We start from the raw sequence: 64,147 nt of genomic DNA, 5'->3' as shown, positions 1-64,147 counted from the left end.
AAAATTATGTTCAATACCACTTTCTTCACAAAAAATTTCAAAATCTTGATTTTCAAATTCTCCACCATGATCGGTTCTAATTGAAATAATATTTGAAGATTGTTCATTTTGAATAAATTTGGCTAGTCTCTTGAATGATTTAAAAACATTGCTTTTATATGTAAGAAATAAAGTCCAAGTATAGCGAGAATAATCATCCACAATGACCAAGGCATAGTAATTGCCACCAAAGCTCATGGTTCTAGTTGGTCCAAAAAGATCCATATGTGAAAGTTGTAAAGGCTTTGTGGTAGAAACAATATAAATGTTATCCACTCTATGACCAAGAAACTTAACTTGCCCATCAATTGGACTTTCAATTTTACAAGAGGTTGAGTCAAAAATAATTTTATAATTTTTATCACAAAATTGACAAATGCTAAGCAAGTTATGTCTAAGGCCCTCAACAAGTAAAATATTTTCTATAGAAACGGAGGAGGAATTACCTACTTTTCCAATACCGAGAATCTTTCCTTTGTTGTTATCTCCATAGGAAACATGTACATGCTCTTTCTTTGTGAATGATTGGAATTTAGTTACATCTCCCGTCATGTGACTTGAGCAACCACTATCCAAGTACCATTTGGAGCTTTTAGCCTTTAAGCAAACCTACATCACAAAGTCAAGATTTAAGCTTTGGTACCCAAACCTTGTTGGGTCCTTGTGTGTTAGTCTTGGGCTTAGTTCCCTTAGGAACCCACACTTTCTTTTGCCCAGTAATACCATTCTTTCTAATTTTACATGTGGATGCACTATGACCTTTTCCACCACAATGAAAACCTTTAATGAATGGGCTACTTGTCATGTAGGATGGAGAAATGAAAAAGTTTTTATATGATTTTTCTTGTGTGCTGGTGTCAAAGCCTAAACCGGATTTGTTGAACATGCATCTTTGTTTACCAAGCAACACATTTAAGTTATCTCTTCCACATGTGAATTTGCTTAGGATTTCATTTAAATCATCAATTTCATTGTTTAGATCTTTACATGAAGTACATGATGATGAAGATGCATGATCATTTGAAGATAGGCATTTGATACAACTAGTGCTAGCATCAAGCAATTTAAGAGTTTCATTTTCGTCTTTCACATCTTTCACTTCCTTTTCTAAAGACGCAATTTGTTTTTCCAAAGAACTAACAGTTTTTCTTGATGCTGTAAGGGTTTTAACATGTTTTAGTGTTTCATTATGCATTTCTTCAAACATGTCAGACAATTCATCATATGAAGGGGAATAGTAGAGCAAGATGAGTTTACCTCGGTTTCGGATTCATTTTTGTCCTCATTTTCCATGAGACATATATGTTGAGTTCTTTTGCTTGATTTCTCCGGTGGTCTCCCATCTTGCATGAAGCATATGTTTGCTTCTTCCTTGGAGTCATCATCGGAAGAACTAGATTCGTCATCCCAAGCAAGATAAGCCTTCTTGAAGTTCCTTCTATCCTTGTCTTGCTTCTTTTCATATTTGTCTTTGTTTTGAATATTTGGACAATCTGATTTGTAGTGACCGGTTTTTCCACATTCATAGCAAGTGATGGTGAGTTGTGAGGATCCTTCATCTTTAGATCTTATTCTAGGAGGAAATGCGAATTTCTTTGAAAAATTCTTCTTAAAGAATTTTCCATACTTCTTTACGAAGAGACTCATCTCATCTTCATCAAGACCATTTTCGGAATCTCCATCTTCTTTTTCCTCATCCTTCTTTTTGCTTGGTGTTGATGCTTTCAAGGCAATTCCCTTACTTTTCTTGATGGCTTGTTCCTTCAAGGGTATTCTAGTTAGCTCCATTTCATACTCTTGAAGTTTGCCGAACAAGGTTGCAAGATCCATGGTTTTCAAATCTTTTGATTCCGTAATAGCCGTCAACTTGGGTTGCCATTCCTTATTGTGCACACTTCTCATCACCTTAGCAATTAACTCAAGGTTAGTAAAAGATTTATCTAAAGCATTTAGATGAGTGACAAGGTGTATGAATCTCTTTTGCATACTTTGAGTACTTTCATTCTCATGAATCTCAAACATTTCAAATTCTCTAGTGAGTGCATTTAACTTTGTAAATTTAACATCACTCGTTCCTTCATGGGTTATTTGAAGAATATCCCACATTATCCTTCTCATTTTTTATAGTAGGTGGTGTGTACCCTTTTTCAACTACACTCCATACTCTTAAATCATTCGATTGAAGAAATATTTTCATCCGACTCTTCCAATAAGAATAATCGATGCCATTAAAAAATGGAGGTCTAGTACTAGATGATCCCTCAAGGGGCATATCATGGTTCAAAGAAGCCATCCCTTCTCTTGAAGCGGTTAAGCTCTTTACACAAGAGTTCAAGCTCTGATACCACTTGTTGTACAGGTGGCTTCAATACTCAAGAGGGGGGTGAATTGAGTTTTACAAAATCTTTTTGCAAAGTACCTACTTTAATGTTTTAAAGACTATTTCTTCAATAAAGTGATTTAATAAGGAAATGTCTAACTGTAAAAGCAAGTGTAGTGATCAACAAAGTAAGCAAGCGTATATATAAAGACAATCTAAGATGCAATTTTAATACTTAAATAAAGAGATTAAGGTTAGAGAAATTGCAAACTAGATGTATCCTAGTTCGGTCACCACCACCGTGACCTACGTCCAAACTGAAGCCGCTCGATCAATTCTTTTCACTAACTATCAAGCTTGAGGGTGCTTGACAAACCACTACAACTTTTCAAGACTTCGGGCTCTTGATGCCTTACACTTTTTCACTCCAAATTTTCTTAAGAATTTGGTGACCTTTCAAGTGTGTAGGGTTCACTCCCCTAGCTACTCAAGTAATCAAGGAAGGTGTTTAATAATGGCTATGTACTCTCAAAGTACAAATAACACAAGTTGAAGAACAATGGTATATGACACTCTCACAAGAATAAAGCTCAAATAGAATTTATAGTCAAGAAGACAAGAATAATGAAAATAGGATGAGAATTAATGAGTAATAATGATCAAGAAGTGTGTCCCATCAATGGGAACAGTAGTCTCTATTTATAGAGGGCCCCCATGGCCTTTTTCCTACTCATTTTTGCAAACTAGCCGTTTTATAGCCGTTATTTTGTCTTCTGTACAATAGGTAATCATTTACCATTAAGTGGGTAATCGATTACCATGAAGGGTAATCGATTACCATGAAGGGTAATCGATTACCATTGTTGGGTAATCGATTACCAACCTGTTGAAAGATTGGTTTTCGCCCTAAAATGGTTTTCTCTTGATTCACATCATTTTCAAATATTGTTTAAACATTTTATGAACATTGAAAAATATGTTTTTATGTTAAGAATGTATTTGAGTGTCAAACGATGATTTAATGCATGTATTTGAAAAATACTTTGAGCTTCGTTCTTGTAAGAAATCAATTTACAAATAATCCTAAGTCCTACAGTATATTACTCTGAGTTTGGACTTAGAGACTTCTCTTGAAGCTTGAGTCTTGATCTTGTTTAGACTTCTTTTTTATGGTTGCTCCTTGAAGTTTTCTTTCCATGCTTGTTTGTTTATCATCAAAATTATTGAACCTTTGCATTGGTTCCACAGATAGGTGGGAAAAGATTCAGTATTTAATATTTTCCACCACTTTCTGCTTGAGAAATTGTTAAGCATATTAATAATATTTATTATTATGTCTATTGGGCTTAATTATTATACCTATTAGGATTAATTATAAAATTGGAAAAAAGATATATATAGTAAATTTTAATTTAATATAAAATTATTGATTAAACAAAAATAATATTTAAAATTATAAAAATATTTGTATAGTTGATAAAATGTAATTTAAATTTGAAATTTAATTGAAAGAAATAAGAAATGACATATTTATACTTTAAAAGAAAATAAATTAAAAATTAACTTAAAAATATAATACAAAAAGATAAAAAAAAATTCGTACAAGTAATTTTAAGAAAATATTTAATATAAAAGTTTTAAATACATATGTATAACCATAACTTTCTCGCTTGTGGTGTAAAGGAATCCTCAAATACTGGCCAAGATCTGCAGTAAAGGAGAATCCCAGTTCACTGCTAAAAAATTGAGCTTTAGCCCCATATTTCAAGAAAAACACACTCTATTCTTGCCATGGTTTACTTTCTACCCGGACGAACAACAAAATATATGTAAGACTTGTTGAACACTAGAGACTTGCTCCCAATCCGCTTCTGCAAACAAAAGAAGATCATCAGCAAAAAATAAGTGAGAGATTGGCGGAGCTATCCTCTTGATCACCACCGACTTCTGTAACAGCCCGGTGTACACCGGTATTGTTAAAAATAATTATGATATTAAGCACAATTACAATCACAACAATACATTTATAGAAATGCGAGTAAACTTTTTCGTTTATTACGCGAGTATTTAAAACAATAAAAAGCGTAATAAATAAAAGCTGTGACCGTAACTGTAAACTCTTTGCGGAATAATTATTTAAACTAATTTTCTAACTTATATAACATCTCACAAGTCACTAAGGGGTTCCTAAAAACCCACTTAGCCAAAATCTCACTTTTACGTTTTCTACCTATCGGAACATGGTTCGGTCTTTAATTTTCTGCAGACAAACTGCATACAACAAGTCTCCCATCTTTTAGTATGTTATTCTAGACTCAATTAACTTTCTAGTAAGCTATCACATAAGTCATAAAGTTCTCGTTTGCTCCGGATATCGCCGTTTGAAGTTGGACAAGCAATTCTGCCAGCCAACCTCAAAACAGCTCCAAACATCCTTCACTAATTCAATTACTGCAGAAAATACACTTAATCAATTTCTCTCAAAGTTTTATACAACAAACTAGACACCTCAAGAGTCAATTTGATATATCATACTCCTAATTGAACCATGAAACTAAGCGGGAATAAATTTCCCAAACTCGGTCTAGAACTGCCCAATGTGCAGTAGCCCACTGAACAGTCCGTGTTCTCTACCTCCTACAGGCCGACGCCCAACTCATAATTTCCTCATATTTTAAAACGAGATAGGGGACATCTCAAGATTCAAAATGGAATATAGCATGTCCCTATCGGACCTCTGTGGAGGGAGATATGCTCTTCCGAAGTTCGCCTAAATTATGCCAATTTCTAGAAAATTCGCCAGAGTTTCTTTTGTTTTTCCAATAATCCCCAAATTTGTACAAGTGTTCTATGACCTCAATTGGTACCTAATAATCATTAGGTGGCACACACAAGGACCAGCAATGCCTTGGGGCTCTTACAACCTATCACAGTTTATATCAAATTACTCAATTCATATCATATGGCTTACTTTATTGACACTTAACATATTTCAATCACCAAGATCCATTTGCATGCATTTTCTAAACATACACATAATCATAATCCTAAAATAGGCCTATTGCCCTTTCATCATATTACATATGCTTCATATTACACAAGATCCAAATATAATAATTACAATTATCCATTTACACCATGAGTCATAAATCTCCAAATGCAACATCATACATATACCTCAAAATGACATAACCCAAATGTACTAGACTTCGGCAAAATAACATTAACAAATATGACAATAAATCTCCTCCTACATCCATATGCAATGTTCATGTTCTAAGTCTAGCCTAGGCCCAATGGCCACTAAAATGCAAAATACATAAAATCCTCCAGCTAATCATCCTGCGGGCTTCTTGCCCGCCGCTCCAGCACCACTGCTACCTCCTGAAATAAAGTCCCCAAAGCGGGGTGAGATATACAAATATATCTCAGTAACCCAGAGATTCTGGAGAATACTACGTCCAATGGCTCACTTCGATGTATATAAATAACATAACATATTAAAACATGATAAAGCAAGGAATTTAGAGAAATAGGGGAGCATAGGGATACAAAAATACGACGAAGCTGGAATGGTCAATGCCAAAACCACGCAACGTCCAGCTTATTGGCTCGGCATATAAGCCTACGGGTCTCAACCAAGGCGTGTTCCCAGAACATCAAACCAAGGCACCCTCCATCCATATCCACCCAAGACTTCCTAGTGTGCTCCAATCCGACACTACGACCCCAGGTCAACTGGAACTCCCTCATGGAGACCTATCCAGTGGAAGTTCGTAACGCCCGAAGGCAGCACGTCTACTGGCCAGAGACACGGTACATCCTATGTACCAACACACATACTATATGCATGAACATGTTATCCTACATTACTTACATACACTTCCTACCATCACCCTCAACGGGCATGGTGGAACACACAAGTGATCAAGCCCCAGTACCAAAAGGTTACCTGTATAATCCTCTCCACGTAGCTCCAAAGAAATATATATTCTGAGCTCGTTATACAACAGAAATGCCTACAGAGAGGACATTCCAATTAATCGCAGTTCACACAACACATGCAAGTTATTAACTCATCAAGCATGGTTCCATAATACTAACCACAATCCCACTTGGTTCGGGACCAAGGGCAACCCACCAAGCTCACGGTTCGGGGTTCAAATCCGCGTACGACAACCTACAATGACCATGTACAGATCATCAATACACGACAAATCTATCAAAATCCAAAAACGTCAAAATCCTGCCCCACACCTACGTAGGTTCGACCATTATAGTGTATTTTTACAAATTATTTTTCTAATTATTTTTTTCATTTTTCTTAGGCACCCCAAGGTTACCAAAAGGCCATTTTAGGTGCCAATTTGCATCCTACATCATTCAAACGTCATTTTGCCTAATAATTTTCTCTAGGTCCAATTCCACAATTTCACACTATCCAATATTTTTCCATTGATTTTCCAACCTTCCAACCATTACACAACCCTTCTAATTACCATACCATACACAACACATCATCCAAATAATTTTACAACCTCTCATTCCTCATTTCTTTCATTAAGGCCGAGTTGTACATAGGCCATCACCAAGGGTGGTTCAACTCAATTCAACTATTCCACACCTCATACAATCCTATTATAACATCATACAACCATACAACAATCCAATTTCACAATCCTAACAACAATCCAAAACACAAAGTCATGGCATCATCCAAAATTTCCTAAGTTAAAATCACATTTTCACCAATAATTTTTATTGCATTTATAGCTCTAACACATCATTCTAAGACATATTCATCTAATACACATTTTCCATTTGGGCTCTCTAACTACACAAATCATCCACAAAGAGCTCAGGGTTCATAAACTAAAATCAACAATCCAACCATTGAAATGTGATGAAACTTACTCAAAAGGTAGGTATAGGGCTCCTCCACATCATACTAAACCATTTGAGCTCCAAACAACTCCATGAGCACAAATCTACAACACTTGTCCGCGGCTTTTGGGAGGGTTTTTCTCAAAATATAGAGGGATTCAAGGCTTAAGACTATTATCAATGTGTTTAGAAGGTAGTTTCCAACAAATTTCAAGTCAAAAATCTCTTGATTTGGTGCCTAAATGACTAAGTTAAGAGAGGAAGAAAATTGGAAGTGAATGGGATCTTTGGGAGGGAGGGCCGCGAGTTTCAAGAAGGGTGAGGGAAAAGTGATGGATGAACAGTGACATGTGCTTATCTGTCTTAAGTGTGACATGTGCTTATGTGTCTTAAGTGGTTTAAGTGAAATGGCTCCACCGCCACCTCACGCGATTTCAAACTAACTTGAATTTCCCTCTGATTCCACTAAACGTCCATAATTCACAACCTATTTAGAAACTCTAATTTTTAACATTAACCATTGTCCTTTAATTACCCTTGATCAGATGAATCCTGAGTTTTTCTGTCGTTCGGAGAAAATGTTGTTTTAAGCTGTTGCGCGCGACGTAGGCACGCTTCCCCAAACTTACTAATTTCCGTCAAATTTCATCAGAAATCATATTTCCTAGTTCTATAAACCATTTATAACTTGTATTCAAAACCTAGAGCTCAAAACTCAATCGGCACATTTTACGGTGCAACTGTACCGCAGTATTTTTACCGGGTAAAAACACTATTCACCGATTTTTTTGAAACTTGCCTAACCACTCAATTTTTCGTTCTGAATCCATTTCCAAGGTTATTTTTATCATCTGAGACCTCTTACTCAATTTTATCTTCCTAGGGTTGTGTTTGGCAATTTACCGTTTTACTCTTCCTTTGTATTTTGACCTAATTTCTAGGATTTTCACTAATCCTTCCTTTTAATCCATGTTTAATATTTTAATATATAATTTAGAACTGCAAGGTGTTATAGCTTCCAATTTCTTTGCTCCACTACCTGAAAAATAAGATGGCCTAGTTTCTCTATGCAGAGAACGAAGAGATATAGGGATAGAGAGTCGCCTTGTCTCAAACCTCAAGTGGGTCAAAACTCCTGTGTGCAAGCCCCATTCCATAGGACATTTATAGAGAAAGAGGAAACACACCACATAATTAGTCTAATCAAACTTGTTGGGATCCCCACATCATGAAGGGTATCTTCGAGAAAGTCCCAACGAACTCTATCACAAGCTTTCTCAAGGTCCACTTTCATCGCCATCCACCCTTTAGTTCCTCTCCTGCTTCTCATGGAATGAATAAGTTCCTAAGCAATATTGACATTATTTGTGCCTTGTCCCCCTCTAATAAAGTTGCACTGATTAGGCATCGCTAGCTTGTCCATCTACAATTTTAAACGATTAGTGTCACCGTATTATAAATTACATTACTAACTTCTCAATGTTTTTTTCTTCTAATACTACCACTTATAGTTTCTACAATAATTTATTAAATATGATGTAACGACCTAAATTAATTTTAAAACATAAAAGAATGGAGTCGTCACCAATTTTATTTAATTTGGAAAAAATTGAAAAACTATTTTGTTTTAGTAAACTGGTCATTGAATAAAGGTTCAGGAGTTTGATTATGTACAAGGAAAGAGGAAAACTTAATCTCGCTGCATCCTTAATACATCCAATTAATTTTTTTACCAATTTTAGAATATTTATTTAACCCAAATAAACAAGATGAATAAAAAATATTTACTATAAAAGAAAATTAAATTATAAAAGTTTTATTTTGAGCTTGACGAAAAAATTCTACTCCGACGTATCCTCTGGTGTGATGAGGAACTTAAAGCTACGTCGTTCTTCAGAAATTATTTATTTGTTGGTTAATTTTAATTTTTGAAAATAACCTTAAGAAAAATTAATTATTTTGAAAATGAATTCATAGAATTTAAGATAGCGTAGCTATACATAAACTCTTACAAAGTTTATAACCCTTGAGGATGATAAATCATACAATCAACGTTGTAAATCGCTGCTAGGATTTTGAAAATATTTTTTATTAGATAGATAATTTTGATTTGTTGAAATCTTGAAAAAAATAATAATTTTGTTTAGAAAGAATCTGCATTGCATAGGATACAAGATAACATAGCTACACATGTATGTACCCTTACAAAATGCGCAACACTTAAGGATGACGAGTCATACAATCAACATTGCGAATCGTTGCGCATATTGAAAACAAGATAAAAGAGATACATTTAAACTTTCAATTTTTTTAGAAAAAGGATCCTATGTTGCACGGAATCCAAGATAACACGGCTATACAAGAACTCTTACAAATCACATAACACTTGAGGATGACAAGCCATATAATCAACGTTAAAGATCGTTGCGCGGATTAATTTTTCACGAAAAATTAACTACACAAGAAAGATAAAATAACAACTAATAACTAAAAAATTAAAAAATAAATAAATACATAAACAGAAATAACACACATCTTATTTAAAATACTAAAATATGTGAGAAAATTTCTAATAAAAACAAATAAAGAATGTAAAAGCATGCAAAGAAAATTATTAACTAAAAGGGACAAAACTTGGTGTATGGAGGCAAGTTGTGGAGAGCCACTCTAATTTTTCTAAAAAATAAAATAAAAAAAGTAGTAACTAAAAAAAATACTAAGACACTAGCTAAGTTTTAATCCTAAGCCCAAGTGTCTTTTCTAACTCTTGGAAGAGTCTTTTTTGTGTGTTTTTGTTTTTGGTTATCTCGAAATGTTTTTCAAGTGTGTGTTGTGTGGAGGAAGTGGGTTCCTTTTATCTCTCCAATGTGGGACTTCAAGGTGAGATGATTTTTTTCATGTTGAACAACTATATTCTAACTTTAATATCTCACACCAGAGGACTCAATTCAAAAATCGGTCTGGTCATATTGAAGCATCATATGACAGGAATATGTCGACCAGATTTCAAGATGATCTAACGGTTCAATTGAGAGAAATGTTTCTAACGAAAATTTTGGCAGAAACTGTAGCTATTCTAACAAACTAATAGGCCATCTTCCGAAATTTATATCTGATGCTAGGAGATTCAGTTCAAAAATTAGTCTGGTAAATTGAAGTATCATATGAGAGGAACACGCTAACAAAATTTGAGAATGATCCAACAGTTCAATTGGGAGAACGATCCTCGCAAAATCGTTGTTTGCCATAAAATCGTATGGGAGAACTGGTTCAGTTTGAAATTTTCTGGGAATGATATAGACAACGAATCAAGAAATCCACCATTGGATATGAAGGACAATGAGTCAAGATCTAACTAAATTTTTTTAGCTCGATCCTATGGTGGATGAAGGATATATCGAAGTCGGAACAAGTTCTACTCAATGCTGTTATTTTTCTAAAATGGTCATCACTCCCTTTTTTCTCTGTATGGTTGCTCTGTTCCCTTTTTTCTTATTTAAAGACAAAAATAGGTGTCCATAATTTAATTTTTTTCTTTTTCTTTTTTATTATTTTGTATTTTTTTGTCAATTTTAAATATTTGGGACAAAATTAGGTGTTCACATTAGTAGTCTTCGTTTGAGTTCCTCTTATATATTACAAGTAATAAGAAAAATGATTAGTGTTTATCTTTTTAAAGGATATAGAATTATATCATCGTAGTCAAAATTATTGTATTTTTCGTAAGAATTAAAAATTATGATGGAAAAAAGTGAGAGATTATTTTTAATTTAAATATTAAATAAAAAATATTATTTTTAACTAAAATAACTTTCTTTAAAAGACAAACACATTTTCTAGAATAAATTACATCTGCTCCACTCACCATTGTAGATAAAGGTAACAAAGTGGGCGGTCAACTTGCTAAAAAATCAGTCAACCTGCTTCGTTCTGCTTTTGAGAGTGAGCTGAAAAATTAGACCATCCTCTCTGAACTTATTTTACACTAATCCACCCCTTTTCACCATAAATCCGTTAAAAATGAGTGAGTGTATCCTATTTCATTTTTTAAAGTGAATTATAAAACTCACTCCGTTTTTGGTGACCCTAGTTGTAGAAATGGATTTTGTCAGTGGTGTTAATAACTACAGTGAAAAAAAAAAAATGGAAACAATCACGGGATGCCTGTGTTTTCTAAAAAGACGAAAAGCGAGGAAATCGTCCTTTTGAAAAGTTTTGTTTTTCTATTTTTGGAAATTCCTCTGAAAAGTGGAAAGACAAAAAAATATTCCTTCGAAAAAGTTGAAACAGTGACAGATGGAAGAGTGGTAGGTAAGATATTGCATGTATGGTGTCTTCACTCCCCATTCATTTGTTCAATCTTTGCTTTTTAAATTCTTCGTAATTATCTATATTGGTATTTTTGGTATGATCAAGTTATCGACAATTTACTAAACGGTAGTGAGTCAGTTAGTAGCAAGGGAGTGAAGTAAATGAAAAAAAAAAAATTTGATTTAATTTTCACATCTTTAAAAGGAATTTAAATATTTTTATTTTTGACCTTCCGTACTTGGAACTAATCTTATTATTGGATCAAAAATTTGAAGCTTGTGAAAATATTGAGAAAAGTCAATTCATATCAAAAAAATAATTAATATTGAGTAACTAAAAAAAAAAAAAAGTTATCGCCAATTTTGATTAGCGAATCTCTTCGCTCTTCATTCAAAAATAAAAATGATCATTTCCTTCTTTAACCTTTAATTTTCTTTCATATTAAACCCATTTTTTTGGAATATTTGCAACTTTTGTTTTTTTATTTTATTATGTAAATCATGCAATTAACAACCCAATTCAGATCCAGCCTCTACCAACGTAATCTCATTCTTTAATCAGCTTTTTATATAAATTCATTGTTACTATTATTCCAAAGGAGGTAAAAACAAAAAACAAACAAACAAATGTAACATTTGCAAACACTTTTTTGTACAGAATTACCCTTCGCAATCCTTGTTAATTGCACAAAATGCCACTCCCTGACCAAGCTATTGTGAAACTCACATGCATGTGACAGATCGGAGCCAACACACAATTCGTTGGATGTATTTGTGGCTCTTGGGATACCTGAGAACAAAGGCTAAAAAAAAAGGAGTGTTCTTTGGAAGGAGTTCAAAGGACGAATCTTCAACAGGTAAATACTCTCAAATCTTGTTCTTTGAATATGCTTGATGCTTATTGCTCAAATATGCCTTATTTTAGATTTGTGGATGAATGTTGTTAGTTACATTTGCAATGCTGTTTGATAGTAGCGCATTTTTTGGTTATTTCTGTTAATTGAAAGAGAATAAACACATGCTAGATTTTATGTCTGATCTACATCTAAAAATCATTGACATGTATAGAAAATTGTTTCCCCTTGCATCTTGAAACTTCATCGCAATCTTGAATCAGAAAGCTACACTTCTTTCTCACTCTTCCCCTCTCATTCGGACCTCGCCGAATCCCTCTTCCCCCGTGGCTGCCATCATGTCACCGCCACCGTGCTCCGCCATTCAAATAATAATTAAAAATTAAAAACGAAAACTTTTAAAATATAAAAAAAAAATGTGTATCATTTTAAAGGAGGTAAAGTTATGTCATTTTAAGATAGAGAAAAAAATAGATAAAAAAAAGAGAGAGATAACAAAAAAAAATAAAAATGCGAGTCTCACCTCTTTATTAAAGAATAGAATGACATAAATTGTATCATTTAAAAGGATAAAAACTTTTCCATAATAAAAACAAAAGTGTGTTGCAACTCAAGAAGTTGGACAACGGACAATTCATTGTCCTGGGTCGTATTTTTCCTTGGTAGCTTTTTTCACTTTAAGAAGTGTGACAAGTCAGAAGCAAATTCAAATAACAATTCTAATTTAAAGTTAAATACTCGGCACTGAGCGTTGTGATATCGGTTAGACCTTTCTTAGTTGTGATAATAGGGCATGCTTTTCCCTGATTTGAATTTATTCGGTCACCATGGATATGATAGTGATATAGTAGCTTTTTAAATGTAAAAAAGTTATTTTAACTTTTAAAAATTATAAATATCAAGTATATTAATTTTTTTTTTTTTAGTATAAATTTGGAGGTATCGCCATTCAACCTCCTCCGGTCACTTTGCCCTCGGGGTACGACCCTTTGGGTTAGTCCCTCATTAAAACAGCGGGTGCATTGAGCTTCGTTACCTGGAGAAAGGATGAGACTAATCCTCCATTTAAGGAGAGAGGCACTTTCTCTGGCCCTAAAATTTTTTTTAAGAATTTGCTAAAGGCAGGGTTTGAACCCCTGACTCAAGCAAACCCTTGGGAGCTCAGTTGCCAACTGAGCTACCCTTGGAGGTTAAGTATATTAATTTTTAAGTTTTAGATGCATTAATTCTTGATCAAATTGATATAATCCACATTGGTTATTTTTAAGAATCAAAATATTTCCTTTTTACATTCTCAAGAATTAATGTATCCTTATAAAAAAATTTAACAATGAATTTGATGATTTCCTTCTGAATTTACAAGGTTATTCTTCCATTAATATATTGTTTAGTGATCCTTGATAAGTATTTTTTAAGTTTTTATTGCTTGTTGTTTATTTATTTAAAAAGATCAAATATTTTTTAAATTTTAATGTATTAAATATTGAGTTTAACATTTCTGTTTTTACTGTAAATTTTTTTTGTTTGCCACACCTACATAAAAATGACTAGATTTCACTAATTATTTTTATCTTCTTTTTTCTTTATAATGGAACTCACTTACTTTTATATGAATGTGACGAACAAAAAATATCTATAGAAAAACAGAAATATTTTCCTCTTAAATATTTTACTTCTTACTTAATACTTTTTATTTATTTTGCTATAAAATTGTTGGTCGAAACTTGCTATATTTTACTCAGAATTTAAGAACACTTGTTGATCGAAACTTGCTATAAAATTGGCTTAAATATATTTTTATCGTTTAACCATAATAATTGATAATTACTAAGCGATTGAAAATCAGTAATGAATTACTAAGGTTTGATCCTTCAAAGAAGAAGAATGCTGGTTTACCAAAAAAAAAAAAAAAGCAGAAGCCTGCTACATCAACTCGCTAGCCAACAAAATCCGATTTCTTACTTTATGTTGTGCATGATCTCATCCGATAATATTTTTTATATTGTAAGTAAAAATAAATTTAAATACTGTGAATGCTTGTTAGCCGTCAAATTTGAAAATGCAGGGATCGAAATTCTTTGCGTATTTGTAACAAAAAAAAGTTATTTGCGTGACACAACCTGAATGAGGAGAACATCTTTGATATTAACGTGGGTATAAATGAGCTAGGTCGGATTAGGTTTTAACTTAAATAAATTAGATCTGTGTAAAATATTTTAGTCATAACTTGATTTGTTAATCTGTGTAAGATCAAATTATAAATTTGGTTTGATCTATATTTAAAAAACAAAAATTGTGGCTTAGGCCTGTTAGCCTATTTAAGCCTATTAGATATTTAATAGTATTACTACTAATGTTACTACCAATCAATTCCATCGTTAAATTGATGTTGATCCAACGGTTATATTTATTTCCATCTTTGTATGATTATGATTTTTCATATTTAATACTTTATGGTAATTGTTAAAACTAATCCATAGAATTGTACAATCACCTTAATTTCTTATTTTTATTTTCGTCATTGAAAAATATTTAAAAATATTCTTTATATTAAGAGCATTTTGATAATTAGAATTATGAAACGAATAAATATTTTAAGGAGAATTGTTTTCTCCTTTCGTTGTTGAAAGTTGACCATTCCCTTGGATATAATATTTGATGGGCCTCATCTTGAATTTTTTTATCTCTTTATTATTTTGTGGGCTACACTTATAAGATGAGTAAGTTGCAAAAATTTATTCTCTGCTGTGAAATGCTTGAAATGCGAGTAATAAAGCTCGTATTTTAATTATTTTAAGAAAAAAATTAAATACTAACAAATAATTTTTAAAACATCTCAAAATAATATTCCTAATGATAATATTTCTGAGAATATTAATCCAAAAACACTTTTATGGGTAATACTTTTCTTTTGTCGCATAAGAAAAATATTATTTTCTACTCAAACAATAAAAAAGAGAGAGAAAATAGTTGGAGGTGAGAGAGAAAAATTCTTGTGAGACCCATTTGAAAAATATGAGTGTAGGAAGAATAAATCTTTGGTGCTATTATTGCACCAAAGATTCAGTACATCTCACCAATAAAAATATTACATGTCAGCTAAAGTTTTTTTTTCTTTGCCAAAATTTTCTCTCTCCTGTAATGTGTAATATTTATGAATCTCAGTACAACAATAACACTAAAAATTTATTCGTATAGGAGATAATATTTATGTAACATAAGAAAAGTATTACCGGACTTTTATATGCCTTGCTTTCTCGACTTCCTTGCACCAGCTGCGTGCGTGGTAACTCCAAAGAAGAACCAATTAACAAGTGGGACCCAGAGTACAAGGTAAATCATCTATTCATATATTCTTTTCAATAGTGATAATAATGATGAAGGTTTTAAAGCATGTCGGTAACAAAAAGTTTAATTGATTGATAGTAATTTAAGCACTTAACTAAAATTTGAATAAGTAAATCTTATTAACGAGTAACTTAAAATATTAATTGAGAATGTACCAAAAAAAAAATATTAATTGAGAAATTTTAAATAATGCTTATTACATAATTTATTATTTATAAAAAGAGGAAGATTATATTTACAATTTCTTTTTTTACAACTTCTTATAACTATATCTTAATACCGTTGATTTTCGTCAATTAACGATTATCATTTATTGTGAATTAATAATTAATTAATGAGTTTAATTTGTGAAAATAATAACCGTTGATTGATGGAAATTAACGGTGCTAAGATATGATTGTAAAAAAAATTGTAAATATAACATTCTCTTATAAAAAATATTAAATATTTTATTTCTTATATAGTACATTTCATTTGTTTTGTTAACTGAATTAAAAAAATTAAAATATCTTAACGCAAACTCTCAAAGATAGTTGGCTTAAAAATATTTTATTGTATACCGTAACAATTAATAATTTCTAAGTATTTGAAAATTAATACTGAATTACTGAGGTTTGATAGTGGATTAAAAAGATGCTGCTTTGCCGAGCTTAAATTTTAAGCTGATAAATCAGATTCGGTTATTTCTGTGGATTCGTTGTACAGATATTTAAAAACAGTGACATTGATAATAGAAAAATTCTTAAATAACGTTGACCTAGTATAAATACTTAAATTTATTATTAATTAAAATCTTAAACAGAGACATATTAAAAAATCATTTTCACAAAAAAAAATCTTTTCAATACTAATTAATTTAAGTATTTATAATAAAGGAGAAATATCTATTTACAAATTTATTTTAATAAATTTTTACAAATTACACTATCTTCTCTCGAGAGAACATAATAAAATTAGTGTTCTTCCAAAAAAAAATTATAAATACAAAATTTGTAAATACAACGTGTGCTTATAATAAAATATACCTAGTTACTTAATTTTTCGGCTCAATGAATGATGTATCTTGTTTCGTCTTTGTCGTCTGACTTCGTATTCAATTTCGACTTTTATGCTCAGCCACACACGTTTTCTAGTACTTATTATGATTGTTATTTAAATATTAATAAAGTTTAGTTTTTATTTTTTGTTATTTATTGATTTCTTAATAGATATTTGCATGTAATAAAGTTTAATTAATAAGTCTTATACCATCTATCAGCTTGCTTTTAATGATATCATTTTATATTTATTTATATTTATATTTAATTATTCTTATACAAATATATAGAAAAAATTGTTTCTTATTTTAAATGACATAAAATTATATTATTTCAAGAGAGAGATACAAAATAATATTTTTATTCAAAATTTAAATTTAAAAAAAATCACTCACTTTCTTCCCATGATTTCATTTCTTGTGTCTATCTCTCACTTAAAATAACATAACTCAAATCATTTAAAATGACAAACATCAAACATAGATATATAAATATACTTAATATAAATTAAATTACATGTGTAAAATGATTTTGCCAATAATCAATTATTGTTCAATTAATATTTACCAACTAAATTTAATACAGTTAACAACCCGCACTGAGTTTGTCAGATGTTCATAAGAGATGGCCGGACCCAGTTTTAAACTCTGTCCGGCGTTTGTAGCATTTGGCCCTTTGCTAAAAGTCATTTGTCTTTCATAAAACGACATAATTTGGTGGTCTATTTGTGTTAGTTTAATAATATTCAGAAGTAATTTATATAATTTTTAAAAAATTAAAATAATGTAAATACCATCTTTCAACTTCCAAATTATTTATTTGCTTATTTTGGTAAATCCTCGACCGTGTTTGCTGCTGCCTCCAATATTCCTCGTCGTTATTATTTTTAATTTTACTTGTTCTCTTGATAAAGACGCTTTTTTTTTGTTTTTTTATTCTCATTTTTTTTATGTCGTTGTACTTTATTCCTAAATATGAGTTGGACTTGTTATTCAAAAAAAAAAATATATGAGTTGGACTTTCTCGCCGCTTTTAATCGTGTGATGTGTGCAATAATGCCACTTGCAAAAAAACATTTGTCTTGTTGCATATAACGTGTGAGACCACGCTTTTGTGTTGTTCATTTCATTTCATTCAGATGAACTAATATTTTGATGTTAAAATTTTGGAAAAAATGTGTGTCATTGTAAAGGATGTAAATTTGTGTCATTTTAAGAGAGAGAAAGAGATAGATAAAAGAGAAGAGAGAGTTGACATGTTGAGATATATAGTCGCACATTGGTTGTATGTGCAACTAATGTAGAGTTTATAAGACTTTGGACACTCCCACCCTTTGAGCTAGCTTTTGGGTGGTGTATCCAAGGTTCTTTACGTGATATCAGACCCTCGCCGCCCCCACTTTCTCTTGTGGGATTTCTTAGCACAGGTAGGCTGGGCCTGTTGCATTGTCCACTCTTCAAGCCCAATGAGCTCTTGTGTGAGAGGATGTGTTGAGATATATAGTCACACATTAGTTCTATGTGTAACTAATATGGAGTTTATAAGGCCTTGGACACTCCCACCCTCTGAGCTAGCTTTTGGGGTGGTGTATCCCAATTTACATGATCAAGTTATGTGAAATTTTTATGTTTATTTTTTTCTTTATTAATAATAATTAAATTTCACCTATTTAATACATTTGAAGAGAAAAAAAAAAACACAAAAATTTCACAAGATAAGATGATATAAAATTTTAACACACTTCCCATTCTCACACACCAAAGCTTTTCTCCACGTGCTGTGTGTATGTTTGCTTGACCTTTGGCTTTTTCTTTTCGTGCTTCAAAAACATTTAAAAAATATGTGGCTAAAGCATTGCCGCCTTTGATAGTTGTTGTCTCTTTTTTCTGATTATATTATTATTATTATTATGAGTTTTATTAGTATCATGTTATATAACTTAACAAAACTTTCCTACACATACAATTAAAAGGTGGGGTCCACATGATTTTTTTTTCTTTCATCATTCCACTTTCTCTCTCTTCTTTATTACGAGGGTAGGAAAATTTTCTTATATCATGTTACATTATTCTCCTAAAACCCTATTATTATAATTATATTAGTATTATTTATGCTGCATATAAAATGACATAGGAAAGAAGGACCTGCGTGAAACAAGAAGTTGAGTTCTCTTGCAAACATGGGAGAAGAGAAAATCAGACAGCCATTGTTGGAGAAGCAGTACTATAAGGACTGCCCTGGTTGTAAGGTGGAACAAGCCAAAGAACTGAACCAGAGTGTATCCATTCGAAATCTTTTGATTATTTGGATGGTGGTGTTATGTGCAAGTAAGCATTGAACTCTATTTTCACTTCTGGACAATTTGATTGTTCCAATTCTGTCGTTTAGAACTAACTTTGGGGTATTTGTGAGTGCCAAGTATGCTGATTATACCCTTCTAACCATTATTAGTGTATGCTTAGAATCCTTAATTTGTGGTGTCGGTGGACCTACCCTTTGAACAACTCATTTATTTTTCATCAAACAGAAATAGTTGCTTACATAGATTGCTATTTCCTAGAATTGCCAAAACTGAAACTAGTCCCCCCCTCCCCTTTTTATGACTGCATAAAAAGCTGACATGTTTCTATAACTCTTTAAGAGTTAATCTTTTCTGCTAAAGCTGCAATACTAGAACTTTTCAAGTTGACCATTCTGTTGGGAAGTTTTCCTAACCTCAGTTCATAATTTTTTCCCACTCTCTTGGAGAAAATCAGAAAAAAGTCACTCCTTAGTGGTGACTGGTTGAATTCATATTTTGGTTTTATCTTTCTCTTGAATGTCTCAAATCATGTACCTTAGCTCAAAAAAGGAGTTCATCCTATATTGGTGGTGTGAGAAAATTAAAGTTAAATGTTTTTATGGGATTCTCAATCTTAATAATTTGATGTAAAATTCAGTGTTTGATTCCATCAATTAACCTTGTCTTCCTCTGTTGCATGAAAAACTAATTTGTCCTTCTATGATGTCTCTTTATTTTGTCCTCTACAGCGCTGCCTATATCATCTCTCTTTCCATTTCTTTATTTCATGGTGAGTTTAACTATCTACGAGGGTTTATTGTCACCTTCCATATGATGCATAGTCTGATTTTATGACATTGTTATTTCTTGGTAGTTGCCTGAACACATATGGAGGACGATTTATTTGTTTTATTTGGAGTGTTTCAAGTTCAGTTTGAGTTTTTATTTTATTTTATATTTATAATTAAAAATGTAGATAAGAAGGGCATACTATTTTTAATCTTCATGTTATTTTTTTGAAAGTGACTGCCAATTACTTCCTGATGGAATGGAAACTAATACATCGTTGGTTCAATTAATTATAATTATTTTTCTTCATGCTGATCTTTTTCCTAATCATTTTGGGTATTTTAAAAAATGAATTTGAGCATCAAGTCACTGTTTGATCATCATTTTGTTCTAAATATAAATAATTGGTTCCATAATGCTGGTTTACTGTACTTGGATAAACATATGCTTTAAAATCTTTGTTCCATTCTTAAAGGAATTAAAAATTGTTTAAGAAGGAAGTCCTCTCCCTGTTGGTGGTTCCCGCTACTACTAACTCAAACTAGTACTTTGTTTCTTGGAAAATTAATGGCCATGAATAATTTATATATGGAAGGGATGTATTTGAGCTATTTTAAAGGGAGGTGTTGAATTTAGAAAGAAATTTTTATTAATGGAAAGTGTGTCTTTGAGTACCTTGGCTAATGTGAATGAATTTCACTCCTCCAATGAGACCCATTTTACCAAATTGCAATTTAGGCTTGCAAACAACTAATTACTGTATCAAGAAATGCATAAAGTTCACTCCAATCAAAAGCCAATCCTCTCTGAGGCAGTAATCAGAAGATTTTCTTCAATATGCAAATTACCCTTCATTATTTTTCTTCAAAGTACCAATTTTTGTTCCTGCTTAACTGAATAACTTTGCAGTGTGACTGATAATTGCAAACTATGGGATGTGCCGTTGTCTATTTCTAATTGCTTATTGCTTTCCTTTGTGCTTTCTCATTTGTTATGAAATAGCAAGAAATCAAATAATGGTTAATGTTTAACTTACTGATGCACATAGTATATCATCCTCAATTATGCAACAATTATTTTCAGGTAAGGGATTTTAATATTGCAAAGACAGAAGCTGATATTGGTTCTTACGCTGGTTATGTGGGTAAGATTATTTTTAGTATTTCCATTCTTTGAAATCTTTTATCATTGTTATATGTTCTTTATTGGTGATGCGTGTATGATTGAAAATATTGTAGGATCTGCATTCATGCTCGGCAGATCTTTGACATCTATATTTTGGGGAATTGTAGCTGATCGCTATGGCCGAAAACCTGTTATAATTATAGGGGTTATCTCAGTGTAGGTATCTCTGGGAATGAATTGGATGCTTTCTTTAAGCTCTGTTGTGCGGTTTCCCATAATTATCAATGTTTACTTGATTTCAGTGTCATTTTCAACACACTATTTGGCCTTAGCACAAGTTTTTGGATGGCTGTTATCACGAGATTTTTTCTCGGATGTTTGAATGGTGTGCTTGGACCAGTAAAGGTAACACTTTTTTTACATCTAATATAATTAGCAATTTAATGTTTCATCCACTAGCACCAGCATACATTTTCAGAACGTTTGCACTTGTATACATGTTCAATCTGACACAAAATTACAAATTTCCATTTATATATGTATTTGACAAACTCCTCTATTTAACAGGCCTATGCTACTGAACTTTTTCGAGAAGAACACCAAGCTCTAGGACTCTCAACTGTAAGCCTCATCAACTCTTGTCTACTCTCAGTTCTTAGAACTGCATTTCCATCATGATAATTCAAAGTGTGATCTGCTTTTAGGTCAGTGCAGCTTGGGGCATAGGTTTAATCATTGGTCCAGCATTGGGAGGCTATTTGGCTCAGGTTATTTTTATTCTTTGCCCTCTGAAGTATAATATTCATCTTGTGAAAAGCCTTGAATTTTGTATATGGACTTAAGTTGACTTGTTTTGAAAGACCTCTGGTATATTGAGAAGGCTGATGCCTGAAATTCTGTATTTAATTGAGTATTAGAAAGGATAGATTTTTTAAATCCATCTGCCATATTTAAAATAAATGGTCCTTTTGAATGTTTTTACACTTTGTGACTTTAAGTTCTCTCTCCCTCTCTCACTTTGTGTGTGTGCGTGCGCGCGCGGGTAGTGGCATACATTCATGTGCACATTTGTTACTTGTTTCTCTAATACTTTGTGAAATTTTGTATTGCAGCCAGTAGAGAAATATCCGCGTATATTTCCAAATGATTCTTTTTGGGATAAGTAAGTGGACTTTTCCTGCTTTTTAATTTTATAAAACTTAAGGATCCAAATTTGGCTCCCATCTTTGTCTTTCTATCGTTCTATCCTTTAATGAGGTGCGGATTTTCATTTGTCAAAAACATAATAATCGTCCTGCAGGTTTCCATACTTCTTGCCGTGCTTTATAATATCAGGAATTGCATTATCAGTAGCTATTGCATGTATCTGGATTCCGGTATGTATCTTATGTTTTAAAATATCTGTTCAGTAAATAGAAATATTTCTATCTTCTTTATATTTTGTGGTTTTTACTTTAACATTTTTATGATGCCAATTTATAATGTAACATTGCATCATTTTGTATGATTTTTTGAGCTCAGCACTGCTTTGTCTTCACTGTTTTCACAGTATTGTCTGTCTCCTTCATCAATATAATTGTTTAAAATACCTGCAGGAAACACTTCACAACCACAATGATAGCAATGAGTCCACAGATGACACCGAAGCTTTAGAGAATGGAAGCTGCGAGGCTGGCGAAGGCAAGATAATCCAAAAGAATGAAAACCTCCTCCTAAATTGGCCCTTAATGTCAGCTATCCTTGTTTATTCTGTTTTTGCACTTCATGATGTCGCTTATCAAGAGGTATGATTTCTACTTAATGAGGTTAAAAATGGTCTATGCATCTACTTAATATATGCTGTATGGATTTTCATGCTTCTTTTTATCTGTACATCCATCTTTCCTTCTTTAGGTTTTCTCGTTATGGGCTGTCAGTCCTATGAGGCTGGGGGGTTTGAAATTTACAACTGATGATGTTGGTAATGTTCTTGCAGTATCAGGTGCATCTTTGGAACCTATAATAGATGTTTATTAATGTTGAGGATATGTTTCTTTGCTAACTTTCCATCCATAAAGATTTCGCATAAATTTTATGCATTTGATCATATTCTGAAATGTGGCTTTGTAACATTACATGTGTATTTTGATGTCACATGCCATATGTCTCGAATATCATATCTTTTTATGCTCAAATCTAGATTAGTCAGTACTTTTCTATGGTAAAAACTACTTTGATCTCAAAAAGTTGCCGTTTCCATTGTATGTTGGTCGGATAAACGGAACTTTATATGATTGTATATTTATTCAGGCTTATTTATTATTTTTTCTTGCCTAACTTTCTATTTAAAATACTCCGGGATGCTATAACTTTGGTCGAACGGTTCTTTTATCTTTTTATGTAGAAAAAGGAAACAGATAAAATAGGCATGTATACTACATAATTCAGAATTTAATCAGTTTGAAAGAGTATTGACAATATAATACCACTTGGAACTGTATTACATTTATTCCTTTGGTTCTATACCTATATCAAAATTGCTTATTGCGCTGGGTTTTCATAGTGTCAAAGATATATAATTTTATATTCAGTGTTGATCTTTATATTCCTATTACATTGTTATATATATTTTGTATAATTTCTGGCTTCTCATATGGTCAGGTTTTGCACTTATGATCTACCAACTTACCATATACCCATATGTGGAAAAAGCTTGTGGACCTATTACCATTGCCCGCATCTCTGGGGTCAGTTTTCACCTAATTGTGGCAATTATTGCAATTCAGCATTTCATTGTTCGTTATTTAAAATATGTCTTCTTACTTTGGTTACATATGCAGGTGTTTTCCGTACCACTTTTACAAAGTTACCCCTTCATAGCAATGTTGTCAGGCTTAACACTATACATAGTGATAAGTATTGCTTCTATTCTGAAGAATATTCTGTCAGTAAGTGCACCTCTTTATTTATTTAGCCAGTCATGAGTGATATTGAGGATTTAAATTGAATTGAATTTGTATTCACTAGATCAATTTAATTGATTTAGAAAAGGTTCTCTATAATACAAATTTGACTGATTGTATTCTTTTTTGCTGGACTTAGTTGACAATTACAACTGGTTTATTCCTTATGCAAAACAGAGCAGTGGTAAATTTTTGGATAATTTCATTATCTTTTGTTTCCTTACAAAGTTTGAGATTAGTTTTTGATGGACTGTAGCATATATGACGTGTTGATTTGGAAAACAGGAGCAACACCAAAGGGGGGCAGCTAATGGCATTGCTATGACAGCTATGTCTCTATTCAAAGCTATTGGCCCTGCTGCAGGTGGTGCAGTGTGAGTGTTCTTATGATTTCTTCAGCTTTTGTTCAACTTACCTGTCGTAGTTCAAAAATAGAAATGTAGATCTGTACAAGGGATTAATATCACAAATGATACATGCTATAAAACTTGCATATTAATGTACAGGTTTTACACATGATATATAATATAGATTAATCTAATTCATCCGTGTCTAAAACTTCATGCTAAGTTTCTTTTTCATATGGTCCTTTCAAACCTGACTATTTGCTGACGAGATTGAAATATGTTGGTAGCTAAGTTTTGTGTCAATGTATCTTGTGCTTTGTCAGTAAAGAGTTAATAGAGATTACTCTCACTCTACTTTGATCCATTTGCAGTTGAAAATTATTTATTAGTAGAAGTTTTGATCTACATGCTTTCTGACTGCAACTATGATATATTGAAAATTATCGTCAATTTTCTTATTATTTTCTTGGTCAATGCAGATTAACTTGGTCACAAAAGCGGATGGATGCTTCTTTCCTCCCAGGTACGATGCTCAACTAATTATGCTCATTTCTATGCACTGTTGAGATATATAAAACCATTAATGTAGCCTCACTCAAAAGCTTAAGCTTTTGGATTGAATTGGTTCTTTACATGGTATCAGAGCCTCGGTGTACCGGGTTCGATCCTCACCGCCCCCCACTTTCTTTCTAGTGGAATTTCTTTCTTCGCACAGGTAGGTGGGTGATACAACCCACTACTATAACAGAGAATAATAAAAGGAAACACAAGGTATTTGGGCCCAGAAGAATCTGGATTTTTCTGATATATTTAATAAAAAGCAGAATTACAGCAAAATGGAACAACAACGTTCTAATGGCAGGAATTAAAATGGCAATTACAATTACAAAACTAAAGCCGAATGAAATAACAAGAAAGCAACACAGCAACAACAAACTTCAGCACATTCGAGAGGTGCTGTAACTCTCCCAAGGACCAATTCTATTTCCTTCATATTTCATATACCCATGCTACCTCTCCCCCCACGATCTCTTATCCCCTCTTGCATTGCCAACGTGGCAACGCGTTCCCTAATTCTGTTGCAACCGAATGTGTGCATTGTCATCCATGGCCTTGGTGATGGTTGGGCTTCCATTCCCATTAGCTGTGGCCCATGTTCTTCTATGTTTATCCCTTTTGTAGACCTTGTTGTAATTCTTGTTGGGCTTGGGCAGCAGGGTTGTATCAATACTCCTTCCCAACGCAAGCACCTTGTCCTCAAGGTGGAAAAGAGGAAATTGGGTGTTAATGACAGCAAAAGACTCCCAAGTATTTTCGAAATCTGGTAGCTGGTGCCATTTGATGAGCACTTGGAGCTCCCCCTGTGATGACAGTCTCCATTTCACCAACTTCTCAGGCGCTACAACCAACTCCCAATTTTCTGATAACACTGCTGGCAGAGGCTGTGCATTTGGCACTGGGTTGACAGCTGGCTTAAGCAAAGACACGTGGAAAACCGGATGGACTTGACAATCACGTGGTAGCTGTAGCTTGTAGGCAGCCTCGCCAACCTTTTCCAATACACTATAGGGACCATAAAATCGGGGGCTTAACTTCTCATTAACCCGTCTTGCAATTGTCTTAAGGCGATAAGGTTGAAGCCGAAGATAAACTAAATCACCTGGGGAGAATGTGACATCGCGTCTATGATGGTTGGCGTGGACAACCATCTTATGTTGGGCTTGGATGAGGCAATGTTTCAAATCCAATAATATTTGATCCCTATCAAACAGTGACTGAGACAGAGCATCTACAGCTGAAATAAAGCCATCACTACTAAGTAAATGAGGGGGGTCCCTACCATAGAGAGCTTTAAATGGTGTCATCCCAGTGGCATCCTTATATGTGGAATTGTACCAGAATTCAGCCCAAGGGAGCCACTAGGGCCATTGTTTAGGCCTGGGCCCACAGAAACATCGTAAATAAACCTCCAAGCTCCTGTTTACAACCTCTGTTTGACCATTGGTTTGTGGGTGGTAGGCGGTACTATAGTGGAGCTTGGTACCTGCACTCTTAAACAAGTCTGCCCAAAAAGTGCTCATAAAGATCCTATCTCTATCAGACACAATGGTGGCTGGGAAACCATGAAGCCGCACCACTTCTTTAATGAACAATTCAGAAACGTCCTTGGCTGTATAAGGATGTTTGAGGGGCAGGAAATGTGCATATTTTGTGAGGCGGTCGACCACTACAAAAATGGTGTCAAACCCCAAAGCCTTAGGTAATCCGCCTATGAAATCCATTGATATGTCAGCCCAAACCTTTTCTGGAATTGGCAGGGGCTGTAACAACCCAGCTGGAGTTAAATTCTGTGCCTTATTCTGCTGGCAAATCACACAGGCAGCCACATAATCCTTTACATTTTTTTTCATGCCCTCCCAATAAACTAGTCCGGCAAGCCGTTTATAGGTTCTAAAACACCCAGAGTGGCCCCCAAAACTGGAATCATGAAATTCATGGAGAAGAACGGAGATAAACTTGGAATGTTTAGATAACACTAACCTCCCATTGTAATACAGCCTGCCTCCTCTCAAAGTAAAGCCTTGATGAGCATCCTTGTCGAGTAACAGGTCTTGTATGATGCCTCTCAACTTGCTGTCTTCATGTAGTTCCAACTCCAAGTCCTCCAATGCTGGCAATTGCAATGTAGTGAGACTGGACAACTGCATCTGCCTAGATAACGCATCAGCAACATGGTTTTCCTTGCCCGGGTAGTATTGAATCTCAAAATCAAAACCCAATAGCTTCACTGCCCATTTTTGTTGTTCTTCGTTCAACACCTTCTGGTCAGTAAGGAACCTTAAGCTTTTCTGATCGGACTTGATGACAAAATGCCTACCCATCAAATAGTGCTTTCACTTTTGCACCGCGAACACTATGGCCATGAGTTCCTTCTCATAAATTGACTTGCCTTGAGCCTTGAGGGAGAAACCTTGACTCAAGAATGCAATGGGTCGGTTGTCTTGCATTAATACAGCACCAATTCCCTTCCCTGAGGCATCTGTGACCACTGTAAATAACTTGGTGAAGTCAAGTAAGGCTAAAACAGGGACGGTGCTCATCTTCTCTTTCAGTACCTCAAAGCTCTTCGCTGCCTCTTCATTCCACTTAAATGCATCTTTTTTAAGCAGCTCGGTTAATGGTTTTGCGATCTTTCCATAATCCTGGACGAATCTTCTATAGTACCCAGTTAATCCCAAGAATCCTCTCAACCCCTTGACACTCTTTGGGGTTGGCCAGTCCTTCATGGCTTGCACCTTTCCAGGATCTGCACACACTCCTTGAGCAGTAATAATGTGCCCCAAGTATTCCATATGGCTCTTACCGAAACTGCATTTCTTCCTATTACAAACCAAGGAATTAGATCTTAAAGCCTCAAAGACCACACACAGATGCTCTAAGTGCTCTTCCTCCCCTTTGCTGTAAATCATAATGTCGTCAAAAAATACCAAAGCAAACTTTCTCAGAAAAGGACGCAACACATCATTCATAAGAGCTTGGAATGATGAAGGTGCATTCGTCAAGCCAAAGGGCATCACTAAGTATTCGTAATGCCCTTGGTGCGTCCTAAAAGCCGTCTTGGGTATGTCTTCCTCGCGCATTCGGATTTGGTGGAACCCAGATTTCAAGTAAAAAAAACAGTGGAGCCTGCTAGTTCGTCCAACAACTCATCAACAACCGGGATAGGAAACTTGTCAGAAACAATCAATTTATTCAGGGCTCGATAATCAACACAAACCCTCCAACTTCCATCTTTTTTTTTTTACTAAGATCATGGGACTGGAATATGGACTAGTGCTATGCCTAATGAATCCATCACCAAGCAACTCAGCCACTAAATTTTCTATTTCAGACTTTTGGTAATGTGGATACCTGTAAGGCCGAATGTTGGGTACTATGCTTCCTGGCTTCAGGTTGATTGCGTGATCATGAACCCTTTCTGGTGGCAACCCTCCTTTCTTCTGGAAAATATCACTGAACTCAACCAGTAAGTCCTCTAAAGTGTCCCATGGAGCTTCACTTGCCGGATCCCCTGCCTCTTCGGATTTCAGGAAAAATCCCTGGCCTTGATCTTGCAGCGCCTTGACAACAGATTTCAAAGAGGCCTCTGATCGAAACAAGGTTGGGTCTCCCTTGATTACAACCTCCTTATCTCCCTGCATGAACTTCACAGTTAAGTCTTTGAAATTGGCTTTGATCTCTCCAAGCTGGGTCAGCCACTCTAACCCCAACACCACATCAGCACTCCCCAAATCAAAGATGTAAAGATCTTGGATGATCTTCGTTCCTTGCAGCAGAATGCTCACCTCCTTACACACCCCCTGGCAGCAAACGTTATGACCATCGCCCACTTCAACATTATACGTCTAAGTGTCAGTGACAAGCAGCCCCAACTTCTCAGCCACTGCTCGCTTTATAAAATTACTCGATGCTCCACAATCGATCATTACTACTATGCTCACCCCCGAAATTTCACCCCATGCTTTGAGCGTTTGGTTTGAAGCGAGCCCTAAAAGATATTGCATTAAGAGCTGAGGTGCTACTTCCTCTTCTCCGACTCGTGTGTCTGCTTCATCGAGCACCACCGCCTCTGGCTCACGTGCCTCCACTTCGTCGAATTCGTTGTCTTCGACTATCATCACCTGGAGGTGCTTGAATGGACACCGATGATTCGGGTTCCACTTGTCGTTGCAAGTGAAGCAGAGCCCTTTCGCCTGGCGTTCCCTCATCTCCGCCGTTGAAAGCCGTCGATTATTACTCGCCTGACTCTCAGATGACTGGCCGCTCCCACCGCTCGGGTTGACTGTGCCTGAGACTCCCTTCGTCGTCGAAGCTTTGAGCTGTTCGTCACTTTGTGCCCTAGAGAAATTAGGACTCGAGTGAGTTGGATTAAGTGAGTTGTGGCCCACGGTCCTACCCGAAAAGGCCAAATTGGAGGAACCCGAACCGGTCCAGCCTGTGCTTTTATTATAACCCTGATTTGCCCAAGTGCGTTGGGCCTGGCCACCTTTGCTTGGCCCAAATCTCCCTCCGTTGTTCACCCCCTCTTCTCTCCAGGCGTCATTTCTCTTCTCAATTTTCAGAGAAAATTTTATCATCTCCGATAAGCTAATGTTTGGGCTCATCATCAATTCCTCCTGGATGCTGCCTCGAACACCATTAAGCCATGCCCTTTTCAAAAGCTCTTCATCTTCGAACCGTAACGCACCGATGACCTTCTCGAACTCACTCCTGAACTCCGTCACCGCTCCGTTTTGTTTGAGCGTGTAGAGAGCTCTATAAGGATTGTCCAGAGCCTTTGGATTAAATCTGCTCAACACCTCACGTCTGAAGAATTCCCAGGTTGGGTGCAGATTATTTATCTCCCACCATAGATACCATTGCAACGCTTCCCCTTCTAGCGTCACCATCACCGCTGTCATCTTATCTTCGTCTGCCATTCCGATGACGGAAAAATACCTCTCAACTTTATTAATCCACCCGTACGCGTCTTCTCCAGTAAACAAAGGTATGTCTAAGCGCCTGGTTTGTAATTGCCATTTTAATTCTTGCCATTAGAACGTTGTTGTTCCATTTTGCTGTAATTCTGCTTTTTATTAAATATATCAGAAAAATCCAGATTCTTCTGGGCCCAAATACCTTGTGTTTCCTTTTATTATTCTCTGTTATAGTAGTGGGTTGTATCAATTGGTATCAGAGCTCCGATCTAGGAGCTCTGTGGGATGGTTGTAACTAGAAACATGGAAAATAGAATTGAGGCTATGGAAGAAAGGTTACGCAGGAGTGAAATCCAAAACGACGAGATATTACGAAGGGTGGATGCTAGCGAAGGTGGAGTTGCAGAGATCATTCGTCGACTGGACGAAATGGCTAGACGAATGCGAGGAAATGTTCACGAAGATAATGAGGGGACGAATGGAGAGAACTCTGGCTCACATGGCAGGAGGTTCAATCCAGTCACATCCTTAACCAGGCTCTGATACCAATTGATACAACCCACTACTATAACAGAGAATAATAAAAGGAAACACAAGGTATTTGGGCCCAGAAGAATCTGGATTTTTCTGATATATTTAATAAAATGCAGAATTACAGCAAAATGGAACAACAACGTTCTAATGGCAGGAATTAAAATGGCAATTACAATTACAAAACTAAAGCCGAATGAAATAACAAGAAAGCAACGCAGCAACAACAAACTTCAGCACATTCGAGAGGTGTTGTAACTCTCCCAAGGACCAATTCTATTTCCTTCAGATTTCAGATACCCATGCTACCTCTCCCCCACGATCTCTTATCCCCTCTTGCATTGCCAACGTGGCAACGCGTTCCCTAATTCTGTTGCAACCGAATGTGTGCATTGTCATCCATGGCCTTGGTGATGGTTGGGCTTCCATTCCCATTAGTTGTGGCCCATGTTCTTCTATGTTGATCCCTTTTGTAGACCTTGTTGTAATTCTTGTTGGGCTTGGGCAGCAGGGTTGTATCAATGGGCCTGTGCATTTTCCACCCGTCAAGCCCAGTGGGCTCTCGTGTGAGGGGGCGTGTTGAGATATATAAAACCATTAATGTAGTCTCACTCAAAAGCTTAAGCTTTTGGGTTGAATTGGTTCTTTACACACTGTAGATGGAAATCCTTTATCTAAATTTAAATGTTAAATGTTTTTCTTTTCAATTTCGGTGTCCATTAATAGGAAAGAACATAGCTAACTTTTTTCTATAGGATAAAGTGTTTAACAACAGATTTGAATATGTGGGGACATGGAATGGATTCTCTCATATGACATGGTAATGTGAATTTTTTTCATAAATTTTATTTGAACCCCATCTATTTAATATCAATTAAGAGAAAGATAAACAATTTTCATACGAATAGTTCATATGAAATTTTAACACTGGGAGAATCCACTCCCTGGGACGTGAGTTTAGATATTGCATTTATTTCTATTAATCTAATATGGTTGAAGTACAGAGAAACAAAGTAAATGTAGAATTGAATGACGGGTGAACTCTTGTTCTAATCTCTTTTGCTGTCTTTGAGTACATACAATGTTATAGTACTCCAATAAACTATGTCTAGCTAGACTTATGATGTCAATATAATTAAGAACATGCCATTTTTTTGTTAGCTTGCTTGCTGTCTAGGAACTTACAGTTGTACATTTAATTGCAGGCACCCATACGGTCTTCCTAGTCCTGAATGTAGTTGAAATACTGGGAATACTAATGATGTTCAAACCATTCCTTAGTGAAAAGAAGAAAACACACACAGATCAGTTACATTGATAGCAATTAATCTTGCTTAAGACATGCATCATTTCCGGGCTGTTGTCTATTATTGGGGACAGTGATTATAGCTAGGTGCATTGTTAGCTTTGTCATCATGGCAACCAGTGATGCGTGTTGTTAAATTTATAGCAGCAATTGCTAACTCAGCACTCACCCCAACAACCAAAAAATTTAAAATAACATGAGAAAGCAACACCAAAAAAATTAAAAATAAACAAGACAGAAAAAAGGAAAGCAATGAAAGGAAAGTGGAAAGAAAAAAATACCGGATGTTAATTGTACTTCTCTTAGTGGATTCATGATTCTATTTCATGGCCTTTTATAAATTTCTTTCGGCTAAGTTTATGGAAGTATGTTACTTACTATTGAAAACGTTCGCTACTGTGTAACGAGAAATTGAATCTCAAGTTCGAATACATACATTCTAAATAAGGTACAAAGCTCTTGGGCACATAAAGCTAAAGAGTATATGTATATGGTTAAGGCCTTCGAAGTAATAGCTGAGGAAAAATGAGCTACAAGATTTTAAAATTGATCGTTTTCTATTATTTTTTAGGAATGAGAAATTCTGTTCAGTGATCCTAATTTCAGTAATTTGGGATACGCACGTTACATTTAGGGGTATCGATTCATTCATGAGCGGATAACAATATCTTGATACAATAAGGTATAAATCAAATTAAGTACATGATTTTAGGGCCGGCAAAATGGGCTGAGCCCGCCGGGCTGGCCCGCCCCGCCTGCCAAATGGGGCGGGCTGGGTTGAGTCTTTCAACCCACCAGTCCGCCAAACCCGCCCCGCCAAACCCGCCCCGCCAAACCCGCAAGCCCATATGGGTCAGCCCGCCAAGTCCTTTTTTTTTTTTTTTTTTTAGGTTACCCAATTGTTATGTAGCTCCGTATCTTAGATTTCTCTGCATGTAAGTGGCTTTTTTGAATTGTTGTGGACTGCTCATACAATACTTTGTTACTTGTTTTGTTACTCTATTTTATCCTGATATGATTTTATTTTTTTATTATTATTTTTGGATTGAAAGATGCATATTTATATGCAGATTATTAAACACTGATCTTCTTAGTTTTATAAGCACATTAGGATTTTATGCAGATTTTTGTATGCTTTTATGCAGATTTTTTTATGTGATTTTATGTAAAATTTAATTTTTTTATTTTAGGCGGGCTGGCTCGTAGCTCGCCAGCCCACTCATAAAACGGGCCGGGTTACTCAATTCAACCCATTTTGTCAAGACGGGCCGGGGCGGGCCAGCCCATTTTGGGCGGGCTAGTGGCGGGCCGGGGCGGGCTAGCCCATATTGCCAGCCCTACATGATTTAGGGTAATAATCAACTATAAAAGATTACGAGGGAATTAACTGAGTAATTTTGATGAGTTATCTATGAAATTATCTGATAATGAGATATTATATCATTAATGAATCTCATAATTTTTCAAAAAGAAAGTTTTGGGTCGACCCTTACTCCGTCTTATGAGCTGTAGTTGTAGGAAATATTAAGATTGTGAAAGTTTTATATAAAAATTGAGGAACCAGAAACTACAAGTTTGGAATTTGAAAAATAAAATTTGGTATCAAACTTCCAATCATGCTGGCATTTTAAATTTGGAAGATTTATATAGCTTGTAATAAAAATATAAATTTATTTATTTTTAAGATAAAGAAAACTTAAATATATTTTCTAGCACTCCCTAGCACTCTTACTACCCTATATTTAAGTCTTTTCCCACAAAAACATCATTTACTTTCAATTGAAAACTTTATCCTATTTACACTACCTCATTATAACAAATAAATATATTTTCAACAATGGAATGATAAAACAGGTCAACATGCAAATCATCTAAGAAGAAATACTTGGAAAAAGGAGAAATTTAAGGTCATTGATAAGCCGAATGTGGGAGAGGGACTGTAAGAAGAGAGTGCTAGGAATCAGTATAAAGAAAATGGGAGAAATTAAAATTAACAAGGAAACTTGATCCATTCATTCTCATACATTACTAAATTTTGTCTCCTCTACTTTCTAATTTCCCAAACAAAAGCTTAATGTTTTTGTCAAAAATGTACCTAGCACTCCAGAAAAAAAACTAGCTGTCTGAACTATCAGAGTAAACATTTCTACAGCTTCAAGTGTGCTGGTAACATGCAAAGATCAGATCTTAATAACTAAGGATATTGGAAACATGCAAGAGATCCACAAAAATCTTTTAGTCACGAATACATTTGCCAGCATCATGCATGTCTCTGAGCTACTGAAACAAAATGTCAACCAAAAGAACCACGGCATTTTGTGTATCCACACAAGCATTTCCTTTTGCCTTTGAGTGCACTACTACCCTCAGCTTGACCAGAACGTGTAATTCCATAATCATATGTTAACTCTGTCATCGGAGGTATGTGTCGAAGGGCAAAAAATGCAATGTGAAGAAAGGATTCATGATTATACTCATATTTTTCTTCATATAAGATTGGCTGCCAGAAAACATTTGGGGAGCAACTATGATTCATGAATCTAGCCACATTTCCAAGACTCTTGGCACTTATAGTTAGAGGAGATGGTATGGCATAATCCTCACTAGAGTTTTGTGAACTTACCTCTATCATTAAGCTAGGTTCATAATTCCATTTGAATGTTTGATAAATACGGCTTGTATCATCAAAAACATACTCATCATTATTTCCATCCCCATTCTGACTTACCTTATCAATAACTTCTCCTGCATACTTACAAATATATGTACCAGCACGTATAGGATCCAGAGACCTAACATGCTGGCACGTTTTAACGAGCTCCACCCGAAGTCTGACGTGTTAAAACGCCTTGCCAATGTGTTTTGGGTAGAACATCAAGCAGTCTTTCCTATCATAGCATGCTAAAATGCCCATATAATGTGTTTTAGCATGTTGAGGCAGAAACATAAGGTTATTTTTTGTCCCTAGACCCTATCCTTGGTCCTCAATTCAACTTTCACCATCTAATTGACCATAGCCAAGTACATAGATGAAATCCAACACTACATACACTCATTTCTAAGAGATCCATTAATGGATTCAGCAAAAAGGCATCAAGCCATCATCTATACATTATATACATCTTATACCTATGTTCTAATTCAATGTATCATTCATAACAAGATCATTATGCAAAACTAATATCTTTGGCTTTAAGCCAACAAATGCATCACAAGAGCACTAACTGAAACATGTTTATGACCAAAACATCATTACCTTGCTACACTTGGCTCCTTATTTACAATTATATCAGTTGGGACCACATTTACAATACATTCATGTTTATGTTCAATTACATAACTCAAAAATAGTCCTATAAAGTATTTCATCCCTAAAATATGTTGAGTCATCAAATTGAAGCTCTCATGGCTTATATGGGCTCTTTTCCCTTGAAAGTACTAGCTCCTCCCCATGGAATACCTGAAACATAATCCACAAACGAGGTAAGATATAAATATCAGTAAACTAAGGGTCCTTGGAGGATCACTCCATCCTTAAGTTCTTTTTCCCATATGAAGGGTTAGTACACATGGTATAATAGCAACATATGAATAGAGGCATCATAGAATTGATTTAACTTATATACGTAGTACACTAGGACAACTCCAATAAGTCGTACCTCAAAGCTAGTATCGGTATGAAACTTTCAAGAGCCATACCTCTTAGGATAAATTCGCAAGGGAAGTCTATACACATGTTAAATGTGCCAAATTACTAAACAATCAATTCATCCAATTAATATTCAATTGTACATTAGTCCGTACACTAACCATGCAATCTAGCCTAAATTGCTTGTTCATTGGTTCGTGTACCAATGAACAAAAACTCTATATGAATGCAACTATGACATACAACCAACAATCAACCAATCATCTAACACAATAATCATTATTCCAAAAGAGCATGGTGGAAAAATAAGTGGGACTAATCCCAAGGTCTAAAAGTTTATCTTTTGATGTTAAGCTTCCAAAGCCTTTTTTTCTTTGTTCCACATGTCACAAACAATTCCACCAACAATATCTTGCCAACGACAAACAAATCAATAAACAATATATTCTTTACAATGATTTCAATTTTGCCGCAATGCTTGTCATATCAATAACATGCTCATGCATAGTATGCGAACCATCAAATTTCATGGTGGTCACTGTACTCATAAGTGTCCCAGCAAGAGACTCATCAGTAGTTTGGGAGCGTTCTTCCACAAGTCTCATCATTTCTATGGCACTTTCAGTTTGTGGAAGAGCTGACTTAATGTTGCTTGCAATGCTCATTTTCATGTACATCAGACTTAATCTGTTGGATCTTTCCCAGTTCTTAAAATGGTTCTTTTCATCCTTAGTGCTTTCAGGAGTAACAGCACCAGGTATCTTTTCTCTAAGAGCCATATCCATATCCATTACCCCAAGGTAAAATTGGATTTGCTCTTTCCATTCAGAGAAGTTCAGCCAATTAAAAACTGCAACAGTTGAGAACATTGAATGTGTAGCAACAGGTACTGCGAGGAATAACATTTAAAACATTAATACTTTGAGTCATACATATCACATACTAACGTACTTCACAGATTCAAATATACTAACTTCAATGCATATTAATGTTCACCTTTGGGGATCCATTAACATACACACTAACCATAATGATGCTATAAAAGTTTCACATAATTTTGGCAATGATGCATACCCCTATCAGAAATATTTTTCATCTTTGGATGTCCAAATGCAAGGAAGTATACCAACAATACCAACGTCCATGTTCATTTACTATAAAATAAATAATCATCTTTCGGGTTGATCCCTAACTGTCCTATAATAATGAACTTCAATATACCACAACATGAACAATTATTTCATACTATTCATAGCATCACAGTCATGGTAATTGAAACAGAATCATAATATTTGAAATTAAAATAGCTCTTCAAGATTTGGCCACTTTGGTGACTAACAAATCTACTATATTTAATTCCAAAACTTTGTCCAACTTTCATATATATATATATATATATATCAATGTCCTTTCATGTTTTCCAATAATTCATAAAAATGAAATAAACATGTGACAGTGACACATTTTGTCAGTACAAGGACCAGAGAATTGGCGCGGGTTAGAGTCGTTCCAGCGCGATCCCGCGCAGTGGTCTCGTAGAATTTCCAGTGAAGTGGCGCGGATCAGCGCCATTGTGGCGCAATCCAGCGCCGTAGTTCAGAAATCGAAACCGGCAGAATCGTTCATTCATTCTTTCATAATACAAAAATGGTAGAATATTGATTGACATTGCAACTTTCATTAAAAATATGAATGTACAGTGTACGAGAAAAGTTCAAATATATACAAAAGCTGTAAGGGTACAATATCAACAGTACTTGGACATTATTCAATAACAAAATCCAGAGGAATCAACAATCATGGTGATCGAAAATTTTCAAAAACCCTAACTTTGCATGAATTAAGAATTCATTTATAATTATATATGGAAAAACATAAATTCTTAAACACAAGCTCTGATACCACATGTAAGCATTAATCAATAATTCATGTTCAACAACAATCATATCAAGAACATGAAAGAGGATCTTTAGAATTCATAAGTTTCACATAAGCATACCTTTGTCCATGATTGTGGAAGATCTTTAATGGTAGAATACTTTCTCAGAGTCTTGACCATTTTCTGTTCTTGTATCTTCTTCTGATAGGGATGGGATACAACGCTCATAGGCAAACTCAGATGGTAGTCAGTTTCTCAAAGACCCAATTATAAGAAAAACTCCACATTACCTTTTTATAACTGCACCTATCAACAGTTACCTTTTTAAATAACTTCCTTAACAGTCAATTACCATTATGCCCTTTTATTAATTAAATCAGATAACACTTAATATTATACATGAGACAAATAAGGTTTTACAACCAATAGTAATACAATGAACCAAGAAAATAACATTAACACGACAACATTTGTAATATTTTATCCTAATAAAGAGAGCATACTATAGTACAACACAGCTCAACCTTAACAACATTATCAATTTGAAAGGAGATGATATGTAGCAACCTAGAAAGGATAGACATCCTTTTCTCTATTATGCTTCATTTCTCATGTTGTTATTTTTGTTGGTTTATCAAATACTATTAGTTCTTTTATATTAATTTCATTAGCTTTCAATTATTTTGTCATGACCCAATTTCGAACAATGACAAACAAGTATATAAGTCAAAGAGAACACCTCGTGCCCGACAAAGTTATCTTTCACAAAAACGTATTAAAAAAAATAAAATTTTGAAATGATTTATACTTTTAAGTTTTACAAAAAAAAAATGTAGCAGAATTTCCTTCATATTTCTAACATCCCTAAAATTCAAAAAGCATGCTTTGTTACAGTTGTAGCCATACAAAGGCTACAAAAACCAAATGGTTTTGGATGTATAAGAGAATGGAAAATAGTGAAAAAGGTAGGCCCCTTCTCACTATCAACACGATTGACAAGTGATACAAGAATACTCTCAGCTCCTATGGAGAGGATTGCAACAATAAGGTCACTGCATTAAGAGAAGCATGATTTCTACTACGTAACCACTTTAAACTTTGAACCTTTTGTTGTTAATTTGCCAATGGCTAATTTGAGTTAATTCATATTCAATATTGGCTTCTTTTTATGTTTTTCCACCATCGGTGGAGCTCCCACTTTCTTCTTTGGACTTTTTGGCCCCTTGGTCCTATCCCACTCAAACTTCTTTTACACAACTTACTAGTAATCATCATAACTTTTGAGGTACTCTGAGGACCTTACCATACCCAGAAGCCAACCAAGCCATTAATTTGGTGAATTACACTAGCATAAATATCAAAGGCCTTCACACAATCTGGGTGTGCTATATCAAATAATTTGTTAAGCATCCTAACAAAAATCTCACAAATGTCAAAATACAACTGAAAGCTCTTGACCATCAAACACAATGAAATCAAAACCATCTTGCTATTCTTGGCCAATCCACTAGGTCTACAAGCCATGAAATAATGCAAGAGCCTTTACAAATGATCTATTTGGCCAAACATTTTCTCCGACTTCATATCCCTCGACAGAGTCATAGCGAAAACAATTTTCTCTTTTTGTCCTTTTGTTTCACTGATGCCACTAAACAATATTGTCCTCCTCATTCTATTCCTGTACCCACCTTATCAAGCCAATAATATCTTATAAATCTTTAATTCAATTTAAAAATTAAGATAAATGAATTCATAAAAATTATACTCAGGTGACATCTAGCTATCAAGTGTCATTCGTCTATGTGGTTGACTATCCAAGTTTTAGATTGTATACGTAGCTCCAGCATCCAACATACACTTTTGATATCAATTGTGGGTGACCAAACCACAAAAGCATTAAGCCTAGAGTAAATTACTCAATACAAAGACATAAATTAGGTTTTGACATAACCCTTCTTCCGTTTGAGACAAACATGAAATCAAGCTTCATTGGGAAATTCTAACTTTTCCCTTCAAATATGAACCACCACAACTCTAGCCTCTTTTCCCCTTGAATAATCGAATTCACAATTTTATGTCAAAACCCAACTTGAAAAATCTCATCATTTGGTACAAAAAATTAATTTTGGTCAATTAACCTAGTAGTTATATGACTCAACCTGTATAATTATTTTAAGAGTTATTTGTTGGTCCTTTAGCACTCAGTCAAGGGATCAGAAAATTATAATGAAAGATAAATGGGACATTGTGTATGAAAGTGTAATGAGAAAATTGGTAAATTAAGTAAAGAGACATAATATGAATTGATAGATATTGTGGGTGATAAGTGTACCAAGGTATGTTGATCCTTTGAATGCCACCCTTTTTGGTCTATTAAATACCATTTTTGAGTATTGAAACACACTTGGATAAAATGGGGAAAGGTTGTAAAAACAAAGAAGACTATGTCGAAATTTCTAGAAAAACAGTGAGATTTTACCCTAACTTTGAGAGACTATAACTCTCTCCACAGTGGTCCAAATAAGGTGTACCATACCTTATTTTGAAGCTTAGGATGTCCCCTATATTTTTTATAAAATTTGGTGCATTTATAATTGTAGAAAATTCCCGGTCTTCATTTGAGTGAGAGATGTTCTGTTCTCTGCTGAAGTGGACAAATTCAGTTTACATTTTTGAAAAAATCATCTCTCTCTCATTTCTTACCCAAATTAGGCTTATGATATATCAAATCGAAGCTTGGGATGTGTAATAGAACATACTAAATTTGGAAGAAAATAAATAAGAGAATTGACTGCAGTTTAAAAAGCAGTAAGGGATGTTAGCGAACCGTTTTTACAGTTTTGACAGTCTTAAGAAATTAACTTACAGTGAGCATATCCAAAGTTGTAGAACTCTAATTAGGGCATGTGATTTGGAAAGGTGAAAGAGTGTAGAATAAAATATCAAAAGATAGGAATTTATGGACAAGTAGTCCAGTTGATATTTTGAGAAAACTGAATTTACCTCAAGTTGGTAGAACGTCAAATTGTGTATTTGTGCTTTGTTGATTTATGGGAACCACTTAGAAACTTTAAATAGAAATTGTATGATGTTAAGTAATAGTATTTATAATTGCATAATAGTTTTGAGTTACAATCACATTTTTGGAAAATGTTGAATATGGACGTTTTATAAACGTATTGATTTTGCAAACGGTATTAAAAAGAAATTTTTTTTACTGTATCTTTAATGAACTGTTATGATTGTAACTGCGCTTAATATCATAATTGATGATAACATTACCAGATGTTTACGGGGTGTTACAACCATTCCCAAGCTCTTTAATAATGTGATAAGGCCTTGTCCGACGGGACTTAAGCTTACTTGTGAACATCTTTAATCTAGAATTGAACAATAAAATCTTCTGTCCAACCTTCAGTTCCTTATTCCTTAACTTTTTATCATGTCAATTCTTCATTCGCTCCTTGTACAACTTAGCATTATTATAAGTGTTCGCTCTGAATTCTTCTAGCTCTTCTAACTGGAGTAATCTCTTTTCTCCAGCTAACTTTTTATCCATATTGAGAGAGGAGATTGCCCAATAAGTTGTGTTCCATCTCCAAAGGAAGATGACATGCAAATCAAAGATTAGTTTGTAAGGGGAACATCCTAATGGTATTCTGAAAGCAGTTCTATATGCCTAAAGTGTGTCATCCAGTTTGCTTGACCAATCTCTCCTAAACGGATTAACTACTTTCTCTATAATTCTCTTAACTTATCGGTTAGAGACCTCAATTTTGCGACTAGTCTGAGGGTGGTATGGGATTGCAATTGTGTCTTACCCCATACTTTTCTAATAAATTTCCAAACTAATGATTAATAAAATGCTTTCCACCATCACTGATGATACAACAAGGCATTCTGAATCACATTAATGGGTGAAGCTACTACTTCCACCCACTTGCTAACATAATCAACAACCATTAAAATAAATTTGTTTCCATAAGAGGAAAGGAACGAACCCATAAAATCAATAACCCAAACATCAAATAATTCTACCTCTAGAATTGGTTTGAGAGGCATCTCTTGTTGCTTGGTCAAGTTTCCTTCTCTTTAACATCTGTTGCTTGATTTTGCATATTGATGTACATCTTTGAAGAGAGTGGGCTCCAAATTGAAGAACTTTGGAAGCAGTTTTAATGCCTCTATGTGATCTCCATAAGGTCATGCATGACAATAGAATAAGATTTGTTCATGTTCTTCTTGGGAACGCATCTTCTTATTATCTGGTCATCGCACTTTTTGAACAGCACGGGGTCAACCAAGAAATAGTTCTTACAGTCATGTAAGAACTTCCTCTTTTGATTCTTGTTTGTTGTAACACCTCGTTATTGGATCGGTTTGTTAACATTGATTATGAAATTAAGCTTAGTTACAATCACAACAATTGGTTTAAAAATACGAAAAAAAATTTCTTTTTATAACGTATACGATTTAAACAACTGTATTACGCAATATTACATAATTGTGATTGCAATTGAAAACTAAATGCGGAATGATTATTTTTAATGCCTAATTATCATACAACACTTATTTTAAGTTTCTAAGAGGTTCCCATAAATCAACAAAGCATAAAACCCATTTTTCCAACTTTACCAAAACAAAGTCAAATTTCAAAGATCGAAAGTTACGAATAATATTGGCTTAAATTAATCTCCGGCAACGGCGCCAAAAACTTGTTGAGATTACGGCAAGTATACCAATTATTTCAAGTAATAAAGTGTGGTTTCACCATTCCCTTTAATTTGGACAAATCAATTTTGTGTAGAAAGTAATTTTAAAAGACAAAATAAAAATAGTTATAATTAATAATAAATTTAGAGTAAAAATAAAGATGAGTAAAGATGAATTGAGATCTTAATAATTAAAATGTAGCTAGGAATTATTTCACCTCAGATTCTCCTAGAGTTATTTAATTTAATTTCAATATTAAATTAGAGTAAAGTCCCTTTTGGGTCCCTAACAAAAAACACGATCTCCACTTTAGTCCCTTAAAAAAAAGTCTCGAGGTCCCAAAGAAATTCAAAGTGGACACATTTAGTTGAAATCGCGGCCCCTCAAAAATTCAAAAAAAAACCTCTCACCTTGATGAAGTATATTCACCAAGTCTATTGTACACACTATACTACACACATACTTGGAAGCTTCACCAATACCTTTTCCATACTATGGACTCATCTCAATTATATTTCTTTATTATTCATGGTACTACAAGGTTCATCCATGCAATACCGTACATATCATAGATTTGTTTACAACTTTCACTTACAATCCAGCTTTATAAATTTCATCTACAAGGTCAGAAAAACATTTAAGTATGTTTCCTTTAAGTCCTATAATATTCATATTTTACTTACTGCCATCTCTTGTCCATGAAGCAGTCAACACTGCATCCACAACATCAGGCTAAGGACTTACATTTGGTGCTCCACAGTTGCCACGTAGGCTTCTTACGATGACTACGCATGTAACACAAAGGAATAGGTTGATCAGACCCACACTAAGGAATCACATATGCAGTAATCGATAAGAATCTACATACAACTATGCAACACACAACATAAATATACATTATCAGAGTTCCCTAACAAAACTGCTCTGATACCATAGAATGTAACAGCCCGTTGTACACCGGTATTGTTAACATTAATTATGATATTAAGCGCAGTTACAATCACAGCAGTTCATTTATAAAAATGCGAATAAACTTTTTCCGATTATTACGCGAACATTTAAAACATAAAAAGGCGTAATAATTAAAAGCTGTGACCGTAACTGTAAACTCTTGCGGAAAACTTATTTAAACTATTTTTATAACTCACATTACTTATTATAAGTTACTAAGGAGTTCCCATAAACTCACTTAGCCCAATTCCAAACTTTACGTTTTTACCTATTCGGACATGTTTCACTCTTAATTTTTCTGCAACCACACCGCTCGCAACCAAACCTTCTTCTCAGATTAGATCTTTGTCTTACTTAATTCCCTTTTCAACAAGCTATCATATGCTCAATTCGGAGCTCATTAGCTCCGGTTATCGCCGTTTGAAGTTCGATCAGCAAATAGCCAAACAACCCCAAAAACAGCTCCAAACCACTCACCTTACTCGATTTACTGCACTCAATACATTCAACCATTTGCTCTCAAATTTTTATCCTACAAACTATACATCTCAAACTTCATTTTGATATATCACACGCTTAATTTGACTGAGAAACGAAGCAGGAATTAATTTCCCAAATCCGATCCAGAATCTGCCTCAGGTGCAGGGGCACATGAGCAGTCCGTGTTTCTCTATTTTTTTCAGGCCGAAGATCAACCCAGAATTTCCTCAAATTTTTACACAAGGTAGAGGACATCTCAACCTTCAAAATGGCGTATGGCACGTCCCTATTGGACCTCTATGGATGGAGATATGCTCTTCCGAAGTTCGCCTAAAATCTGCCAATTCTACAGAAATTTCGCCAGAGTTTCCTTTGTTTTTCCAATAATCCCAAAATTGTGAACGATCATTTAAACCTCAAATGTACCTAATAAACGTATGATAATACAGTAATAATCCAATGGGTGGCACACACAAGGACCAACAACGCCTTGGGGCACTTACAACCCAATCCAGTTTATAGTTATTACACAGTTTATACAATAGAGCTCACATTATATTTCTTACTTGTTTCAATCACATAGGTCTCATTCACATGTAGTTTCACAATATAAGCATGTAATCATAACTCTAACATAGGCCTAAAATCCTTCCATCTTGGTACATCATGCCTCTCTTACATTTACAACATACACTTAAATATTACAACTTACGACTTTAACTTCAAATTGCCTTTTACAATATTACAACACAAATTACGAATTTAGACATAAATTTAAATGATACAAACTACTAGACCTAGGCATGCCAACATGAACAATATGCCAAATACTGAAAATGTTCCTCTATCACCCTGCGGGCCTCTTGCCCGCTGCTCCAACGCTATAGGTACATCCTGAAATAAATGCCCCGAGACGGGGTGAGATATACGAATATATCTCAGTAACCAAGAGGTTATGGAGAAAACTCCACCCAATGGTTCACTTCGATGCATATCAATAGAATAAAACAACCACTTTGAAAACGGGATATAGCAAGGGATTTAGAGAAATGAGGAATATAAAGAAACAAACTACGACGATACGGGATGGTAACCCCAATTCCACGTACGCCCTGGGCATATATAAGCCTATGGGTATCATCCAAGGTGTGTTCACAGAAACCACAACCATGATGCCCAAACCAACCAAAACGCCAAAGACATTCCTAGTGTGCTCCTACCCGGATCACACACCATAACACGCAGTCAACTGGAACTCCCTCCTGGAGACCTATCCAGCGGAAGTTCGAAAATGCCCGAAGGCTAATAAAACTGTCTACTGGCCAGAGACTCGGTACTGCAGTACCCATAGCAATAATGCATGCATGCTCATGTGTTCTATACTATTCATACACACTTCCTACCGTTGCCATCAACTGGCAAGGTGGAACAGAAAAAGGGAACAAGCCCCAGTACCAAGAGGTTACCTTAAATGTTGTTTTCACAAGCTCCGCAGCAGCTTATCCCACAACTTGGTACACAGTAGAATGCCTACACAGAGGACATTCCCAATCACTTATAATTCAAACAATACATGCTAATTTACAATTATACATGCATTGAACCAATTACATACCTCAATCCACTTGGTCCAGGACCAAGGGCAACTCCCAGATTCAAGTTTCGGGGTTCAAGTTAACGTACGACAACCTATACAATTACGTACGCGTCAAATATTATCAGAACGCAAAATCACAAAAATCCTCCCCTTCCTCCTTGAAGGTTCGGCCCAACTAGTGTTAATTTGAGATTTATTTTTCTAAATTTTCTTTCTCATTTTGTTACGCCTCATTAGGTTGTCAAGAGGCCAATTCAAGTGCCGGTTCGTCATTTTCGCGTCGAATTACATCAGAACGCGAAAACCGCAAAATCCATCCTTCCTCCTTGAAGGTTCGGCCATCTATGTGTTATTTGAGGATTTATTTTTCTAAATTTTCTTTCTCATTTTAGTACCCATCCTTGGGTTGCCATAAGGCCATTTCAACTGTCGTTTCGCCGTTTTACGTCTTTTAAGCATCGTTTCGCTAAATATTTCGCTCTAGGTTCATTTATGCCAACTAAACCACTTATTATTTTTCCATTTATTCTAACACTTGCCAACCACCACACAACCCATCTAATCATCATATAATCACGCAACACATCATTCAAATTATTTTTCAACATCAATTCCTCCATTTTCACATCATAACCAATTTACACAATTTCTCAATTTTTCCTCAAAGGTTCGAATTTTACCCTATGACATTCCAAGGAATTTCCATTCAATTTTAATCACTCCAACCTTCACACAGCCTATTATATCATCATACCATCATGCCAAAATTCATCATACAAAGTCTTAACACCAATTTCAAAAGTCCAAAGTCATGATCATCAATTTTTCTAAGTTAAAAATCCATATTTTTCACCAATAATTTTCATGGCATTTCTAGCTCTAACACATCATTCTAAGACATTATCATCTAATACACATTTTTCAATTGAGCTCTCTAACATCACCAATCACGAAATCAAGGTGTAGGGTTCATGAAAATAAACTACAATCAAACCATGTAAATGGGATGGAAATATACTCACAACCAAGGCTTGATGCAACCCCAAGACTCCTCCAAACAATGGAAGCTCAAATGACTCCATGAACCTCAAATTTCTCCAAAAATTAGCAGCTGTAAATGGGCAATAACTCACCAAAGAGAGGGTTTCAAGGGAAACTAATCGGTGGAACGGGTTCGGATGATGATTTCCATCGAATTTCAAGACAAGAATCGATGGATTCGGTGGAGAAACGACTAAGTTATGATGAAATCAAATTTTTGCACAATGAAGGGGATGGAGGGGCTGTCACCGTGAAGAAGAAGGAGGGGAGGAGAGAGAAAGTGTGAAGAAAAGGTGAGTTTGACTCACTTAAGTCACAGACGGGTCCCACACGCGTTTTAACTTTAATCAATCATCTAATTTCAACCACAAATTCATGACCTACGTATTTTTCTTGTTCATGTCATATTTTTGTTTCCCAACAATACTGATAAAATTTTCACGCTTATCAGTACAATTATACCGCAGTATTTTTACACCGGAAAATCACTATTCATCAATTTTTCCCAAAATGACTCAATTCCATCAAATTTTATCAAAATCGTATTTCCTAACTCAACAAATCATTTATAACTCATATTTGAAACCTAGAGCTCAAAATTCAACTGGCACGTTTTACGGTGCAATCGTAACGCGGTATTTTTACCCGCGAAAAACACTATTCACTGATTTTTCTGAAACTTGCCTATCCACTCAATTTTTCGTTCTGAACCCATTTCCAGGGTTATTTTTACCATCTGAGACCTTCTACTCAATTTTTATCTTCCTAGGGTTGCGTGTTGGCTAATTACCGTTTTGCCCTTTCTTTGTATTTTGGCATAATCTTTAGGATTTTCACTAATCCATCACTTGATTGCTCACTCGATATTTTAATTACTTGATTTAAAATTGTGAGGTGTTATAGGGCCCTTCTCAGTATCAACATCATTGACAAGTGATACAGGAATACTCTCCGCTCCCCCAGAGAGGTCAACAAGAATGAGGCCACTCCTTGTAGGGAAGTCGTCCTTCCACTTCTGAACCGATTTCCAAACAGCAAAAGCACTGGGTTGTCCAGGCATTCTTACCAACTTATACTTAAATACACCACCACCAGATTTCCCCCTTTCTATCCAAGAATCTTCGATTTTATACATACCATCATAGACATAGATTTTTGCACTTTTGTTCACAGCATCTTTCAAGCCCCGGATGACTCTTACTTCATTGTGTCGTCTCAAACTTCTGTCCAAAGCAAGATTTCTCCTTTAAAGTTTCTGATCAGTCATGTGCTTGTCTTTCTTCCTGAAATTCTCACCCTGACCACTATAAATTAAAACATCATTATCCTCTGCATCTTCACCATATTCTCCGGAAGAAACAATGCTTAAAGCTATAGGTCCCTCCTGAAGCCCATCCTTGATAGTCATGTAGTCAATTCCACCCATTGACTGGCCATGCAAACCCACAAGAAACATTTCCATTCGCCAAAAGAAAATGTCCCTAACCTCAACCCCAGGCACTACTCCTACTCTCTTCCTTGTGTTTGTTCGAACCCCTTTGCTCATCAAAGCTTTGGTTGCTTTCATATCCAAACGCTTAATTTCAGCATCTGGACCCATTTCCCTGATATCCCCGCCTTCATCGAGTTGGCAGAGCCTTCTTCGGAGGGAATCAAATGTCATGAGCACAAGATTAACTGCTTCGCGATCACCATCACCTTTTCGGGCTAGGCTAACCCTTTTGTCTATTTTTCTTTAACCTATAAATATAGTCTAATATGAACTTGTGAAGATACATGAAATGGACAAAAGTCTATCACAAGTTGAAGTGATAGTATTTTCTCCTTCTATATTCTTTTTCTCATTTTTCCCATTTCTAGATTATCTTTCTCTCTACAATTATGTTCTGTCTGAAAGACAGAGATGTCCAACCGGTGGCTGATATATTTTATATAGGATCTAGGTGTCCTCTCTCAGGTATCTATGAATGAGATACCCTTGAGGGTAGGCCAATCACTGTGCACAATAATAATCGACATAGTCAAGGCGTGGGGTGTGTGCACAGTGACAAGCTAAGAGAGAGGGTTTAGAGAGTGTGTACCTTATTAGTTTAACCCCGTATATATAGATGGGTTACCTGAAGGAGTGTACTTCTGGGCCTCTTAGTAATATTGGGAGCCCAAGTCCAACTACTTAGCTGTCTGGATAGGATCGTCATCAATAGGAGATTCTTTTCCTTTTGTTATGTCCTTTATTGGTCATTCTAGAATATGGGCCTTTGTCAGGTCCATAACAAATTCCATTCATTGCTCTCATATTCTCAATCAATTTCACAACATGTTATTAGCACAATAGCCTCCATAATATCCAAGTACAGTTAATAGACTTACAAACAAAAAAAATCAATTTTTATCGTATTCTTTAACAATTTCTATTTTATCTACTTCTACCAATTTTCTATTTTTATTTTTATTTTTTATGTTCTAAAGTAGTTGTGTGTATAATCCTTCTAATTAATTAAGGATTTTTTTCCGACCAATATTATGGCAAATATTGAAAAGCCAAATTTCACATATTTGAATTGAGTTGAAACAATTATATGTCGTGATGCCTTGATATGGAAATGCATCTTCAAGGATAAAGGTATCACTAATGTAATCACAAAAACTAGAACCTCATATGAAAAGCATAAAACAAATACATTGATTTTTATGGGTAGTCATTTGCATGAGAGCTTGCTGACTCAATATTTTTCCATTCAATACCCTCAGACCCTATGGAAAAGGATAAGGATAGGTATAATCTTGGCATCACAATGTAGCATGTAGATGACATACACTAGCTTTTTTGCATTAGGGCATTCCATCACTTTGAAGATATTATCCAAGGCCTATAGCCACTTGGCAGCAGCTATAGGATCATAATCCCTCTTGAATGTAAGGGGTCGATGCTAGCAAAAATCATTCCACCTTCTCATCCTTAGTTCATCCTAGTCCATTTATCGTATATGGACTTGTTGTTGCTTACTTCCTTGATTTGCACATTCACTATCACCCTGACTTCCCAGAGGAGGTGATGGTTGGTTATTTTGAACATGTTCCCTCATCTCTTCCATGAATGCCATCATTATCTCCCGATTAGCTTGCCAATTAGCCCTCAATTCTTCCTATATCTCAGCCAAAATAGCTAAGAAAAGATATGACTGGTCACTAAAGCTCCTTGAGTATTCTGTGTATTGGCCATAACTATGCACATGTTATACAAAGGAATGAGTTGATCAGGTTCACACTATGTAACCAGACATCTATTGTCATAGTACACACTAAGAACCATCCAACAAGCACCATACTTAGCCTAATACGTTAGTTCTTTCCCTAGAAAGTTGCTTTGTTACCATAAAATGTAACACCCTTTGTGCACCGGTGTATTAACTTGGTTATGGTATTAAACGCTACAAGAATTAATTTTTCAATTACTTAATTAGAACTAAGACAAACTCATGATGCATAAGATTGTGAAACAAAAAATTGTTATGGTAAAAAGATTAATAAACTTTTTCTTTTTACATAAAAACTTCATTTCACGTTTATTAACATCTAACTCAATAATGGTAATGATTATTCTATGTAGGAAGGCCATACACAAACTTACAACCTCAAACCAAGTGGATCACACAAGATTGGAGGTGTAAAAGATGAGAAATCAACAGTGTCCAATGTGTCAAAACATTCTATAGCACGTTCTAATGTACGTCACAAGTATTCCCTTTCCCTGGACAACACATTAAAAAACCCTCCCTGCACATTTTAACGCACTCCACCCGAAGCCTGGCACGTTAAAATTCCTTACCAATGTATTTTGGGTAGAACATCAAGGAGTTTTTCCTATCATAGCACATTAAAACGCCCATATAATGCGTTTTAGCACGCTGAGGCAGAAACATAAGGTTCTTTTTTGTCCCTAGACCCCATCCTTGGTCCTCAACTCAACTCCCACCATCTAATTTATAACACTCGTATTTCTAAATCATATAATTATATTTAAAATATTGGTTAAAGGGAAAGATTAGTGAAAATCTTGAATTTAGAACCAAAATATGTAAAAAAGGTAAAACAGTAATTCGCCAAACACGTAACCCTAGGAAAGGAAAATTGAGTAGGAGGTCTCAAATGGGAAAACTAACCCTATAAATGGATTCAGAACAAATAATTGAGTGGTTAGGCAAGTTTTCTGGAAAAATGATGAATAATGTTTTTACCGAGTAAAAATATCGCGGTACAGTTGCACCGTAAAGCGTGCCGAAAGAATTTTGAGCTCTAGGTTTGGAAACGAGTTATAAATGGTACATAGGACTAAGAAATATGATTTCTGGTGAAAATTGATGGAAATTAGGGTTTTGGAGAAGCGTGCCCACAACGCGCATAACAGCTTAAAACTGTGATTTCTTCGAACGACCGAAAAACTCTGGATTCATCTGACCAAGAACATCCGTGAATTTTAAAAATTGAGGTTTCTAAATAGTCTAGGAATTAATGGACGTTTAATGGTTTTAAGCGAGAAATTTGAATTAGTTTGAATCGCGTGAGGTGGCGGTGGGACCCACCCCACTTAAGTGGACTTGTGCCACCTAGGAAAGTCACTATTGAATCTCACTTCTCTCCTCCTTCTCCACACAACTCGCGGCCTCCATGGAAGTATAGGGGAGAAATTTCAAATCCATTTTGTCATTGATTCAAAGCACCAAATCCAAAAGTGTAAAACATCAAATTTGTTCCAAATCATCTTGTGAGGATATTTCCTTCCTTGAGTGAGCCTTGAAATTGAGTGAAAAATGAGATCATTTTCCTACTTTGGTGGCGGTTTTGGATCGGTCAAGTGTTGAAAATCATTCTTGGGATGCCTAGGAGTTGATTGGTGGTAAGCTTTCTCCTCCATTTTTGGTTTTTAATTGGATTTGATTTTTAAGACCTAAGGCATGCATGCATGGATTGACATGGTTAGAGAGATCAAATTAAAAATGTGTATTAGATAAAAGTGGCTTAGAATGATGTTTTATAGTGATTGAACTCATAAAAGTTATTGAGGAATTGATTAGTAACTTAGGCAAATTTTGATGTGAGAATGCATGACTTTATGAAATTGACATGTTGTAGGATTGTGTAATTGAGATGTGGAGTATTTGTATGAGTCAATTATAGAATTGTATGATGTGTGGAAGTGTTGAAATAAATCAAAAGTCCCCAGTTATCAAAGCATGAAGAATTCAGCCATTTGAGGGGTTATAAGGTTGGATGATGTAAAAATTATGTAATTGGTGTTGTGTGATTAGGAATTATGTTTAAATAGGTTGTGATGTAGTTGAATTGGAAGGAAAATTATTGGTTGTGTGTGAGTGTGTGTATTCGGCCATAATGGCATAAATTAGGGAAAATGGTGCTATGATGGTATTAGATGGAATTAAGGGCTTGAATTGGTGTTGCGATAAGATTAGGAAGCTAGTGGGAGCTTGAAATAAAATTAAGAACATGGTTTGGTAATTTTGGGCCACTTGCCGAATTATGGTCTTTGTGGGTGGGCTTGTGGTGCTTGTAATTTTGATTGGTTTCACCTTGTATTCATGATCCTTGTGAGATCATTGTAGGTTGCCTCCCACGGACGTAAACTTAGAACGATGAGCTTGGTGGGTTGCCTTAGGTCCTTGACCAAAAGGATTGTGGTAAGTGATTGTGTAAAGATGCATGAGTGCTTGAATAATCATGTGTATGCTTTTATTTGGTTATAATTGAAATGGGAATGACCTATGTGTAGGCATTTCTTGTTGGACAAAGCTCGGTGGCATAATATGTTAAGGAACCTAAAATGTAACACCCCGTTCTAGAACCGGTTTGTTAACATCGCATTATGATATTAAGCGCAGTTATAATCACATGGGTTCAATTAAAATTCGGATAAATTTTTCATTTTAAAACATGCCGAATTTATAATACCCAATTTCGTGATCATAACCATATTACTTGGCGGAATCAGATAAATCAAGCTTAACATCATGTTCTTATTCCATTTTTAAACCATTAATTTACTTCTTATTTATTTCACAACTTCTACTACATTGTAGATCTCTTCGTTAGCTACGTGTGGCTTCAAACTGCGCTCAAATTGGAGCACTGTAGCCCAAGTTATGACAATTGGAAGCAACACAAGAGGGTGTTGATCACAGGCCCCACGTGCTTCAGCGCGCTACCGGGCGCTCAAGCGCGCGTTATCGGGCGCTAAAGCCTCCATCTGGGCGCTTAAGCGCACGGAGGCAGGAAGCATCAGGTTTTTCAGTATAAATAGGCGCTTAAGCGCGCACCAGGGCGCTCAAGCGCGCTATCCTGGGCGCTTCAGCCCCCATTTGGGACGTTTTAGCACGCATAGGCAGAAGCATCTCCTCCTTCAGCGGCTAAGGGCGCTCAAGCGCGAACCAGGGCGCTCAGGCGCTCGACCCTGGGCGCTCCAGTGCGAGGAGGCCGAAAGCATTGGCTCTCAAAGGGGCAGCAGGGCGCTAAAGCGCGCTCCAAGGTGCTAAAGCACGCTGCCAGGGAATTCCATTACCCTCATTTTTCAAGTCCAAGTCTAGGGGAAGATGCATCCCCATTCCAAACCCCAATGGTTCATGCCTCAAAACTTAATCCTAGCACTCATCCAACCTCTCCTCATGAGATTTAGCTAGAATTTGGGCAGCATAACCTTTGTTTTCTCAACGTTTCCCAATTTAAACAAAAGGTACCTAATTGATTCTCAGCCCAACCAATTCAATAACTCAATACATAACAAGCATGCATATATTGAATTTCAAGTAGGCATCATTTACAGTACATATTCATTACAAATCATGGAACTTAGCTTACAAAACACTATGATCATTCCCTTGGCTCCCATCAACAAAAGAGATGACCAAAGGCATGAGCATAGGCTAAGTCCATTCCCCTATACAAATCATAAATCTATCATTGCCTATTAATTACAATTCTATACATGTGAGCTACCAAAACAACATGTATAATCTCAAAAAAAGCAACACTTCATGCATATGCTTATCCAGATATGGCCACTGGCCACCAGAGGCTCCTACAGCATCCTTACCTGAAAGGGGGTCCCCACAACACGGGGTGAGATATACGAATATATCCAGTAAACCAGGGGTCCTTGGAGCATCTCTCCACCCCACAGTTCCATATCAGTGTAATAGCAATAACAATAATAATGCAGTAAATACATATCTATGCAAAGTGCAATAACATCTCCAGGAGAAATCGCTCGAGCTCTCAAGTTGTCCTAAGGAAACTCAGATGCAAATAGTCCTACTGGCCAGCTAACTACCAAGTATGATTTACGCATCGTCATGCAACATACCAACATAGGGAAACACCATCCTATGCCACACCAAATGCATACACATACGTATAACAAAGCATTACACTATTTTATTGCATTTATATACACAATCACAACCTCTACCCTTTCAGGGCTTGGTGGAACAGTCAAGGGAATTACACCCAAGGTCCGAAGGCTTACCTCAAGCTTCAATTCGACCTTTGTTCACCACCCATGGATTCTACAGTCAGTCAATTACAATACTCCACTTCTCAAACAAAACCTACACAAGGTTTAATGCAATTAACACATATTGCATCTAATAACATCTCATAGCTATCAACCAAGCTATACAATTCATACCACACATAAGCATGAACTTACCTATCCAATGGAGCTAATCAAGCTCCATAGCTTGCTCCAACGGTTGGTCTCTCAAGGTTGGTCCAATTGCCTCAATCCTAGACAACACTAAGGCATAACCAACAACCAACCAAACCAAACCATTTATCAACAATGCAAGAAATCCAATATCTAAGTTTCATATTCTTGCCATTTTCCAAGTATACTCATTTAGCTATCTAAGCTCATTTTCACCGATTAAACATCGTTCCTAGCATTTTTCACAACATGCTATAAGCTCCATTCTTCCTAGAACATAGCTAATTTAACAACATTTCATCAAAAAACCCAATTTACTATTCATTGAACCCTAACTCATGCAATTTTCCATGAAAATAAGGTTCAAGGGGTAGAATCTTACCACCAATGGTTGCACAACCAAGGATTGATGGCTCCTCAAGCTTCAATGGAGGTTGAAGCACTCAAAACCCCAAAATCTCACAAAGGGCCGAATTTTTGAGAGGCAATATATCTCTCCACAATGCTCCCCACTCAAAACTAAGCTAGGATTATGAAAGAGGAGAAGATTTAGAGTGGTTTAGGCTTTTGAATCACCCAAAACGGTTGGGATTTGCTCCCTCCTCTCTCTCTTCTTCTCTCTCCCTTTCTTCTTCTTTTTCTTCTTCTTCTTCCCTCCCTCTGTTTGCTTGACGGGAAAATGGGGGGTTTGGGGCTCTTTTTGTGTTTTAGTCACTTAACATAGGTTAAGTGACTTTAAGCGGGTATTGGTTCGTCTATCTATTTAACTCCAATAATTACCAAACTTCCCCTAAAAGTCTGGAATATTATTCTAGGAATATTTATAATTTTATTTTTATACTTTGGGCACTTTCGCCAGTACCCATTTATACCCCTTAATTTTCATTGAGTACACTTTTTAACTCCAAAGTGACTCAGATTTATTTAATTAAGCCTTATACTTAATTTTACTCACTAAAACATGCTTAATTATTTAACTACATGTAATTTGCTAATTAATTGTGCTAGGGCTATTATAGTCACCCCACCTTTTAGCGATTTTGTCCGCAAAATCAAGAACGTACCTGTCCTTAAACTCAGGATACTGCCGGAGAAGCTCATATTCCCGCTCCCAAGTGGACTCTTCAGGCGTCCTTCCTTCCCATTGGACTTTCACCATAGGAATAGATTTATTTCTCAGCTTCTTCTCATCTCTTTCGAGTATCTCCAGTGGCCCAATAGGAGTCTTCAAATTCTCCCGGATCTCAACATTATCAGGTTGAACCACATGAGAAGGATCAGCTATATATTTCCTCAGCTGAGAAACATGAAACACATCATGCAAATTTGATAATTGAGGAGGTAAGGCAAGCTGGTAGGCAACCGGTCCCACTCTACGAAGAATCTGGTAGGGTCCAATAAATCTCGGACTCAGCTTCCTCACTCCAAGGGCTCGTCCAACACCCGTAACCGGTGACAGCTTCAGGAATACATGATCTCCCTCCTCAAACTCTAGAGGTCGATGCTTGAGATCATAGTAACTTTTCTGACGGTCCTGAGCCTTTTTCAGACGATCCCTAATCATTTTGATTTGCTCAGTAGTCTCCTAAACAAAATCCAATCCAAACCGCTCTGTGTCTCCAACCTCTAACCAACAAGTAGGTGTCCTACACCTGCGACCATACAAGGCCTCGTAGGGAGCCATACCCAGACTAGCATGGAAACTATTATTATAAGAGAACTCAACCAGCGGGAGATATCGATCCCATGCAGTACCCTGCTCCAGGGTGCAAGCCCTCAACATATCCTCCAACGTCTGAATGGTCCTCTCAGTCTGACCATCCGTCTGTGGGTGATAAGCAGTGCTCAGTCTCAACTGAGTGCCAAGAGCCTCCTGCAATGCTCCCCAGAAGCGAGAAGTGAACTTCGGGTCCCGATCACTAACAATGCTCTCAGGCACCCCATGAAGCCTCACAATCTCTTCCACATAGAGCCTAGCCAATCTCTCAGCAGAGAAATCTACCCTAACTGGCAAAAAGTGTGCGGATTTTTTTAATCTATCCACAATCACCCATATAGAATCATAACTAGCCTGTGTTCGCGGCAATCCCACTACGAAATCCATGGAAATACTCTCCCATTTCCATTCAGGAACATCCAGAGGTTGCAACATACCAGAAGGCTTTTGATGCTCAATCTTGACCTTCTGACAAATGAGACACTTAGAGACAAATTCGGCAATATCTTTCTTCATACCAGGCTACCAGAAATTAATCTTTAGGTCCTGATACATCTTTGTAGCTCCCGGATGAACTGTGAAATGACCCTTATGGGCCTCTGTCATTACTTCTTCCGCCAACTGCCAAGGTACTACAACACGACCCTGATATAATAGTATACCCTCATCATTGCAGGATACACCACTCTGACCTTTCAGTCGTTTAGAACTTTCATTTTGCAGTTGAGCTTCTTTAATTTTGGTCATCAGTTCATTTTCAATGCTTGTGATTTCGATGCCACAAATTTTACATGGAAAGATTTTAGATAATTGCATATCTCTGAACCTCTCAATCACATCATAATCTCTAATCATCATGCTTGATATGCTCACAGATTTACGGCTCAGTGCATCAGCTACAACATTAGCCTTGCCAGGATGATATTTCAATTCAAAATCATAATCTTTTAGGAACTCGGTCCACCGTCGTTGTCTCATATTCAGCTCCTTTTGATCAAACAAGTACTTCAAGCTCTTGTGATCGCTGAATATGGCAAACTTCATTCCATACAAGAAATGCCTCCACTGTTTCAATCCAAAAACAATTGCAACAAGCTCAAGGTCATGGGTCGGATAATTTTCTTCATGCGGTTTCAATTGCCTTGATGCATACGCTACCACTCGCCTATCCTGCATCAGCACACAACCCAGTCCCTTTTTAGAAGCATCGCTGTATAACTCAAATTCACCTTCCGGATCGGGAAGTACTAACACCGGAGCAGTCGTCAATTTCTCCTTAAGGCTCTGGAAACATTCTTCGCATTCCTGCGTCCAAACAAATGGAGTATCCTTCCGGGTCAAACGGGTCAATGGCAACACCATGGCCGAAAATTCTTTAATGAATCTCCGGTAATAACCAGCCAAACCCAGAAAACTCCTTATTTCTGTTACTGTCTTGGGTCTCTCCCAATCAACAACTGCCTCTATCTTGCTAGGATCAACCGCCACTCCATCAGCAGAGATAACGTGACCCAGGAATTGCACTTGAGAAAGCAAAAATTCACATTTAGAAGGTTTTGCATATAACTGTTTCTCTCTGAGAATTTGCAACATAGTTCTCAAGTGACCTTCATGCTCTTCCTTACTCTTGGAATATATCAGGATATCATCAATAAAGACAATCACGAATTGATCCAGAAACGGCTTAAATATGCGATTCATGTAATCCATAAACACCGCCGGAGCATTAGTGAGTCCAAATGGAATTACTTGATACTCATAATGTCCATATCTAGATCGGAAGGCAGTCTTCGGAATATCTTCCTGCCTAATTCGGATTTGATGATAACCCGACCTCAAATCAATCTTTGAGAAAACACAAGCACCCCTCAACTGATCAAGCAAATCATCTATGCGAGGGAGAGGATACTTGTTCTTAATGGTAACCTTATTCAACTGACGGTAATCAGTGCACAATCTCATGCTACCGTCCTTCTTCTTAACAAATATGACTGGTGCTCCCCACGGGGACACACTAGGCCTGATAAACTGCTTAGCCGAAAGCTCCTCAATATGCTTCTTTAACTCGGCTAATTCCGTTGGTGACATCCGATACGGAGCCAAAGAGATAGGCCTCACACCAGGCAATAGATCAATCGTGAACTCGATCTCTCTATGAGGCGGAAGTTGTGGAATTTCATCTGGAAACACATCCACAAACTGCTTCACCACGGAAATAGTGTCAATCTCCTCATGACTTCCACCTACTAAACCCCCCACAAAGACATATCCCAATGCCCCGGCCCTCAAAGCCTTTCTAACCTGAAACACAGATAGATATGGGGAAGAACTAGTAGCAGAATCATCAGCATCAAGCACAATCCTTTTACTGTTAGTATTTGGGTGTCCTAGATACAATCTTATTATTAAATAAGGACATAGATGTAGACCTTTGTATTGTCGCAAATAAATAAAAGCATTATTTATCCTGTTTCATATTTTGTCTCGATATTACTGTTAACTGAATAAACCCCTTGGAATAAAATAGGTATCTCTTGAGTATCTGTGATGAGATCACGATCATTAGGATTCAAGGATATTGGATGTTTATTCCTAATTTTATGTTCCTAGTCTAGAGACACTGAGAATGGGGATCAGTGATCTCGGGTAAGACTAGCACGACTTATCTACTTGTATTCGGATGCAAGGTAAAGACCTCATGAGCTACAGATATGGAGATGTCTTAGCTAAAGTCGTGGGTGGATCTATAATGGTATAGCTCGCACTGAACAGACCCACAAAAGAGACTCTATGAGGAAATCTCACAGAGAGTATCATTAGAGTAGTCTTTTTATATTTGGGTATGTCTTTCCTTAAACCAGAAGTTATTACCTAGACTGTGTTCTAGAAGGCATGCTTTGACTGTATACCTTGTCTGCCTGAAACATGGAGACTCATAGGTATACTGTTGGGCTTGTCCTGAAAGAGCACAGGGCTAGGGTGATAAGCTGAAGGAATTCGTCAGATCTCTGTGAGAGATTAGGTTATCTGTAAACCGGAGAAATCAGGATGACATTTACAGGGACTCGGGAATCTATGCATAGTAAAAGAGATCATGAGATGATATGCATTTAGAGTCAGTAAATTGAAGATTCCCTATTTCGAATAAAGCTTACCCTAAACCGCAAGGGTTGATACGTTTCCTTACCCTAGGTTTTATGGGAAGGTAACCGAGACGAAAGGAAATACATACGACAACCAAATATGTGTAATAGGATGATTATGTCATTAACCTAACTAGCTCTGGGGCAACAAAGCATTGCTAGTGCTCTGTGTTGTCATTAGATGGGTTTTGGGCTTATTGGGCCCAAGCCCATTTATGTCAATGGCTATGTTGGGCCTAATGGGTCATACACTAACACCTTATTGTCATGACAATATAGTATTAAAGGTATTGGGCCTAATAATGATTGTTAGCCCAAGAAGAAGTTTGGAAGCCCACCAAAAGGAAAAAAGGGCGTATGGTTAGTTAATGGGCTTGGATGGTCCAAGACATTACTAATTAATTTAATTAGTTAAATTAATTATCAAATGTTTAAATTTTGAATTTTGAATTTGAAATTTGAATTTTGAATTTTGAATTTTGAATTTGAAATTTGAAATTTGAAATTCGAAATTTGAAATTTGAAATTTTGAATTTTGAATTTTGAATTTGAATTTTGAATTTGAAATTTGAATTTGAATTTGGAATTCATTGAATTTTGAATTTGAAATTTGAATTTGAATTTGGAATTTTAATTTGAATTTAAAATTTAAATATTTGAACGTTTGAATTCAAATGTTTGAATTCGAATTTGAATTGGCTATGAAAAGTTGTTTCATAACAAAAGGATAAGATAAGATCTTGTTGGAACAAATCCCAAATATCTAGAGGAGATCTTTGAGAATCTTCTAGTGAGGATATGGGGCGCTGATTTAGGTATATGATGATGGTCATAGGATCAACCAAATGAGCTCCAGTCAGATTTGGTTTGTTGAGAGAATAAGTGAGACAGTTGGTTCAAGTTTGAATGCAACTGCTCAACGTATCTGGACTGTTATGAGGCCAAGTGGGGCGCACCATATGGCTGGCCATATGATGGTTGTTGAGTCAGATTCTTGTTGAGATATTCACTTGATATCATGAGGATGTGAGAGGAGGTTGTTGACAAGATTTGAATTTTGCAACAACTCCACTCATCCCCCTAGTGTGCGCTATATATAGGGCCTTATTTGAGTGAAGAAAATTAGATTTTTAATTAACTCATTCTCTCATCTCCTTGTGGGTTCCTTTTGAGGTTTTTCTTAAGAGAGTTTCGAAATAACCTAGCCTTTTTCAAAGAAAACCATGCGCCACTTTTGTGTCTATTCTTGCTGAATATTCACTCTTCTAAACACCTTGACCTAGCCTCCTCCTTCACACATTGGGCGCATAGCTTGCCTCCATTGGTGTTTTCTTTGGTGGCCTTGAAGAAGAGTTCTTCTGTCTTGACAAAGGGTGGTGTGGATCAACATTAGAAGGCTTGCATCTTCAAGCCTCATCTTGATCATCCTCCAGTTTTGGAAAGCAAACAAGGTAACATGCATGCCCTAAAGCATGTTTCGTGATATGGTATGTGTTATTCCGCTCGAAAAATTTTGTTTTTCCCTCTCACATGCCTCGACCTTCAAGGTCAGTTTCTTTCAAGTGGTATCAGAGCCCGGTTGCTTTACCATCGGCGGGTGATGGTACCTTGTTTGTAAAAACTTGTTCTTTACGGTCAAATTCTTTAAAGAATTAAAACTTGAATCATAGCATATGGATTTCGAAATACTATGCTTTAAATCGTTAAAGTTTTTATTTTATGAACATGTTAATGTGATTGCTATGTTCATGTGTCTGTATGTGATCATGGTTTTGTTTCTTTTCTTTGTGAAAGTTTTAAAAGAAACACCTTTTTGAAAGGGATAAAATCGGCCATGAGGGGTACTATGAGTACCTTGATTGTTTTCTTAATTTTCGCTGTGAATTGTTCCATGAGAAAGACATGAAATTTTGTTAAAAATTTAATCATATATGTGATATGTGATTCGGTCATACCATGTGTGGTGTCAGCATGAGTGGTTTAATTTTGTGTCCTTTGAGAAAGAGTCATCAAAATTTGAATTATATTAATTGTTATATAATTCGGCCATTAAAAAAATTTGAATCATGATTGTTGTGTTGATATTTTAAATGTTAAAATGATCTGACGTATGGATGAACATGTTATATAATATGTGATATTATGTGCTTGCTAGTTATTTGTATTTACAGGTACAAATTGGAAGGGGATGGTCATGGTGCCCGAGTTTAAATTTCAAATTTTATATTTTAAATTAAAGGTGTAATTTTGTTCGATTTGAATTAAAATGTAATTTTGAATTTTAAATTTTGTATTTGTCCCTCCAAAGATGTTTTGGAGTTTCTTCAATTATATGTAATTAGAGAAATAGGCTAGTGGCGTTTAGACGACAATGAGCCATGGCTTGAGAAGCGGAAGGACGAATGCACGAGCACCATGACCATCTCAAATAAAACTGTTTTATTAGCATGTATGCTTTTATGTTTTAAACGACTAGTATGCATGAATTGGACAAAGCACGCTTGTATGTATTATTATGCACGTCCAATTTCGACTAGTCTAAACCGATAGATGTATGACATAGGTTACGACTAGCATGATAATATACTAATACGCTTGATGAGACCTAATAAAATCCCTAAATAAAAGGAACCCTTATACCCATGGACTATTTTATGCTTTTTGAACTATACTGAATTTTTCAGTGTCTGGGTTTTCACAAGACGTGTCATGTAATGTTACTTACATTTCCTTTGAATGTTTTAAGCCTATAATTTCAGTTACTTACAGATAGAATTCTTATAGGACATATATTGCATTGATATATATTTTTCTATAGTGCAACTTAAAACTATTTTAAAGGAGAGTTTTGTCGTCCCTGTTATCTTGTCTATCTCGATTTTATGATGCAACTTAAAGCTGCTTTATGTTGGAAATCGACAACACACAAACCGAAAATGGAAAAGAAAAAGAGAGAGAGAGAATAGACACAGCGATTTACCCTGGTTCACCCAATTTAGGCTACGTCCAGCTTGTCTGTACTATATTCACCTCACCACCACTCTTTACTAGTCACTCGGTTTACAAGAAAAATATAAATAAGATTAGAAAATTCTAACAGCAGCTATTCATGGCCCAAGCCCAAACTGCTAAGAAAATTACAATACAACAGAGCCCCACAATAGTACCTAGCCTCTACGGGCCGGGGAACGCTTCCCCCCAGACCCCTGCCCGCTCACCTGGGAGCAAGATCCCAGTTGCCTTTCTGCTGACCTCGACAACAAGGGTCATCATCAACATGCGAAGTATGAGCTATACCCAACATTCTCCTACTTGGTGAATGCTTTGCATGTTTCTTCAATCCCAATGCAGCTGTACAGCATTCAAACTTCTCTGAAGTCACTACCTTGGTCAGAAAATCAGAATTGTTGACCTTTGTGTCAACCTTTTCCAGCAATACAACCTTGTCTTCAATCTTCTCTCTGATGAAGTGATACTGTATGCCGATATGCTTGGTCCTCGCATGGAAACCTGGTTTCTTAGCCAAGAAAATGGCGCTTTGACTGTCACACCCAACGATCATCTCTCCTTATGCAAAGCCAAGCTCTTTGTGAAAGAAACTGACCTTGAAGGTCGAGGCATGTGAGAGGGAAAAACAAAATTTTTCGAGCGGAATAACACATACATATCAAGAAACATGCTTTAGGGCATGGATGTTACCTTGTTTGCTTTTCAAAACTGGAGGATGATCAAGATGAGGCTTGAAGATGCAAGCCCTCTAATGTTGATCCACACCACCCTTTGTCAAGACGGAAGAACTCTTCTTCAAGGCCACCAACGAAAACACCAATGGAGGCATGCTATGCGCCCAATGTGTGAAGGAGGAGGCTAGGTCAAGGTGTTTAGAAGAGTGAATATTCAGCAAGAATAGACACAAAAGTGGCGTATGGTTTTCTTTGAAAAAGGCTAGGTTATTTCGAAACTCTCTTAAGAAAAACCTCACAAAAGGAACCCACAAGGAGATGAGAGAATGAGTTAATTAAAATCTAATTTTCTTCACTCAAATAAGGCCCTATATATAGCGCACACTAGGGGGATGAGTGAAGTTGTTGCAAAATTCAAATCTTGTCAACAACCTCCTCTCAGATCCTCATGATATCAAGTGAATATCTCAACAAGAATCTGACTCAACAACCATCATATGGCCAGCCATATGGTGCGCCCCACTTGGCCTCATAACAGTCCAGATACATTGAACAGTTGCATTCAAACTTGAACCAACTGTCTCACTTATTCTCTCAACAAACCAAATCTGACTGGAGCTCATTTGGTTGATCCTATGACCATCATCAGATACCTTAATCAGCGCCCCATATCCTCACTAGAAGATTCTCAAAGATCTCCTCTTGATATTTGGGATTTGTTCCAACTTCAAATTTCAAATTTCAAATTTCAAATTCAAAATTCAAATTCAAATTTCAAATTTCAAATTTCAAATTCAAAATTCAAAATTTAAACATTTGATAATTAATTTAACTAATTAAATTAATTAGTAATGTCTTGGACCATCCAAGCCCATTAACTAACCATGCGCCCTTTTTTCCTTTTGGTGGGCTTCCAAACTTCTTCTTGGGCTAACAACCATTATTAGGCCCAATACCTTTAATGCTATATTGTCATGACAATAAGGATGCATAGATTCCCGAGTCCCTGTAAATGTCATCCCGATTTCTCCGGTTTACAGATAACCTAATCTCTCACAGAGATCTGACAAATTCCTTCAGCTTATCACCCTAGCCCTGTGCTCTTTCAGGACAAGCCCAACAATATACCTATGAGTCTCCATGTTTCAGGCAGACGAGGTATACAGTCAAAGCATGCCTTCTAGAACACAGTCTAGGTAATAACTTCTGGTCTAAGGAAAGACATACCCAAATATAAAGAGACTACTCTAATGATACTCTCTGTGAGATTTCCTCATAGAGTCTCTTTTGTGGGTATGTTCAGTGCGAGCTATACCGTTATAGATCCACCCACGACTTTAGCTAAGACATATCCATATCTGTAGCTCATGAGGTCTTTACCTTGCATCCGAATACAAGTAGATAAGTCGTGCTAGTCTTACCCGAAATCACTGATCCCCATTCTCAGTGTCTCTAGACTAGGAACATAAAATTAAGAATAAACATCCAATATCCTTGAATCCTCATGATCGTGATGTTATCACAGATACTCAAGAGATACCTATTTTATTCCAAGGGGTTTATCCAGTTAACAGTAATATCGAGACAAAATATGAAACAGGATAAATAGTGCTTTTATTTATTTGCGACAATACAAAGGTCTACATCTATGTCCTTATTTAATCATAAGATTGTCTCTAGGACAACCCAAATACTAACACCATGGAGTCTAGGTATCCATTTGCATACATCCAAGACAATCTTGTTCGTTTATGTGCCCTAGTCTTACAATGCCACAATAATATTGATTATCTATCCTAGGTCGTTTCCACATTTACATTGGGGCTCACTATTAGTTTCCAAAATATATAAGCCATTTATTAAAGAAGCAGTACCAAAAACAATATAATTCGAAATGATAGAAAATGTCCATCCCAAATAGTGAAAGCAAAACTAGTCTTGTTATTAAACAAGAAATCAAAATAACGTTTGAAGAGAAATAAGACGT

The 64,147-nt window shown here is 35.8% G+C and overlaps 1 protein-coding gene and 1 pseudogene across 2 annotated transcripts; one reads left to right on the top strand and one right to left on the bottom strand.

Annotated features, from left to right (window-relative positions):
* Positions 1 to 18,958: 18,958 nt before the first annotated feature.
* Positions 18,959 to 31,936, top strand: LOC133285314 (protein ZINC INDUCED FACILITATOR-LIKE 1-like). 2 transcript variants are annotated; one of them, XM_061482530.1, is made up of 17 exons: positions 18,959 to 19,119; positions 19,823 to 19,863; positions 20,946 to 21,006; positions 21,101 to 21,203; positions 21,290 to 21,392; positions 21,555 to 21,608; positions 21,692 to 21,754; positions 22,100 to 22,149; positions 22,288 to 22,363; positions 22,583 to 22,771; positions 22,881 to 22,968; positions 23,628 to 23,713; positions 23,807 to 23,914; positions 24,069 to 24,113; positions 24,215 to 24,303; positions 24,756 to 24,799; positions 31,490 to 31,936. In XM_061482530.1, the coding sequence occupies exons 1-17, from the start codon at positions 18,972 to 18,974 to the stop codon at positions 31,600 to 31,602; spliced, it is 1,461 nt and encodes a 486-aa protein (XP_061338514.1). In that variant the 5' UTR covers positions 18,959 to 18,971; the 3' UTR covers positions 31,603 to 31,936. The 2 variants fall into 2 exon arrangements, with proteins under 2 accessions (XP_061338514.1, XP_061338515.1); XM_061482531.1 differs by lacking the exon at positions 19,823 to 19,863 and having other exon boundaries at positions 18,990 to 19,119.
* Positions 31,937 to 33,883: 1,947 nt separating this feature from the next.
* On the bottom strand, positions 33,884 to 49,004 carry LOC133285315 (histone-lysine N-methyltransferase, H3 lysine-9 specific SUVH1-like; annotated as a pseudogene).
* Between the last annotated feature and the right edge of the window lie 15,143 nt (positions 49,005 to 64,147).

The sequence above is a fragment of the Gastrolobium bilobum genome, unplaced genomic scaffold (genome assembly GCF_033153095.1).
Source record: "Gastrolobium bilobum isolate Gb01-03AN ecotype WA unplaced genomic scaffold, APGP_CSIRO_Gbil_v1 utg71954, whole genome shotgun sequence".
In the NCBI taxonomy this organism is placed as follows: domain Eukaryota; kingdom Viridiplantae; phylum Streptophyta; class Magnoliopsida; order Fabales; family Fabaceae; genus Gastrolobium; species Gastrolobium bilobum.
This window is presented reverse-complemented; position numbering and strand designations above follow the sequence as displayed.

Excerpts from the sequence above, each read along its gene's own strand:
- LOC133285314 (XM_061482530.1), top strand. The coding sequence starts at position 18,972 with ATGGGAGAAGAGAAAATCAGACAGCCATTGTTGGAGAAGCAGTACTAT. Across the intron at positions 23,915-24,068 it reads TTCTGAAGAATATTCTGTCA|TTGACAATTACAACTGGTTT; the intron begins GTAAGTGCACCT and ends TGCTGGACTTAG. Across the intron at positions 24,114-24,214 it reads TTATGCAAAACAGAGCAGTG|GAGCAACACCAAAGGGGGGC; the intron begins GTAAATTTTTGG and ends TTTGGAAAACAG.